The sequence below is a fragment of the Moschus berezovskii genome, chromosome 9 (genome assembly GCF_049115385.1).
Source record: "Moschus berezovskii isolate FMDL1 chromosome 9, NW_MosBer_1.0, whole genome shotgun sequence".
Taxonomy (NCBI): Eukaryota; Metazoa; Chordata; class Mammalia; order Artiodactyla; family Moschidae; genus Moschus; species Moschus berezovskii.
Genome location: NC_142468.1, coordinates 38873908 through 38945996, shown reverse-complemented (window position 1 = coordinate 38945996; position 72089 = coordinate 38873908). Strand labels below are relative to the sequence as shown.

Genomic DNA, 72089 nt, shown 5'->3' with positions numbered 1-72089 from the left:
AATCTGTCTATATTTCATCACTAACCTAGTAAAGCTAATTCCTTAATGTCAGTGATTATGAAGGACTTTTGCAGCCCTGGTGGCCCTCAGATCCACTCCCTACCTTTCCTTTTTCTGCTCTGTATCACAGGCTCCTGTTTTCCTGGCCCCTGTGTCAACTGACTTCCAGATGGGTTTGGCCAGTTGGGGGCACTGGTAGAGACTGGAAGCTGGGAAATTGAAAGGAGAGAGAAGAGAAGAAATCCCAGCCTTTGTCCCTCTCTGCCTTGGGAGGCAACTGGAACAACAACTGGCTCTCCTATCTGGTCCTAGCTCGCCGCTGCAGAATCCTATCAGCATTTCAGCTTTGTCAGTCAGGGTCCACTCAGGAGAGAAAATCCATGCAGTAATGTGAATGAAGAAGGCTTAATATAAAGAATTATTCACTATAATAGACACAGGAGTAAGGCAGGATTGGCCAATAAGAAATGAAGAGAAATCTAAAGAACACAAGAATAGCAAGTATAGGACTCCTCTGGTGGTCCAGTTGTTGAGAATCCACCTGCCAATGCAGGGGACAGGGGTTTGATCCCTAGTCCAGGAAGATCCCACATGCTGTGAGGCAACTAAGCTTGTGTGCCACAACTGCTGCTGCTGCTGCTAAGTCACTTCAGTCGTGTCTGACTCTTGTGACCCCATAGACGGAAGTCCACCAGGCTCCCCCGTCCCTGGGATTCTCCAGGCAAGAACACTGGAGTGGGTTGCCATTTCCTTCTCCAATATGTGAAAGTGAAAAGTGAAAGTGAAGTCACTCAGTCGTGTCCGACCCCTAGCGACCCCATGGACTGCAGCCCACCAGGCTCCTCCATCCATGGGATTTTCCAGGCAAGAGTACTGGAGTGGCTTGCCATTGCCTTCTCCTACTGAGCCCATATTCTAAAGCTTGCAAACCACAACTACTGAGCCTACATGCCATAACTACTGAAGCCCATGGGCCCTAGAGCCTGTGCTCCACAAGAGAAGCCACTGTAATAAGAAGCCTGCACACCACAATGAAGCGTAGCCCTTGCTCACCATCACTAGAGAAAGCCCGATAGCGGCAACAAAGACCTAGCACAGCCAAAAACAAATATTAAAAAATAATAATAATAAAGGATAGCAAATATAAGGGGTAGTTACAACTCTGGTGCTTAGAGAGCAAGTACCATCCTTCCCAACCTCACCAAAACTGATCCAGATCATGGTGGAAACAGAATAGCCCTGGCTCACTGAATGGTGGGCTTCCCTGGTGGCTCAGAGGGTAAAGCGTCTGCCTGCAATGCGGGAGACCTGGGTTCGATGCCTGGGTGGGGAAGATCCCCTGGAGAAGGAAATGGCAACCCAGTCCAGTATTCTTGCCTGGAAAACCCCATGGATAGAGAAGCCTTGTAAGCTACAGTCCATGGAGTTGCAAAGAGGACAAGGCTGAGCAACTTTATTTCACTTTCTTTCTTTCACTGAATGGTGGAGACGTTTGCTATGGTATCACACCAGCAGAACTTGCCGAGGGAAACCAGCTCCTACCTCATAACTGCAAGGCCACTCTGGAAGATGCTGGAGGAAGCTGCCCACAGGGAAGTACTGTGAGTTACTGGCACACAGTAGCAGATGCTGCAGAAGTTGCAAGCACAGCAAGAGCCGGGCACTGCAGAAGCAGTACAGACTTCAGGAGCACCGGTGAGAAAAGTACCCAGGAGTTGAAAGAGAGGAGAAAAACCCTCCTCCTGCAATGATTCTCCAGCACTTCCTACTGACAAAGCTTAATATCATGCCAACTGACAAAGGAGAAACATTTGGAGGGAGAAACTAATCCAGAAACAAGGCCTGGTTTAGTTTGCTCTATCTGCATAATGTATTACCACGAATTTAGTAATTTAAACAACACACATGTATTATCTCACAACTTCTGTGAGCTAGGAGTCTGGCATATTTTGTCTAGGTTCTCTGCTCAGGGTCTCACAAGACTGAAATCAAAGTATCAGCTAGCAGCATCCTCATCTGGAGGCTCATGGAAGAAGCAATCATTCAGAGTGTTCACATAATTCAGTTCCTTGCAGGTGTAGGACTGATGTCTCTCTTTTTTTGTTGACCGCTGACTAAGGACCACTCTCAACAAACAGAGGATGCTTTTGCAATGTCTCCCCGTCCAAAGGCTCCCTTAAACAATGTTTTTTTCTCTTACAGCTTTATTGAGATATAACTGACACATAACACTGTGTAAGTTTAAGATGTGCAGCATGAATGTGCATCATGAAATGATTATCACAATAAATGCAAACACCATCCTCTCACACAGGCACGACATTAAATAAAATTTTTCCTGGAGATGAAAACTCCTAGGACTTACTCTGTTAACATCTTTCACATATAACATACAGTAGTGTTGTACCTTACAATCCTGGTACTTATTTATCTTGTAACTGAAAGTTTGTACCTTTTGACAGCCTTCATCTAGTTCCCGCAACCACCACCTCTGGTAACCACATATCTGATCTCTTTTCCTATGAGTTTTTGTTTGTTTTGCTTTTGACGTATTTTTGATCTACAATACTACAATAGTTCCTGTTATACAACACAGTGATCTTATATTACTGTACATTTCAAAATTATCACCACTATAATTCTAGTTAACATGTCATCATACAAAAATATCACATAATTATTGACTATATTCCACACACTACATTTCATACTGTGACTCATTTATTCTGATCTGTAAGTCTGTATCTCTTATCTTTCTCACTTATTTCTATCCTCCAACCACCCCTTTGGCAACCACCATTTGTTCTCTATGTCTATAACTGTTGCTATATTTCATTTTCAATACAGAAAACTTTAATTACAGCCAATCTCTTTTTGAATAGCTTTCGGTGATGAAAAACTCATTATTTCACTAAATGGCCTATTGTTTTTGAGGATTTATAATTGTTAGGAGGTTCTTCACTGTGATGAACTGAAATCTATTTTTTAATTAATTGAGGTATTTTTGAGGGGGCCCCTCCCCCCACACAGCATAGTATGTGGGACCTTAGTTCCCTGACCAGGGACTGAATCCATGCCCCCTGCATTGGAAGCAAAGAGTCTTAACTGCTAAATTACCAGGGAAGTCCCAAGGCATAGTTGATTAAAAATTATATCAGTTTCAGCTGTGCAACATGATGGCTCAAAATTTTTATAAATTATACTCAATTTAAAGTTAAAATATTGGCTATATTCCCTGTGCTGTATAATATATCCTTATAGCTTATTTATTTTATGTTTTAAGCTATATCCTTATATCTTATTTTATTTATAGTAGTTTCTGCCTCTTAATCCCCATCACAATTTTGCCCCTCCCCACTTCCCTCTCTCCATTAATAACCACTAATTAAGCCATAATATAAAAGCCAAATTTTAAAAGAAATGGGGTGTGCTGTTCAGTTCTATAAGTCAACCTGACTAGACATAGTCTCCACTTATTTAATCAAACCCTAATTCAAGTGTTACAGTGAAGATGGTTTGTACATGTGAATTAAATCTGTAATCAGTTGACTTTAAAGAAGATTCTCCTAGATAATCTGGTGGGCCTGATTCAGTCAGTTAAAAGGTTTTTAAGAGTAGAACTGAAGTTTCTCAGAAGAAGAAATTCCTCTGTGGATAACAGTTTTAACTGATGCCCAAGAGTCCCATTCTGCCCTTCCTGATTGTCCACCCTACCAGTGTCCCCTTGCAGCCACCATAGTTATGTAGGCCAATTCTATGCAAAACATTTCTAAATTTATCTCCTGTTGGTTCTGCTTCTCTGGCTGAACTCTGACTGAGGGCTGGGGGCTGGACAGAAAGAGGGGAGAGGCCTGCACAGAGGGATAAAGGAAGAGGAGCAGGCAGCAAAAGGGAATGCTGACAGGGGAGTTGATTTGACAATTCTGCCCAAGGAAGTCTTTGTTTGGGAAAAGAAAAGAAAGGACAGAAAACTCTCAGAGGACACAGAGCTCAAAGTGAAGAAAGGTAGAACAGGTGGGGCAACCACACCACAAACTCACTCTTCTTCAGCAGCTTTAGTTACTGGCAGCAGTGGGAGTAGAGAGGGACCATTGACTTTCTAGTGGGACCAAGATATCTGCCAATACCGTGAAAGTCCTTTCTCATAACAGCACAAGCTCACTTTAGCCTTTTTGTACATTTCTCTTCTTTCATGTAACCAGAGAGGGAAATGCATATCTTTGCAACTAATGCTTGCAGACTCATCTGCAAAAATGCACCTGAAAAAAAAGGAAAAGAGCAGGGAGGGAACTGGGTTCCTTCTACATTTAGAGTGTTTCCCAAAATATCACAAATTATACTGGCAAATTTTCTAGAAATTAGTAGGCATCCTAAACTAAGAATGTATTTGAATAACTCAAGAGGAAAAATAAAATCTAAGTTGGAAAAAAATAAAATGTTTGGATAAATACATACTTAAATAAGCAAGTTAGTAAAAAGATGTCAATATGAACATTGAAAGGAAGAAAAAATGGTATAGCCTTCAAGGGACTCTGAGAAGGAAACTGCATAGGCATGATAAAAAACAGGAATAAATGAAAAGTTAGAGACTCAAAACTGAACAGACTTAAAACTGTACCAAAATTAAAGGAATCAACTACTGGATGAGAAATATAAAAAATTAGCTAGTAGTCTAGAATTTTTCACATGGAAATTACATGAAAAAGAAAGAAGTTGAAATAAACTAGAAAATCTTCATAATAAAAATTTCTTCTAAAAGAAACAAATGACTGATACAAATAATAACATGGGTGTGTTGTGGAATCCAGAGTCGCAAAGCATACCTTGGAGGACACTCAAGACAGTGGAGTACAGCTTATTACGCCAGCGGGTCCAAGGGGAATCAGTTCCCAATAAGGACCCTGATGTTTCTGAGAGGCCCAGTTTTATATCCCCCACTACATTACTGGTTACATGTTGGCAACCTCTTTGTTGTATATGATTGAGTTTTACAATAAGTAGGTGCTAGGAGAGCAAACAATTAAGATTAAAGGCAGGGAAAAATGATTATACATCAAGGCGGGGATGTCTCCATGGTTAATCTGACAGAGGCAGCCTGACCTCAACTACAATCTCCGGTTGTCATCTGTAGGGAAGGGAAGTCTCCAGGAGACCTGTTTTTCACTAGCAACAGGTTCCTCATTCTTGGGCAGAGTTCAGGCCCAGTTCACATCCTATCTTTAAGATGGATGAAAGGCTTCAAGATGGAGTCTCTCCTGCTTTCCTCACACTGGCCCCAACATTCTCCCCTCTTGATGCTCATCTTATCTTTAACGATGGGCATCAGTCATGGGTAAGTATGGCACACAGGGACTAAGTAACTGTGGCAGGGCTGTCACTCTGGAGGTGCACATCAAGTTATACACTGGAGAATACAAGGCCCAAAAATTAATGATATAATGATTAACAAAATAATTACAAAAATATTTTCCACTAATTACCTTTGATCCAAGAAAATACTGACATCTAAAAAGGAAGATTATCATCAGACATAGCTTTTACCTGGTTTTTCATGTTGTCTAGAGAGGCTGATATATTGCCAGATAAATCAGGGATATATACACAACATTCTATTTTAATTATAGCACAGGTCCCTCCTTTGGTGACCATAAGTATGTCTAAAGCCATTTGATTTTGAATCACTACCTTTCTCATTTGTATCTGTTCTTCATTTAAAGCTTGGATTGCCTTTGCATTGTCCAGGAGGGCCTGTTTTGTGAAGTTAGTTAGAGCTTTTATTTTAATCATCACAGACCTTGCCCACTGCGCGTGTAAATAAGGCAGATTTACTGGGGCTTGTTGTAAGGATGGCTTAATACTTCCATGAGCAAAGGCAAATCCTAATGTACAGCAGCCAACCCAAGCAACTGGAAGTCAAGGCCATAAATTTGATCCACACAGTCATTGGATGCCATTAGGAGCCACCCATCAGATCCCAGGGTTGTACTTCCAGTCTGATCCAGGCCAGCAAACTGGTAAATCTGGGCAATAAGTGACCTTTAATGTTTGTTCACATTGCTCAGAAGACAAGTATCCCACATATTTTAGTTCTTTTCAATCCATAGGATGGTCACCAAATCCAACTTCTTGTTCCCTTTGTTCCCAACAGATACAGGCAGGGACAATATGTTGACCTTTTTATGGGGTCATCCAAAAATATTCATCCCATATCTTGTAAAATTAATTAAATTACCTGATGGATTGACCCTTCTTACTGGCCATTGAGTTCTCATTCCTTTTATTTTTTAAGTAAAAGGTATAGGGTTTGGTCACTTTTGTAAGGCTTGCATTTACCTCAAATGTTGTCCCATGGCCTTGATCAATTTGGCTAAAGTCCAGGTTACACCAAGTAAGAAGTGACAGGTTGTGAGTTACCAAGGAAGCAAACACTTCTCGTTGCTGTCTCAAAAATGAGCAGAGAGAGCTGAAGTCCCCTCTGCATGAGGGAGACACCCAACAAGGGAGTACATCCATCAATGACAAAGGCATGGCCCCACAAACCTAACAGTTAGAAGTACTGTGGAAGTTTGTATACAAGTGGGCCCAGGACAGGAACACATTATCCTGAGTTTGCGGTCCCGGTAGGATCATCGTGCTGATCAGGAACAGGACAATTATTCTCAGCAGCTCCATTCTGAATCTGTGGTCGCCGATGGAAAAGACAAGTCAGGTCTTCAGTGGTTCCTCCGGGTTAGGATGGGCAATCCAAGGTCCCTTTTCCTCTGCTGCTGTCTTGAACTGGGTATGGTGAATCTAGGGAGTAATACCTGCAACTTTAACTGCAGTGGGAGTGGTTAGTACAATTGTGTATGGCCCTTTTCAGGTGGGTGGGGACAGCGTCTGTTGCTTCCAATCCTTGCTGCTGCTGCTGCTGCTAAGTCGCTTCAGTCGTGTCCGACTCTGTGCGACCCCATAGATGGCAGCCGACCAGGCTCTGCCATCCCTGGGATTTTCCAGGCAAGAACACTGGAGTGGGTTGCCATTTCCTTCTCCAATGTGTGAAAGTGAAAAGTGAAAGTGAAGTCGCTCAGTCGTGTCCGACTAGTAGCCACCCCATGGACTGCAGCCCACCAGGCTCCTCTGTCCATGCGATTTTCTAGACAAGAGTACTGGAGTAGCTTGCCATTGCCTTCTCCAATCCTTTACCCATACTAAATCTCCTGGTGAGTATGGGTGTACAGTAGTGTCTAGAGAAAATGGAATTTTTTTTTAACATAAAGGTTGATCTCACAGATCACCTTTCCCAACTGTTCCAGTTGCTGCAACACCTCCATCCCTTCTCTTTGTAATAAATTTCACTTTACTTCCTGAATAAGTGGGGGCAGCCTCCCAAACATTATCTCATGGGGGAATACTCATGTGACCAGGGGGTCATTATGACCCTCATTAACACTAATGACTGCACGTTCACCCAGGGGGTGCCAGTTTCTTGCACCATTTTGCCAAAGTCACCTTGGTGGTCCAGTTCATTCTCAACCATTCTTGAGCTTTGTGGCCTATACACTGTATGTAGTTTCCTTTGAATATTTACTGCTTTGCAGACCAGTTGGAATAATTCAGCCACATATGTGGGCCCATTATCTGATTCTATACTCAGAGGGAACCCAAACCTAGAAATAATGTCTCTCAGCAAGAATTGGGCCACTTCCTTCACTTTTTCAGTCTTGGTGGGATAAGCTTCTACCTATCCAGTAAAAGTACATACCATCACCAGCAAATATTTGTATCCTTGTCATGGCTTTACCTCAGTGAAGTCCACTTCTAGATGTTTAAATGAAGCTGTCCCCTTTAATTGTATTCCAGGAGACCCAGTCTCCTTGGGAGATGGGTTATTCTTGGCACAGGTTAGGCATCGGAGGCTTACATCTGCACACAAAGCTAAAGCTATAGTATGACAGAACAGCAAGCCAAAATCTCACTCAGTTCGTGCCTAGGTGTTTTTTTTCCTTGTCTTAGACTAGGGCCACTTGGGCAGTTAGTAGGCTAGACACCACAGGCGTCACAATAATTTTGGTTACTATACTGTTTGGGGCAGCTGCTTGTTTTGCCACTCAGTTGGCCAGACAGTTCCCTTTTGTCTGAGGTGTGTCCAACCACTGGTGGCCCCTACAAGTGTATTACTGTCACTACAGTGGGTTCCCACAGTGCTTCCAACAGCAGCAGAATTTTATCTTTATTTTTTATCTCTTTGTCAGTTGCAGTTAATAGCCCCCTTTCCTTATATATGGAGAATGGCTGGTAGTAAAGAGCAGTGGGGCCAGGATGAATATGCCAGTCTGCAGTGCCGCCTGGACTTTCCTAAGAGGCAACTGCAAAACCTCTCTCTCTTGAGGTTTCTTTGTAGACCTCAGATGCCTGGGAGGCCCTGTCATGTTCCCAAGTATGGGGGAAGAAGTAGGAGCTCCTCTTCCTATGGATCTTGATATATATTTTTTCAGCTTTTCTTGCCTGGGTTCTGCCTAAGCCAGCAAAATCTCGCTTTCTCTTTTTTTAAGGTAACATACCCAGGCCCAAGGGAGTGGGTTTTGCTCAATTAGTAGCCATGAGTCAATGTACAGAAACTGATCTGGGTGGCCTGGCTGCCTGGTTATCACCGAGTACACAGCCCGAACTTTGTCCAATTTTAGGGTTCCCTCTGAAAGTCATCCTACCCCAAAGGATGATCAGTCTATCCACAAAAGCTTTTAAGCTTGTTTGGGGTTAACTTTATGCCATAGTCTCCTCCAAAGCCCTTTCTGAAGTTTTTAATCATGCATTCAAAAATGGTCTACTTGGATTCTCTACCACTCATCCTGCTTTTACTTTCCTTTTATCACTTATGGCAAGTCCAACTTCTATTTCGTCACTCCTTTGCCAGGGTCTTATATCCCAGCCACTGCCAATGTCTCCACTCAAAGAAACAAGACAACTGCCACTTTACCTCAGCTATGACTGGGGTGAAAAGGGCTTTACCAGCTAAGTCTTTCAATGGTAATACCTCTCCTGCTTTTCTTGCTCTCTCAGCAGCCAGACAGATCCAATCAATTAAGGCTTCCACATACGCTTCTCTGTAGAGTCTGATCCTTCCGAAATCCAAGATGGTCTTATCACTGGTTGATGCAGGCAAACATGTGTCCAAAGCCACAGTTCCCACTCTGACCCCAAGCAATGCTTAGGAGGTCCCTGAGTCCCTAAGGAGAATGGGAGGGTGTCACGGCAAAGGGGACAGTCCCTTGGAAACCAAAAGATACGTTGACAATCGGTACAGGCCTGGTTAACAGAGTACCAGTTATTTCAATGAACAACTTCCCACTGAGCCTATGAGGACACAGCCACTGTAGACTCATCCAGCCCCAAGAGGTTGATCAGGCCCCTTTTTCCACTATTACAGTGAGACCTACCTGTGCACTTCCCTTCTGTTGTCCACAGTCTTGTGAAGTCCACTTGGAAGGGCGAGTCACTAAAACAAGAGCCAATCTAGAGGGGGAGGCACCTTCCTCTCCCAGAGGCTCTCGTCCCAGCAAGTTACAGGCAGAGACTCAATGGGCCTGTCTCTCCAAGGGCTTCCCAGCCAATGCACCAGAAATGTTGTGGAAACCGCAGTCGCAAAACACAATTGAGTGTCGCAAAGGACACTCAAGACAATGGAGTACAGTTTATTATGTCAGAGGGTCCAAGGGGAATCAGTTCCCAACAAGGACCCTGATGTTTCTAAGAGGCCCAGTTTTATACCCCCCACTACATGACTGGTTACATGTTGGCAACCTCTTTGTTGTATATGATTGAGTTTTACAACAAGTAGGTGCTAGGAGAACAAACAATTTAGGTTAAAGGGAGGGAACAATGATTATACATCAAGGGGGGATGTCTCCATGGTTAATCTAACAGGGGTGGCCTGATATCAACTACAATCCCCGGTTGTCATCTGTAGGGGAGGGAAGTCTCCAGGAGACCTGGTTTTCACTAGCAACAGTTTCCTCACTCTTGGGCAGGGTTCAGGCCCAGTTCACATTCTGTCTTTAAGATGGATGACAGGCTTCAAGATAGTGTCTCTCCTGATTCCTCACTCTGGCCCCAAAAGGTGAATCTCAAAAACATATGTTGTGTGAAAGAAGCCTATTCTAAATAGGTGCATACTGTGTGGTTCCTTTTATATAAAGTTCTAGAACAGCAAAGACTGATGTATGGTTAAAAAAAGTAATCAAAACAGTGGTCAGTTCTAAGGAGTAAGGAAAGGGATTGATGACAGGAAAGGGCAAACAAGAACTTCTAGGGCAATTATTAGTCATCAGGAAAACAAAAATGCACTTTAGAACTAAACTGAAAATTATGCAGAAGGATAGGTGTATAGATTGATGGAATAGAATTGAGAGTCCAGAAATAAACCCATAGGTTTGTTTTTGTTGTTCAGTTGCTCGGTCATGTCCAACTCTTTTGCGACCCATACACAGCACCTTGACAGGCTTCCCTGTCCTTCATCATCTCCTGAAGCTTGCTCAAACTGATGTCCATCGAGTTGGTGATGCCATCCAACCATCTCATCCTCTGTCGTCCCCTTCTCCTACTGCCTTCGATCTCTCCCAACATGAGGGTCTTTTCTAAGGAGTCAGTTCTTTCCATCAGGTAGCCAAAATATTGGAGCTTCAGCTTTAGCATCAGTCTTTCCAGCGAATATTCAGGACTGGTTTCCTTTAGGATTGACTGGTTTGATCTCCTTGCAGTCCAAGGGACTCTCAAGAGTCTTCTCCAGCACTACAGTTTGAAAGCATCAGTTCTTTGACGCTCAGCCTGGTTTATGGTCCAACTCTCACATCTATACATGCCTACTGGAAAAACCATAGCTTTGACTAGACAGGCCTTTGTTGGCAAAGCAATGTCTCTGCTTTTAAATATGCTGTCTAGGTTTGCCATAGCTTTTCTTTCAAGGAGCAAGCGTCTTTTAATTTCATGACTGAAGTCACCATCTGCAGTGATTTTGAAGCCCCCCAAAATAGAGTCTCTCACTGATTCCACTGTTTCCCCCTCTATTTGCCATGAAGTGATGGGACCAGATGCCATGATCTTAGTTTTCTGAATGTTGAGCTTTAAGCAGCTTTTTCACTCTCCTCTTTCACTTTCATCAGGAGGCTCTTTAGTTCCTTTTTGCTTTCTGCCATAAGGGTGGTGTTATCTGAGGTTGTTTCTATTTCTCCCGGCAATCTTGAGTTAAGCTTGTGCTTCATCCAGCCTGGCATTTTGCATGATGTACTCTGCATGCAATATACAGCCTTGACGTACTCCTTTCCCAATTTGGAACTAGTCCTCTGTTCCATGTCTGATTCTAACTGTTGCTTCTTGACCTGCATACAGATTTCTCAGGAGGCAGCTGAGATGGTCTGGTATTCCCATTTCTTTAAGAATTTTCCACAGTTTGTTGTGATCCACACAGTCAAAGTCTTTAGCGTATTCAGTGAAGTAGATGTAGATGTTTTTCTGGAATTCTCTTGCCTTTTCCATGATCCAGTGGATTTTGGCAATTTGATTTCTGATTCCTCTGCCTTTTCTAAATCCAGCTTGATCATCTGGAAGTTCTCAGTTCACATACTGTTGAAGCCTCACTTGGAGAAAGTTGAGCATTACTTTGCTAGTGTGTGAGATGAGTGTAATTGTGCGGTAGTTTGAACATTCTTTGGGATTGCCTTTCTTTGGGATTGGAATGAAAACTGATTTGTGTTCAACTGCTTTTCCACAACAGGACCAAGATAGTTCAATGCCAAGAATAATTTTCAACAAATGATGCTTGGACATCTAAATATTCACATACCAAAGAATCACTTTGGACCCTTATCTCATACCATACACAAAAATTAATTCAAAGTGGATTATAGACCTGTATGTAAGAGCTAAAGCTACAAAACAGAAACAAGGGTATAAATATTTATGACTTTGGATTAGGCAAGGGAATTTCTAGATATAACACCAAAACACAAGCCAAAAACAAAGAAAAATAAATTGGAATTAGTCAAAATTGCAAAAGAGTCAAACACGACTTACCAACTAAACAACAACAAATGAATAATCTTATAAAATTGTTTTTGTGGAGAACAGTGTTGACTCAGTAGCCCCAGTGTAAGGAAGTTCCTCACCAAGATGACGTAAAGCTCTGGTGCTGCTGATTCAGTGTGAAAGTGAGTGTGTTAGTCGCTCAGTCGTGTCTGACTCTTTGTGACTCCATGGACTGTAGCTGATTCAGGGGCAGAGTTAAAGCTAAGAATTGCTCTTTGGAAATCTTTAACTACCAACTACCACGAATGATTAGTAAATCTTTTAAAAAAGACAAACTGATATTTACTGAGTACTTAGTATACAACAGGCACTGTGTTACATGTTTAATCTCCTTTGTGCTCACTTCACATGCAATCAAGATTATGCTCAAAATCCTTCAAGCTAGGCTTCAGCAGTATGTGAAACAAGACTTCCAAATGAACAAGCTGGACTTAGAAAAGGCAGAGGAACCAGATATCAAATTGCTAACATATGCTGGATCACAGAAAAAGCAAGGGAATTCTAAAAAATCATCTACTTCTGCTTTATTGACTACGTTAAAGCCTTTGACTATGTGGATTACAACTGTGGAATATCTTAAAGAGATGGGAATACCAGACCACATTACCTGCTTCCTGAGAAACCTGTATGCAGGTCAAGAAGCAACAGTTAGAACTAGACATGTAACAGCAGACTGGTTCAAAATTGGGAAAGGAGTATGACAAGGCTGTATATTGTCACCTTGATTATTTAATTTATATGCAGAGTATATCATACGAAATGCTGGGCTGGATGAAGCACAAGCTGGAATCAAGACTGCTGGGAGAAATATCAATAACCTCAGATACTCAAATGATACCACTTTAATGGCAAAAAGTGAAGAGAAACTAAAGAGCCTCTTGATGAAGGTGAAATAAGATAGTGAAAAAGCTGGCTTAAAACTCAACATTCAGAAAACTAAGATCATGGCATCTGGTCCCATCACTTCATGGGAAATAGATGGAAAAACAGTGGAAACAGTGTCAGACTTTATTTTATTGGGCTCCAAAATCAATGAGGATGGTGACTGCAGCCATGAAATTAAAAGACATTTGTTTCTTGGAAGAAAATCTATGACAAACCTAGACAGCATATTAAACAGCAGAGACATCACTTTGCCAACAAACGTCAGTCTAGTCAAAGCTATGATTTTTCCAGTAGCCATATATGGATGTAAGAGTTGGGCCATAAAGAAGGCTGAGCATCGAAGAATTGATGCTTTCAAACTGTAGTGCCGGAGAAGACTCTTGAGAGTCCCTTGGACAGCAAGAATATCAAACCAGTCAATCCTAAAGGAAATCAATCCTGACTATTCATTGGAAGGACTGATGCTGAAGTTGAAGCTCCAGTACTTTGGCCACCTGATGCAAAGAACTGACTCTTTAGAAAAGACCCTGATGCTGGGAAAGATTGAAGGCAGGAGAAGAAGGGGACAGAGGATGAGATGGTTGGATGGAATCACTGACTCAATGGACATGAGTTTAAGCAAACTCAGGGAGACAGTGAAGGACAGGAAAGCCTGGTGTGCTGCAGTCCATGGGGTTGCAAGGAGTCTGACACAACTTAGCAAGTAAAGAACAACAAGGCTCCACCAGAATCCTAGAAGGAATGTAACAGTAATAATGCTTTTATTTTACAAATGGAATAACTAAAGCTCACAGAGATTAGTAGCTTGCCCATAGTCAGCCAGGTAAATATGTGATTATAAATGCCACGGTTAAAAGAAGTAAATCTGTCTCATTTATCCTTGGGTTCCCAATGTCTAAGCACATATTGGATGAATGGCATCACTGACTCAATGGATATGAATCTGAGCTCTGGGAGGTGGTAAAGGACAGGGAAGCCTGGCATGCTGCAGTCCATGGTGTCCCAAAGAGTCCGACACAACTAAGCAATTTAACAAGAAGCACATATTGAGTATATAATTTTTATAATGATTATATAGATTGCGCTAAATGATGGAAGACTTGACTGTCTTACCCTGGAGAACACACTAGTATCTACTCTACACCAACACTAAAAGCCCTATTTTTTTGAAGTTATCACTTTTAATGGAGCAATGAACAAAGCCACATTTAACTTGTTTGAAATATCACTTACTGCCTATAACAAAGCCTTTTCACTTCAGTTCAGTTCAGTTCAGTCACTCAGTCGTGTCCGACTCTGCGCGACCCCATGAATCACAGCACGCCAGGCCTCCCTGTCCGTCACCAACTCCCGGAGTTCACTCAAACTCATGTCCACAGAGTCGGTGATGCCATCCAGCCATCTCATTCTCTGTCGTCCCCTTCTCCTCCCGCCCCCAACCTTTCCCAGCATCAGAGTCTTTTCCAGTGAGTCAACTCGTCACATGAGGTGGCCAAAGTATTGCAGTTTCAGCTTTAGCATCAGTCCTTCCAGTGAACACCCAGGATTGATCTCCTTTAGAATTTCACTTAGTCTTTCTTATTATCAGAAGCAAGGAATGGTTCAATTAAAAACATATACATGTGTATATAGGTACAGGCATGCTCCAAAATATAACAGCTGCAGTAATGGCTAACAGCCCTATTTTTAAAATATGTTATAATTCAAAGCTTTGTTTTACTTTCTATATAGACACTATAGAGCTTTAGCCTTGACAAGCCAGTAAAATTTTTCTCTCAAAATTCTAAAATGCCAGCAGGACCCCTAAAATTAACTTACTGAAAATGAAACAAAAATGTAGTAATTACTTGAAGGAGTCAATACTAATGCTTCTACCAGCTGGGTAAACAATTGTAGCAGAGGTGTTTAAAAATACCCATACTAGTTAAGGTAACAGATACACCCTAAAGTCTCTTAAGTCTCAAGTAAATAAAAGTTCCCCCTTCACCACACAGCCTATGGAAGGTTATTGGGCTCTGCTCCACACGCTCAATCATGGAGGTTCCTTAAAAAATTAAAAATAGAACTACCATATGATCCAGCAATCCCATTTCTGAAAGAATTGAAATCAGGAACTTAAATATCTTAGCACTTCTATTTTCATTGCAGCACTATTCACAATGGCAAAGATGTGAAAACAAATGTCCAATGACAGATAAACAGACAAAGAAAACGTGATTGATACACACACACAAACACAATGGATGTTCCACCTTTAAAAAGAAAGAAATTCTGCAATATGCAATAAGATACATGAATCTTGAGGACATTATTCTAAGTGAAATCAGTCAATCATAGACAGATGACTGTATAATTCCACTTATAATAGGTATCAAAAATAGTCAAATTCATTAAATCAAAGAATGGAATGGTGAAGGGCTGGGAGGTGAGGGAAATGAGGACTTAAGGGGCACAAAATTTCAGTTAAGCAAGAGGAATAAGTTCTAACCAGCAAATCACTGGTTGAATAGCTCACGGATGTCTGACCCTTGGCAGAGAAGCCCTGAAAACAGAGTGGTGGGACGCCTGAAAGTGTCTCAAAAAGACACCTCTCCCGCCACAGGACACCTGGTTGGAGGTTGCCGACACAGACCAGTGCACAGATGCTCGTGTGAAATGAAAATATCTCCCTCCATATCAATAAACAAGAAATATCACAGCCATCAGCAATTTCTGGCCTCCAAATATGAATGAGGGCTCCAAAAACTACAATCCAGCGGATGCTGCCACCCGCCATGGTGATTGCTGAGGAGCTGGGGGAATGAAGAAGCAAGGTGAACAAGGAAGCAGGATTTGCCCCAGATACCTGAGGTGCTTATGAAAGGAAAGAATTCAACAAGCCCAGAGGCTTGCATCTTCCCATACATAGAATGCTAGATTCCTTAACTTGCTACCTGATCTTTAATGTTCAGGCTGCCTGCTCCCTTTGTTGCAAACTTGTATATAGCCTGACTTCCCCTCCTGCATCCTTGGAGCAGTTTTCTCAGAGCTACTGAGATGCTGTTTGCCTGAGTCAGAGTCCTACACATTCCTACCAAATAAAATAACTACTTTCAGGTTGTGACTATATTTTTTAGTCCACACTGGGCTGAGGCATAGGTAGTCCGGGTGCTGCTCAGGGCTTGGGGAAGAGAAGGAACACCTGGCTCTTTGCTTGAAGACCCCACAGCAAGAGTTGCACTTGATAGAATAAGCATCTTTGCAAAGAAAATGTTGTTAAGCAGTTGATCTCTGATTTTAAAAAAAAAAAGCCCAATTAGTGAGTAAACTATGTCCATTAAAAGAAGAGCCATGGCCTTTACATCCTTGGGAACCAGGTTCCTCTAAAGTTGACCTTATCACACGGAAGCTGGGAGTGATGCCTTTATGGACTAAGAATGGTGAAAGGGATATGGCAACAAAATACACTCCTGAATACACATCCTAAAATACACTCCAAAAAAGAACCATAATGGAAAAATGGCAGCCCTAACTGTAGGAAGAAAAATTGTATCACATTTCTGTAAATCTACATCTATATTGGAAATTTACTGGAAACTTGACTTGCTGCCCGTATGGAAAGATAAAAACCTTTCATAGTAACAGACAACACTGTTATTAAACAAAGCATTCCTTGTTATGCTGCTCATTTTCTCCCAGACAGTATACGAATGTCACAACAATAATCATATTGGTAAAGGTTTTTGAGGCATCATGAAAACATAGGGATTTAAAGGCCAGCCTGCTGCTGCTGCTGCTGCTAAGTCGCTTCAGTCATGTCCAACTCTGTGCGACCCCATAGATGGCAGCCCACCAGGCTCCCCCGTCCCTGGGATTCTCCAGGCAAGAACACTAGAGTGGGTTGCCATTGCCTTCTCTGGGCCAGCCTACTACTCATGGTCAAACAAAAATCCACAGACTAGTAGAAATGATCTCCTACAACTAAAGAGATAAAGAAGGAACCACAGTGAGAGGGTAGGAGGGGTGGAGACATGGTCTAGCCAGGATTCATCACCTTGCGGTGGGCGACCCACAAATGAGAAGACAATTACAATTGCAGAGGCTCACCCCAAGGAACACAGGGTCTGAATTCCACATCAAGCTCCCCAGCCTGAGGGTTCTATACCAGGAAGAAGAGTCACCAGAATGTCTGACACTGAAGGCCAATGGGGCTTACTTTCAGGAGACCCACAGGGTTGTTGGAAACAGAGTCCACTTTTAAAGGGAGAACACAAAAGCTCACATACACCAGAACTCAGGACAGACGTAGTAATTCAAAAGAAGCCTGGGTCAGTCCCACCAACTGCTATTGGAAAGATTCCTGGAAAGTTAGGAGGCCAACTGGAGCTCACCCTGGGGACAGAGGCATTGGCAGCATCCACTCTGGGGAATCATCTACCACGAGGACATTGTGCTGGCAAGTGCCATTTTGGAATCCTCCCTTTAGCTTATTAGTACCAGGACTAGACCCACCCACCAGCCTGTTGGCATCAGTACTTTCTAGGTATAAGAGAAACCAATGGATTTTTAGTAGAATAGAGTTTAAAAATGATATTGTTTCATATTTTACATTGCAAATTGTAATCTTTTGATGTAGAATCAAAGATGAATATTCACAATTATCTGAAAAAAAGTAAATTCTTCCTCCTTTTCCAATTAAAAAAACAAAAAAACAACTACCAGGCAAAGATTCAGCCCCACCTATGAAGTGGAATACTACTCAGCCATAAAAAAGAATGAAATCTTGCCATTTTCAAAAATGTGGATGGACCTAGAAGATATTATGTTAAGTGAAATAAGTCACACAAGAGTAAGGCAAATACTATATTATTTCATTTATATGTGGCATCTAAAAAAACAAAACACATGAACACACATAACCAAATAGAAACAGAGTTATAGATATAGAACAAAAGGGTGGTTGCCAGAGGGAAGGGGGTGAGCAGAAGATAGAAATAGGCGAGGGAGATCAAGAGGTACAGAGTTCTAGGTGCAAAGTAAATGAGTCACGGCGTGAAATTTTCAGTGTGGAGAATATAATCAATAATTATGTAATATTTTTGAGTGGTGACAGACAGTAATTAGACCTATTGTGGTGATAATTTTGAAATGTATAGCAATATACAATCACTATGTTGTGTATAATAGCAGGAACTAACATAGTGTTGTAGGCCAATTATACTTCAAAAGCAAACTCATGGAGAAAGAGATCAGAAATGTGATTACTAGAGGCAGGGTGGGAGGAGGGGGATTGGATGAAGGCTGTCAAAAGGTACAAATTTCCAGATATAAGATAAATAAGTACTAGGGATGAAATGTACCACATGAGAAACATAATTAACCCTTGTATGCTATATATGAAAGTTGTTAAGATAGTAAATCCTGAGAGTTCTCATCATATGAAAAAAATTTTTTTTCTATTTCTTTAAACTATATGAGATAATGGATGTTCACTAAGCTTATTGTGGTACATTTCATGATGTATGTGAGTCAAATAATTATGCCATACACCTTAAATTTATACAGTGCTGTATGTCAATTTTATCTCAATAAAACTGGAACAAAAAAATTAAAAATATGAGTAAGTTCTAGAAATCTGCTGTATGATTATTGTACCTGAAGTCAACAATAATATATCAAACATTTAAAAATTTGTTGGGATTCCCAGGTGGCTCAGTAGTAAAGAATCCTCCTGCCAATGCAGGAGATGGAGTTCAATCCCCGGGTTGGGAAGATCCCCTGGAGAAGGAAATGGCAACCCACTCCAGTATTCTTGCCTAAGAAATCCCACGGACAGAGGAGCCTGGCAGGCTACAGTCCATAGGGTTGCAAAGAGTACAACACGACTGAGGGACTGAACAAGCACGCGAAAATTTGTTAAGAGGGTAAATCTCATGTTAAGTGTTCTTTCCACAATAAAAGAAAATACAGAAATAATTGAATTTCCAAAGAATTCTAACTAATATCAAGGTTAGTCAAGACCCCAAGTCCAGAACTCCAAAGTGTGGGACAGATACCTTGCCACAATCATCAGATACTAGACTTGGGGATTTAAATTCCACACACTCTTGCACAAAACTAAGCAGAAGAAGGAAATGGAACTATATAAAAAGAAACATGAATCAGATTTTTGGTCAGCTCTGTGGTGACACTAAGGCACAACAGTGGACCGACTCAATTCACAAACTTCCCTTTGGGAACAATACTAAAGAGTGGAGAACCAGAGAATTTCCTCCCTACAAGTCAGTGTAAATTCCTGACCCTTATACCTAACGCAGTACAATCACACTTGGCCCTTTTCATAGCAAAAAAGGGAAGGGAAACACTCAGAATCACTTTAGTTTTGAATCTGCAGAGTATTCCATATGTTCATATTCAATGCATGCTCCTTGAAAAACCAACCAGTACAACACAGTAAATCAACTATACTCCAATATAAAATAAAAATAAAAAAATAACAGTGGGACAACAGTATATAAAGTGTAGAATATTATAAAGTCTTTCCTCCCACTTTGCTATGTATCCCTATACTTTGCTACCACTTTAATATGTACCTTCCCAGTGTGGTGTGCACACACACTCACATGCACATGTACACACAAAATATTTGAAATAAATGGTGTTATCCTAACCACACCACTCTGCAATTTGTTTTCCTTACTTAAAATTTGTATACATGGACCTTAGTTTTTCTAATGACTGCCTAGTATTACACATGACTAAGTAATCACTCACTGAGGGAATACTTTTTATTTCCATTCTTGTTCCCATTTTTTAAATTTTTATTTAAAAGTAATACACATTACCTGTTTTAAAAATTCAGACTGTGCAGAAAGTACCTAAAATGAGAAACAAAAATTTCCCATCACCATCCCTACCACTCCCACACCCATTACTCAGAGGTTTAACTAACAGTTCTACTGTTGATTACCATTTGAAAACTGTATGTAATATATTTATGCCTCTTTTTCTTGATTTATCAACTATATACTATCTACTGACTCCTAGTGATGAAAATTTAGGAAAAACAGTACATTCACACAAGGATGGAAATGAAACACAGCATTTGGCTATTGAACAATCTCCCCGCATTGCAGGTGGATTCTTTACCAACTGAACTAAGAAGGAAGCCCATTGAACAATCTCAGCCTGCTGCTAATCATGATTCATCTTCTGTGGTAATACAACTTGGTGGCTACAAATAACATTTTAATTATAGAAATATGGTGGTTTAGTAATAAATTGGACTTAGATAAACTCCCCCAGGAGACAGAATACCTCAGTTCTCATTTCATGGCCCTGTTGCCAATTAACTTTGTGACTGTAAACATATTATGTAACCTTGTGGTGCCCTAGTTTCTTATCTCTTCCAATAGGAAAAACTGTATCTTACAGGTCTGCAAGAAGATCAAATTAAATCATGCCTTTGAAAAGGCCTTGTAAACCAGGGAGGTATCATTAGCACCTCTTTAGCCACCTCTGTCATTCCTGGAGCTGGTGAAGGGCAAATAAGGCTGAGAGTCAGGCAGACAGGTCAGGTTGCAAGGCCAGGAATCCTCACCTTGCCCTTCGGCTTCTCAGGTTTCAGCCCCTAAGACATCTGACGGCAAGGGGGTGCTGGTGGGAACAGAAGCTGAAGCACCAATTGGGTTAGCAGGATCTGTTTTGTAGCCCAAAGATAAAAAGTCTTAAAGCTAAACCAGAAGCTGGAAGCAGGAGAAATAGATGCCTGGTGCATTGGTATAGCAATAGATGTGCCCACTCCTTCAGCCTGGAACAGGATATAAGTGCTTGACATGGGGATGGGGAGTGGGATGTGTGTAGACATCAGATGTCTTAAGTCTTGAGACAGTCCCTAGAACTGACCCTGGGACAGAAGAGCAGGAGAGGAGATGCAGACAGGTCAGTGTTATTGCCTGAGCAACCACCACAGTCCCTGAGTATGGGAGTCATATGGGAGAGCTCAGACCCAGAGCCCTCACTCTATGCTTTTGAAGCTAGCTGTCATTCTATAAAAATGGTCTCTGGTGCTAATTCACTTATAGACATGTGAGGAAAGTTCATTCTGTAATTAACTGAGACATTCCATAAAAATACTGCTAACTCACAGCTATAGAGAACAAACTAGTGGTTACCAGGGAGGACAGGGAAGGGAGGAGGGGCAATATAAGGGTAAGAGACAGGAAAGAAGTGTATCATGGGATTCTATGATAATATGTGTTGTGAAACTTTTGAAAAATGTAAAGCACAATAGAATTTAAATAATCTTTCATCCGATAAAATAAATAGAATGAAAATAATGCTCCAGTGGGGATAAAAAAAAAAGAATACAGTTGCTAGAGGTCCTTTGAGGAGGGCAGCACATCACAGCTCTACAGAGTACCCCCTTGGTGTAAGACTGATTTTGTCAGACTACAGGTTTGTTCCTGGTGGTCCTGTAGAATACTCATTAACCAAGCTAAAACATTATCAAATCCTGTACTTGCTTCACATCCCTGCACTTTTAAAAATGAACTAAAATGTTTTAAACAAATGCTAGACCCAAGTCATTTCATCCCAACTTACTTCAGTAGGTATCTCAAAAACATTATATACACTTTCTTACATATCCATAATATTCTGGTTTGTATTTTTTAGTTTCCATAATTTAGGTTAATGAGAAATTAATGCTTTCTTGGGATGTCGTAAGAAAATGAAGTTTCTGAATCTGATGCACAGTGAACTCACTAAGGTAAAATGCCTAACGTAAATGTCTCTTCCAGCAGTCACCAGAACCCCTCTGCCTGAACATGATTTTAATGACTGGACTACAACAACCAGGGTCCCTCACCTCTAACATGCACAAGCCTATTCACACTTGTGCACACATGCACAAACAACGCACACACACACATGACTAAGGGGAAAATGAAGTGACCTCTTCTACACAGTATAATAATTGGTCACTGTAGCAATACTGATAGGCTATCAAGATAAGTAGGGATGCTACCTATACAGAGAACACAAAATCTACGCTGGCTTGGAAAAGGGTAAATGAGAACATCAGAGATCTAGGAAAGTACCGGCTTGTTGGGAAGGGAACTAAAAACCACAAGCCACTACCAACAGAAGCAGTATTTCATTCCAGGATGAAATTCTGCTGGTTCCACCTCATCACTTCTATCCTGGTGTATAAGACTCTCATTAACCTCCCCTTGTCTTCCCCTTCATGCCCAGTAGCCTCCTCCTGACTCGCGGGTCCCTAGGGTAGTAACTTCATAGGAAGTCCTCTTTCCCATCCTTTCTCTCCATCTTCCTTACTTCCACACCTCCCCCACAAATGCCTCTTCCACCAACTCCCCAAAGTTTTAACTTTAAGAACACACTTCTTTGGCCTAAAGCATATTCAGCACATAGCACAGTGTGTCTGGTTTACAACAAATTCACATGTTGGAATCCTAATGCCCGTTGATGTGATGGTGTTAGAAGGTGGGGCCTTTGGACAGTGATTAGGTCGCGAGAGTGGATAAACAGGATTAGTGCTCTCATAAAGGAGAGCCCGTGGAGCTTCCTAGCCTATTCTATCAAGTGAGAACACAGTGAGGAAGGGCCAGCTATGAACCAGAAAGAGGGTCCTCACCAGAACACAACCATGCTGTTGATGTTGGACTTTAAAGCCTCCAGAAATGTGAGAAATACATTTCTGTTGTTTATATGCCATTTGATTTGTGGTATTTTGTTCTAATAGTCCAAACAGACTAAAATAACCTGCTAAGAATTATGGGTTGGGTAGATGGATGATGAGTGGTTTAAATGAAACGGTAATACTTCAAGACCTATGTGAGTTTTGATGGAACTCTAATATGACATGGAAAGACCATTCACCAAAATGAGTAACCAGTCATAACAAGCAGCTAATCACCCAAGAGATTATAAAAGTTAGAATGTTACATACACACCTTCCCCACCACCATCACCAACCAGCAAGCATAGATGGGAGGAAAATGTCAGAATGGAAAGATGATGGACACTTGGCTTGGACAAATTCTGACTCCACCATTCTCTAGTTGGGAGACTTATATATGGACAACAGTGCACCAGACAATAGGCTGAGGTCTGCTGTGGCTCTGGTTCCTCTGTTCAACAAATGTTTTTCGAATACCTACTACTATGTGCCAGGCAGAGGACCAAGTGCGGGAGACATAGCGGTGAGCAAACACAGGCAGTCCCCCATTCTCATGGAGCAGAGAGTCTAACAAGGCAGTTGGAGGCAGCTGTTAATCAAATAATGTCACTAATGAAAATTAAGTTACATAGTGAGACATTAGCGCATATAACAGATGGACTTATCTAGATTTGGGGTGCTATGAGTGCCATGGGGGAGAGTGGCTCCAGAGTTTACCTAGAATTAATTAGGTAAAGGAATGGTGAGAAAAACCATTCCAAATAAGGCACCTGTGCTTACAAAGGCTGTGATCAAAGCCTCAAACAATCAAGTTCAGTGCGGCTTCCTGTTAGAGTGCCTGAGCTAGGGGTGGAGGGGAGGGTGGAGACTCAGTCAGATTTCTATTCTGAAAAGTCCAATGCATTTTAACAGGACCCCTGGAAGGCTGGGGCAGCCACAAGCAGAGCACTCTGTGGGTTCTGGGACCCCAGCTGCACCCCATCTATATGAGGACAGGTAGGCTGCCTTATGGAGAAGGCAATGGCAAGCCACTCCAGTACTCTTGCCTAGAAAATCCCATGGATGGAGGAGCCTGGTAGGCTGCAGTCCATGGGGTCACTAAGGGTCGGACACGACTGAGCGACTTCACTTTCACTTTTCACTTTCACACATTGGAGAAGGAAATGGCAACCCACTCCAGTGTTCTTGCCTGGAGAATCCCAGGGACGGGGGACCCTGGTGGGCTTCTGTCTATGGGGTCACACAGAGTCAGACACGACTGAAGTGATGCAGCAGCAGCAGCAGCAGGCTGCCTTTAACAGAACATTGGGAAGCAGGGACTGATGGATCTGAGTAAAGAGATTGAATCCTCCAGCATCTGTGCTAGGAAGGGGCTCACTGAGATGTGTGTGTGATAAAGTGGAGGGAGAATGCAGTAAAATCCCTAACTTCTAACTAGTGATGGGTCTAGATCAGGGTCAGCAAATTACAACCCAAGAGCCAAATCCAGCCAGCACCTATTTCTGGGCAGCCCACAAGTTAAGAATAGTTTTCACATTTTTATTTTTATTTTTTTTTAAGAATAGTTTTCACATTTTTAAATGGTTGGAAAAAAAGATCAAAAGAAGATGAATATTTTGTGCCAGGTGAAAATTACGTGAAATTCACACTTCAGTGTCTACAAATAAAGTTTTATGGGATCATGCTCATTTGTTTACTATCGTCCCATGGCTGCTTTCACAACACAGCAGAGTTGATAACTGCCACCAACACTAGGGTAGTGCTGCAAAGCTAAAATTATTTACTATCTGGCCCCTTATAGAACAAGGTTGCCCATTCTTGGGCTAGTCAGAAGAGCCTATAAATCTGAGCGTGTGGTCAGACAACTGACAAATGAGCTTTAGTGGGAACAAGTGCAAAGTAATGCACATTGGGATAAAAATATACAAACTATTTATAAAATGAAGACAAGGTTCTGAGCTGTGAGGTCACAGCTCAGAACTAAGCACAATGGCAGAGACTGAAGGCAGCTAGAGTAACAGTGTGTGAATTTCCTGTCCCAGACTATAAGAATCAGTACACAATGGATGGGGTTGGTTGTCTGATAACATCCCTGGGTAGAGGCCTGGGGAATGATTTCAGGACAATCAAGCTAAAATTCAACCTAGAAGAAAGGCTACATTATTTTGCACTTTCACTTAAAAGTTATATACCGACATAGATAACAGTCTGCATATAATCTCCAGAAGAAATTAGTGATAAAGATTTAGAATGTGTGGTATTACTATTGGGCTACTGGGGGATGGGTTATCATCAAGACTTTGTCTCGTTTAACTTTATAGCCCCAGTCCCTAGTTCAATGATTGGCATATGATAAGCATTCAAACAATATTTGTTGAATAAAAGGAGAGAAAGAAGGAAGAAAAGGAAGATGAGAAGGAAGGAGGGAGGGAGAGAAAGAGAGAGAGGATGAAGGAGGGAAAGAAGGAGGAAAACTGGGTAGAACCTATAGAATTTGAAGGCTGAACAGGAGTTGGACATTCTCCAAGAATGAGGAAGAACATCCCAGCAGTAAACAGAAGCATAAGAGGCCAGGAGAGACGATGAGGCCTGGAAAATATATCACAGTAAAACTCCCTGTCACCTTTGCTCTATCTCCAAGGTAACTTGGTTTGTCCTACCACACCGGCCCTGTGAAGGGGCCAGGGCCACAGGAGAGGTGTGTCCTCCAGGACAATTAAAGTATCAGCCACACAGTAATTTCCTCAGACTCTCTGGGAAGTAGGGCATACACTGATTTCTTCAGCCTGATCCTCAGGGGTAGTTTCCACACCTGCAAAGCTGATAGAACTGACCTGGGACCTTGGTGGCTCTAGCAGGGTCATCGAGGGCCCTACCTCGTGTGGCCGCCTCCCTCTTGGACACCTCTGACCTCTTCCATTTCAATGTAACAGGATTCACATCTGGAGAGTCCCCTGAGAACACCCAGCCCTGTGTGCTGCAGGCCCAAAAGGAACAAGGTGCCTTTCTCAGGTAAGACACTCTACCTGCCTGACAAACACTCAGCCAGGGCTCCAGAATCCAAATGTTCAGGGTTTCGGAATCTATTCTCGTTGTGAGGGAAACTCATCCTAGTAATGTGAAAGTCCCAGGCCCTGGGAATCCCCTCTGTCCCAAGCCAACCAGGACAGTAGGTCACCTGCCAGATGGAGTCCTCATTCAATACACTGGGCTGGTTGGGGAGGAGGAACTTTCCCTCTCTGTCCCTCTTGAATTCGTGTGGCTGGACTTAAAATTAATGGAAAAAAAGAAACAAATTTTAATTCATGCCCATGGAAGACCCATAGAATGAGACCTAAGAAGTAGCCAAAGTAGGCAGACTTTGTACTTTTTTCTCTTTGGCTACACTGGGTCTTCATTGCTGTACCCAGACTTTTTCTAGTTGCGGTTGCTAATCCGTGTCTACCTCTTTGCAACCCCATGGACTGAAACCCACCAGGTTCCTCTGACTATGGGATTTTCCAGGCAAGAATACTGGAGTGGATTGCTACTTTCTTCTGTAGGAGGATCTTCCCCACCCAAGGATCAAACCTGTGTCTCCTGCTTGGCAGGCAGATTCTTTACTGCTGAGCCACCTGGGAAACCCCTCTAATTGCAGTGGCAGGGCTACTTTTCCTTGCTTTGTGCAGCCTTCTCATTGCAGTAACTTCTCTTGTTGGGGAGCACAGGCTCTAGGTGCACGTGCTTCAGGAGTTGCAGCACACAGGCTCACCCCATATATGGCTCACAAGCTCGAAAGTGTGGGCTGAGTAGCTGTGGCACACAGGCTTATTTGCCCCACAGCATGTGGAATCTTCCTGGACCAGGGATCGAAACCATGTCCCCTGCACTGGCAGGCGGATTCTTAATCATTGGGCCACCACTGGAAGGACTGGTGCTGAAGCTGAAGTTTCAATACTTTGGGCACCTGATGCGAAGAACAGACTCATTGGAAAAGACCGTGATGCTTGGAAATACTGAGAGCAAGAGGAGAAGCGGGTGACAGAGGATGAGATGGTTGGATGGCATCACTGACTCAGTGGACGTGTGTGCGTGTGTGTGTGTGTGTGTGTGTGTGTGTGTGTGTGTTAGTAGCTTAGTCATGTATGACTTTGCAACCCCATGGGCTATAGCCTGCCAGGCTCCTCTGGCCATGTAATTCTCCAGGTAAGAATAATGGAGTGGGTTGCCATTTCCTTCTGCAGGGGATCTTCCTGACCCAGGGACTGAACCCACATCTCCTGCACTGCAGGCAGATTCTTTACTATCCAAGTTTGAGCAAACTCCGGGAGATAGTGGAGGACTGGGAAGCCTGGTGTGCTGCAGTTCATGGTGTCACAAAGAGTTGTACACAACTTAGCAACTGCACAACAACAAAAATCAGGGAAGTCCATATTTTATACTTTTTAGACAAACTCTTCTGTGAGAAATTGACAGGACAAAGAAACTTAGGTTCTGGGTTCCCAATTCATGAAGAATCAAAACAGAGTTTTGGCTCGGGGTAGTAAGCTAAAGAAGTAGTGAAGGTTTGTTTACATAGGCTTCTCAGTTCTAATTCCCTATCTTTGGTGATAAGGTGTCCTTGTATCTGCAGATGTAGGGAGTGTACTTTTCACAAGAAGAGATTTATTTCCTGCTTTCAGGAAGACGAAAGTTCAGAGTGTCTCTTCCTCGATTGGCCATAACTTTGATTCAAAATAATATGCCATCGACGCATATTTTTGGGGTGGCCTACCCAGCAGGCTTCTTGTTCCACTGTTCCCAGACCTCATGTGGGCCTGCTCCAGAGAAACTGCTGCCTCCCAGAATGTGCAGAGTGGCTCCTTCTGGATCAGGGAAGGGACAGCATGGGCCGGTTGTGTCACTGGGAACAGAAGAGACCCAGAAGAGACCAAGAGGCCAAGGAGGAGGGGTTCCCAAGGAACCTCAACTATTGGAAACTGGGATCTAGGACTCCCATTTTTTATCTGGTGTCTCTATGTGCTTCTGTGTAAACAATGAGGATGAAACAGTACTTGGTATCAGGGCAAACCTTCAACATTTACAATGTTTGAAAATAGGGAAGAACTACCAAAGGGAAGACTGCCTGAAACATTCTTTGTGAGTAAGCAGAATGTGAGTTATTAAAATATAAATAACAAAGAGGAATATATAACTTTGTTGGTCAGTATAAAACAGTTGTAATAATTACAGTAATTTATATCTAATGACCATGTAGCATAGTGATTACGAGGCATTACTGTGTCATGTAAATCATACACAAAGATCTTTGTGATTAGGGTACTAAATTCTTCTCAGCCATGTGTGCACTGGTGGCCAGCTTAAAACCATTAAAAGTAATTTAGGTTGGCTTAGTCTGGTTTTTCTGCTTCAGGGAATACAGAGAGTGAAATAGTAGGTGAACTTGTTTCATTTGATTCAGTGAGGACCAATACAAAGATACTTTAAAAAAAAAATTAACGCCATCTTTATTTGTAAAAGAATTCTGGGAAAAAGTCAAAGCACTTTGTAGATTTTAATCTAATCAATCCTCACAATAACCTCGGGAGGGAGTTCTTACACAATGGCTTTCTTTGTTTAAAGCCACCAGTTGTCAGAGGTCACAAAAGAGTCCCATTGTCTGCCATTGCTTCTTTGTCCCAGTTTAATTCATAAATGTTGTAACGTTCTTTGAAATGAGTCTAGTATAAATACAAACTACAAGCATATTAATAATCTCTAGTCATTTTGAGACATATTGACCTCCCCGGTAAAAATTTCTTACAAATGACTTTACATACTAGCTTAAAGACTTAGAAATGTTTGCTAGAAAGAAATTTAAAGTCATGGATGAACTCTCTATAACAAAAATATTTTCATCTATTAATTACATGTATTTACACCGACTCGATGGATATGAGTTTGAGTGAACTCCGGGAGTTGGTGATAGACAGGGAGGCCTGGCGTGCTGTGATTCATGGGGTCACAAAGAGTCGGACACGACTGAGCGGCTGAAATGACTGACTGACTGACTGTGCTTCTGCTCTGAGCACAATGTCAGTTACTAAGGGCATACAGAGCCTAGGAGAGAAATAAAGTAATTGTAATGGTGAAACATACGTGGTGGTGATCAAGAGGTCTAAGTGAGTCAAAATGTTTAATAAACCAAAAATGGAGTGTAGCAATCCTAAGAAGGATATCTGATGACCAGCATTCGCCTGTACCCTTGGTTTGCAATTTGATTTCGATGGCTTGGTCTTTAATGGTTCTCACCAGCAAAGTAGGTTAAGTGGATGTTTCACATGCAAAATCTTATTGGATTCTTACAGTGTCACTATGAAACAGGTAGGATAAATTTTATTCTCCACTATTAACACACAAGAAAATGAGCTCAGCAATAGTACATTGCTAGAGATCACAGTGAATAGATGGCAAAATTAGAAGCTGAAACCAGGCTTTCTGAATTCCACCCTCCTCTTCAAGTTCCTCCTAGCCCAGCCACAAACTCCAAACTCCAGGACTGATGTGCTTAGTTCTTTTTTTTATATATACTTTTTTTAAGTTGATATGTTGTATTTTTATTTTTATTCAGTTCAAGAAATTTGTTTTTTGGCAGAGCAGCATTCAGGATCTTAGTTCCCCGACCAGGGATCAAATCTGAGCCCACTTGCAGTGGAAGGGCAGAGTGGTGAGTCTCAACCACTGGACTAGAGGGAAATCCTATGCTTAGTTCTTAAATTACTGTCCCAGCTGGGACCTCCTATTCCCTTTCATTTCAGCCAGACATGATTAGAGAAATCCATAGGAATATTTAATTTAAAAAAATTTTTTTAAAGTCAGAAACAAAGATATGAAAACAACGAACATGTTTGAAAGTAGGTTTGGCTTCACAGGTTGGTGAAATGGTAGATGGTCTCTAGAGCCAGAGATCTCCTTTATCTCTTTCCTGGCCAAGAAGGCAACTGCCTGTCCTCAGGTAATCTATTCCTGGTATTTCTTCTCCCCTGGAGGAGAGGTTAAACTGAATCTCCAGCCACTGTGTTACTGAGTAATCCACGGAAACATGAAAGCATTTTCTTCACCAGAGTTGTGTATCACATCACTATCTCTTGTTCATACCCATCCAACAGCTTTCATCCCCTCCTAAAAAAAGTAAGGGAACACATTCCAAAAACATCCTATAGGAACTTCCTACAGCCACATACTCCAACAGACAAAAGAACTCTCAGGATGGGGAATACACAGCATTTGAATCTGTCAACTAAGTAGATAAGGCACCTTTTCTATATTTCAATTAAAAAAAAAAAACTTTGCCCCCTTCCATTCCCTAACAGGATTTCACAGGACAATGCAGAGGTCTCAAGTTGCTGGCAAATCTTTGATGTATGAAACAGAGATCTCTCCTAACATATCCCAAGAAGTCTAGATATATTTCTGCAGATTATTCCATTTTTATGAAGAAAGAAACCGAGAGGGACAGTGTAGAGTGACAGTTAAGAGCTTGAGCTCTGAAACCAAACTGATCTGGAATTGAGTTCCTGCTCTGTTGGCAGCACGACTCTGGCCAAGTTACCTAATCTCCCTGAGATTCTATATCTCCATCTACTTAAAAAATAGTAATCACTGGCATTGACAGTGCACTTACTATGTGCTAGGAACTAGGTATGCTAAGTCTTACATGCTCTATATGCATTAATCCTTATTAAGGCCCTGTGAAGCAGGTATGATTATCACTCCCACTTCATAGGTAAGAAAATTGAAGCACAAAGAGGTTAAACAGATCGCCAGAGATTATATGACTCTAAGTGGTGAAACCAGGAAGCAAACACAAGCAGTCTGACTCCCACACCCATGCTTTGTATCACTAGTGATTGTGTCCTAATGATGCTGTAAGGAGTGAATGAACTCAGGTAAATCAGATCCCCTGCCTAGTACCTGGCACATAAACAAGCCTTAAGTAAATGTTAGCTGTAGTATCATGTTTAGCACTCTCATTTGTTCCAAGAGATATCTGGACCAGAAAACAGATTTTGACATAGGATATTTTGCATCTACTCCAGTTAACTGTCCTGAGATATGTGTCCTGAAATCGAATTGACAGGTCTCTGCTATTACCAAAACCATCTGCATATTATAGGTTACCTGGTAAAGAGATAGGCTAAATGGTTGACAACTTTTTCCATTTGCCCAGGCAAAGTATTAAGAAGTATTAAGTCTCTTAGAAAAGAATTGCATACTGATCAAGAGCTAGCATACTTGCAGGAAGCACTCTGTTTATAAATGGGTTGTATTTCAAAAGCTGACTTATCTATTGTTATAAACTCTGAATATGTAGACAGAAGGTTGAAAATGGAGGTTACCTTCCAAGACTATTCACAGAAATCTATTTATTTAGCCCCCTTTAAAGTTTAATGATAGAAATCATGCCACTAACTCAAGGTAGGCCTAGGAATAAGAGTCCATGTGATAAAAGAATAAGAAAGGTGTCTTTTCTGGAACAGAGGAAAGTTGATATAGACTATATTAGTCACCTATTGCTGTGTAACAAGTTACCCCAAAACTTACCATATTTTAGCTCTTCCCAACAAAATTTACTGTAAATATCAAAAAACAAACAAAACACATGCTCTTGCTTCATCTTGTTTTTAAAAACATCTATCTCCATTCCTTAATGGAATCTCATTTGCAAAATTTTTATTAAATAGTGAAATACTTTATTCATTTGTTATTTCTCATTAGTAGGATTTCAGGCAATATAACAAACTAAAAGTACTAACAACAAATAAACTACTCCCAATCTGGATGGATTAACATTAGAATTAAAGAAGCAACCTTCAGGAAAATTTCTTCCTTCTGTTGATAATGATCAGGGTCCCCTGGTTATTAAATACTCTGGGTCTAGGGAACCAGGGGATCGCTAATCCAGTTTTCCTAACCTGACTCCCATGACTGCAGTTGTGTAGGAGTATCATGGGCATTCAACCGTGAGTTGCACCTGAGACATGCAAGATTCTGAAGTGTCATCTGGATCTTCAGAGGAAAATGATGTTTCATATGAATTTTATTGTATTTTCTGTAACTTAAAATGTGGTAATTCATATAGATTGTTGTTAAAATATATTTATAAACACTGGATTAATGGGAATTTGAACTACAATTCAACTCCAAGTAGAAGTTAGGGTCTTGATCTGTGAGTTCTAACAGTGCTGCTGTTTTAATCTTATTTGAGTTTGAACCCCATTTGAGAATATGATGAAGGCTAACAGACTTACTCAAGAAAATACATATACCCACAAAATTTTGCCTGTAGTTTTTAGGCCTCCAAATCCCGTAAGACTCATCCAGAGAATCACCAGAGAAGCAGGAGGTGAGGCTTGCTGTCATTAAAATTAGATCTAAATTAAAAGCTACTACTAAAAACTTAATTCTTTTTAAACCTTGTTGTTAAATAGAATCAACAGCCAGTACAGTTACTTCTACAGTAAGTTTCCTACTTACAAACGAATTCCATTCTGGGAGCACATTTGCAAGTCCAATTTGTTTCAACAAAGTTAGCCTAGGTACCCAAGCAACACAATAGGCTCTACAGTACTGTACTGTAATAGGTTTGTAATACTTCATGATACTTTTCACACAAATAATACATAAAACCAAACACAAAAATAAACATTTTTAATCTTACAGTACCTTGAAAAGTACAGTAGTACAGTACAACAGCTGGCATACAGGGGTTGGCACTAAGTGAACAGGCAAGAACTTACTGACTGGAGGGAGAAGAGGTGGGAGCTAACAGCGCTGAAGGATTGTCAGCAACAGGAGATGGGAGGGCAAACTGTAATTTCACTCACACCTGACATTAATAGCACAGGTTCTGATTCCTTGCTGGATTCAAGTCTATCTACATTCTTGAAAAAAAAAAGATCTAGTGATGTCTGGGTAGTACTATATACCAGCTACATCACTGCTGCTTTTAAACTCGCTTCCGGACATCCTGAGCTTAAAATAAAGATATACTCTATACTACTCTGTACTACTATACTCTATATAGTACTGTACAGTAAAGTACACAAAAGCACAACCACTTGTAGAGAATGCACATATATGATAATGTATGCCAGACACATGAACTAACCTACGTGATTAGACGGTGGGAAAGCATGGAAAGCACGTTCGCATTTTTGAAAGTTCACATCTTTGACCGGTCACAGCTAGAAGGTTGGTATGTAGGGGGCTTACTGTACTATAGTTCCTGTGCTTGGGTTTAGTCCATACTGTAAATACCTTGACGGCAAAAGGACCTTGATAGGGAGCACACAGATAACACACATTTGCTGAAAAAGAACAGTAAAGATAAAGCAGGACACTGAACTGCTTACGACCACAAGCCTTGCCCTCTCCACGCTGATCTGACTGTGCAGCAAATTTTGCCAACTTGCTAGAGAGGCAGCAACTCTAATGGCAGAAAAGCTGCTCAACTTAGCAAGAAAGGGTTACATTCTCTTCTCGCTGAGCATCCGAAACCCAGATCTCAAAGATTCTCTAGGCCCTCCTTCAGTGGAGCGAACTCCCGGCAGCAACGCCCAGCCTCGGGTGGGCGGGACCGTAGAAATCTACCCACTTAACCCGAGGACTCCAGCCCCAACCGACCCGGCCTCCCAGCCTCGGGCAGTGGCGAGCCGGGTGAGGGGCGGGGGGCGCGGCGCGCGCCCCGGCCCCGCCCCGCCCCTCGCGTGCGCCTCCGCCGGGCGCGCCAGGCCTGCGTGTCCCGCGCCCACCCCTCCCTGGCGCGGCTCGCCCGCGGCCGCTCCAGCGCACGCGCGCGGCTTCGCGCAGGGCGGGGAGAGGCGGCGGCCGCGGGCGCCCGGCCCCGAACCTGTCAGACTCGGGCAGCCGGCCTGGAGCGGCGGGCGCTGCAGGCTCGAGGACCGCCCGGCTCCTTCGCGGCCCCGGGCCGAGATGGGCGAGCCGGCCCCGCGGAGCCGGCCGGGGGCGGAGAGATGAGCGGCGGCCCGGCAGCGGCACCCCAGGTAGAGCGCTGCCCCCTTTCGGAGCCCCGGCGCACCCCGCCGCCCCGGACTTCGGGACTTGCGGGCTCTGTCGGGCCGCCTTTAATTTATAACGTGTTTCGTTTCCCACAGGATGACGAGGGACGCGCCGCAGTGCCACTGGGAACTGGCTCTCGAGTGAAGTAGGAGTCGCCGGCCGTCTGCCTGCACCCAGCCGCTCGGCGCCGCGGCCGCTCAGGCAGTGCCATGGCTGGATCCGGCGCGTGGAAGCGCCTCAAATCAATGCTGAGGAAAGATGATGCGCCGCTGTTTTTAAATGACACCAGCGCCTTTGACTTCTCGGACGAGGTGGGCGACGAGGGGCTTTCTAGGTTTAACAAACTTCGAGTTGTGGTGGCCGACGATGGTTCCGAAACCCCGGAAAGGCCTGCTAACGGGGCGCAATCGGCCCTCCAGGCCGACGATGACTCCTTGCTGGACCATGACTTACCTTTGACCAACAGTCAGCTGAGTTTGAAGGCGGACCCCTGTGACAACTGCAGCAAGCAGAGAGAGTTGTTGAAGCAGAGAAAGGTGAAAACCAGATTGACCATTGCTGCCGTTCTTTACTTGCTTTTCATGATTGGAGAGCTTGTAGGTGAGTTGTGTTGCCAACTCACTTTCCACTTACCTTGCCTATTGCTTTGGGGTTTAAACTTGCTTTTTAGGAAGCTTGTTATTTATCAAGATACTGATCTGGTGATGTGAGGAGGCCTCACAAACTGTAGATCAACCTGTGTACAACATAAACTTCCAAAGATAACTTTGACATTTTCTAGTTCTCTGAATACCGTGTCATCCACTGTAAAGTTAAGGACATTATCTTCATTATAATATAAGGACATTATCTTCATTATATATCATGTAACTTCCTGTTTCAGAAAAAAAATCTCGTAAAACACTTAAGTTAATTTTTGCAACGTTTAAAATAGTAAGTGATTCTAAAATTACTTAGAAAAATAACATTTTACTATGTGAAGGGACCTTACTGAACACCTGCTTCACCTTTTTAAGAGATCAGAAGGCACAGAGGTTAAATAAATTATGAGGACACCTAAGTAAGTGAAGATCTACTGTCCCATTGTCTTGATTTTTTTTCCCTCTACAATTGAATTTAGTGGTTGTTTACTCTTTCCTTTTGTATTTATATGCAGGAAATTTGCATAGCTAAATACTACTAACTAACGTCATTTTAAGGAGGATCCCAAAGCCAGACATCTTCCCCAGATTTTATGAGTTTGGCTTTTTCACTTTTTAATTATGCAAGTAATGCGGTTTTACTATAAAATACATTCTCCATTTAGAGATTAATTTCAGAGTCACATTAGTATAACTGCTAACTTCTCTAAGTGATAATTGATAAAGTGACATTAAAGAAAGGAGATTATTCTCCTGTGTTCTTTTTTATATTTTGCCACACCCTGGGGCTTGTGGGATCTTAGTTCCTGGACCAGGGACTGAACTTCTGAGGTAGTCCTAATCACTGGACTGCCAGGGAATTCCCTCCTGTGTTCTCTTAATGATGAACCATGATGAGAACAGAGGAAGCTGTCTGGATTTAAGATGCTGGCTGGAGGTTATGTGCAGAAAAATTATGTACATTTCCTAACTTGTTTCATACCACTCCTCCCCAGTGCTCACTTCAGCCATGATAACCTTCTTTCTCCCTTTGACTCACAAAGCTCTTCCTGCCCATAACGCCTTCAAACTGACTGGCCCCTCTAAGTCAGTGGCTTTCAAACTTTTTTGACCTCACTGTAGTAAGATACACGCTTAAAATAGTGACCTGTGTAGGCATGCATGCATACATATGTAAGTATGTTCAGACACATATACATATGTATAAATATATGTATAACTAAAACAAAAGTTGCACATCATGTGATGTGTTCAACTGTTTTTTCAATTATGGTCCAGTCTATAATTGATTTCATGGTCTATAAATAGGTCATAGCACGCAATTGGAAAAATACAGCTTTATATGGACTGCCTTTTCCCAAAACATTCTTGGATGACTTCTTGTCATTCATGTCTCATCTCAAAAGATACCTCTTAGAGACCTTTCTGACTGCCTATAGGTGTTTTCTCCCCTGTTCCTTCCCCCACTTTAAAAGCCCTCAGACCATCTTGCTTGTATATTCATTTGTTTAATATCAGTGTCCACTGAAATATAAGCACACAGCACAATGACTAGCAAAGAGTATACATCCAATAAATTTTTGTTTAATTAATAATTGAATTGTAAATGTTTACACTGTAAAGAAAGAAGTGGAAGCTGAGATCAGATAAGGTATGATCTCAGCAGACTGAGTCAATGATGCCCAAATTCACATGAATATGGAGTCATTCAGTTAATATTTAATATTTGAAGTTAAATCATATTTAATCACAATTTCCCCCTTAAAGTTAGAGTTTACACCTATAAAAATTACTAGGATATAATTGCCCTGACTTACCATTTTTTAAGTATCTTACTTGGTAAATGATGTCTTGTGAAAGCTGCAATAATCATTTCTTTTCAAATACAAGATTTTCATACTTGAAAGTATTTTCATATTTCAAGTATGAAAATCTTGTCAAACACTGTAGAGATGCTTGTACTTAGAATAGACATTAACAATATTATTCAGAATGTTACATAGAATTGTATACAGTAGAGCATTTATTATAATGTGTCAAAAGCACTTAGAAATAAAGCATCTTATGTAGAAAGTATGGGGTAATTGTTAAAATGAAATAATTTAAAAATCTGAAAGAGGAGACTTGATTTTGTATCTTGGGTTTGCTCTGAGACATTAGGCAAGGTCAGTTCTTTCCATTCAGCAAGTATTTCTTGGTATACTTACTATGTACCAGGCAGTGTGCTGTGGTGTTCCAGATACACAAAGGAGAACAAACTATTATGATCCCTACTATCTAAAACACTTAATCTAACGTTTGGAGGACACTGTGTCCTCCTGTAATGGAGGACACAGATGTTAAACACGCAAGTAAATTTAAAATGCAAATAGTTTTAAGTATGTGAAGAAAAAGAACAGATACTGTAGGACATAGTAATCAATAGGTCATGGTTTATGTATGAGCCAGATACAGTTAAACCAAAATAAGAATATTAGGAGTTATTTAAGAAAAGGGAATGGAGGAGGACTTTTTTTTCAATCAAAGAGAACAGCAAGTTCAAAAGTCCTAAAACCATAAGTTCTTTCAGTTCAGTTCAGTTCAGTCCAGTTGCTCAGTCGTGTCCGACTCTTTGCAGAGGACCTAAAAAGAAGACCAGTTTGGCAAGAATATAGTAAGAAAGAGGGAAAGAGGTAGGGGGCCCAGATCAAGTAGGTCCTGATAAGACGATTTTAAATGAGTCTATTCTTTATTCTAAGTACAATGGCGATCCAGTGATGGCTTTTGAGTAGACACTGACATGATGGGATTTACTTTTTGAAAGATAACTCTGACTCTTATATGGAGAGTGGATTTGCTGGTACAAGAGCAGAAGCAAGTATATTTTCACAGAAGTCCCAATAGGAAGTGATTATGACTTGAAATAGAGTGGATGGAGAAAAATACACTGATTGAGAAACATTCTAGAGGGAACTGTGGCAAAATGGCCAATGAGTTGAATGTGAGAGTTGATGGGAGAGCAATATCAGGAATGATTCTGAAATTTCGTACCTAACTTGCTGAGTGTATGGAAATGTGTATCATTTATGAATCAGGAAAGGAAGGAAATACAGAACAGGATTTAAGCATGGGCTCAAGGGTTGTTTTAGACATGTTAAGTATTACATGTATGTGAAATAGCCATGTAAAAATGTCTAGTGACCTATTATATGTAAGTCTGTCATTCAGAAGGGAGGTCAAGGTAGATGCCATAGGAATAGAAAATATTATCTAGAGAGCCCAAGTCTTGAGGAACTACAACTTTAGAAGTCAGGTAGAAGGCAAACAAGTATCCCAGAACTGAAGAAAAGAGTATTTCAAATTGGAAATAAATAAGTTAAAGCTTCTGAGAGGCCCAGTAAGATGGGAACTAAAATATCCTTTGGATTTAGTAACAGTTATTGACTGCTCTAACAGCTGCATGGGAATGAAAAAGATATATATACATATATCCACATACATATATGGAATATATATATATATATTATCTCCACACAGATGGGGAAAACTGGAAAGGAGACAATAGCAACACAAACTAGAAAGGAATCACGTAAAAGATGTAAATGTATTAATAGGCCCAAGAAAGCCAATTCTTAAGCCGTGGGGAAAACCAAGACCCAATCCAGTTTATACTAGTGCATTAGAAACAGCTAGATAACTTGTTAAAACACAAATTGCTGGACCAGAGTTCCAGCAATTGTTAGAATTTTCTAACAAGTTCCCAGGAGATGCTGATCCTGCTGATCCTGAGTACTACAATTGAGAACTGCACTAGAGAATACTAAGCAGGACTAGAATTGGTTGTATCAGGTACCCCTCTAAGTGGGTAAAGAGGAAGGCTAAAATAAGGAAAGTTTATGAAAACTTGTTTAAGAGCCAGTCAGATATAATAGTGTAGTAATAGAATAAGTATCCATAGAGATAAAATGAGATCATGAATCTATGAAACAAGAATAGGCTATTCTTAAAAAGAAATTCAGAGTAGAAAAAAAGATTTTGAATAATAAAAACATTAAAATATTTTTTAACTCCAAACAAATTAGAAGGTAAATTAAGATAGTCTCTTACAGAATAGAGCAGAGAGATAGAAGATCATGGGAGAAGAAAGGCAAGAAAACTAGTATATGAGTTCAAGTTCCAAATAATAGGGGTTTGGGGAAGAGAGAAAGCATAAGAAAGAAATTATCAGCAACATAGTTTAAGAAATTTCCCAGAACCAACGGGTATATAATTACAAAGTCAATAAAAGCCCAAGTTGGATGAAAATAATACCACACCAAGGTATGTCATTGTAAAATTTCAGAAGACTTATTTATTGCTTCAGGCAACTGGTGTGTTCAACAACTGTCTCTGATTGTTTTTGACAAACATTCACTGTGGTTTGCACCAGGGCCAAGTTCCAAGTCAAGTCAAATAAAAAGAATCTTGCAAGTATAGTCTCTGAGGGAATCACCAGACAGGTCAAATAATAACAATTTCCTGGTGGTGGGGTTTTTAATGACCTCTGACTCCATCCAGGATTCCCTGAGATGGCTCAGGGAATCTGCCTGCAATGTGGGAGACCCAGGTTTGATCCCCAGGAGAAGAAAATGGCAACCCACTCCAGTATTCTTTCCTGGAGAATCCCATGGACAGAGGAGCCTGGCTGGCTACAGTCTGTGGGGTCACAAAGAATCAGACACAACTGAGCGACTAACACTTTCACTTTCAACTCCATCCTATTCGTTACAGTGGCTACCTGGCTGAGGTTTTCACTGTGGTTACCGCTTGTTAGTTTCCAAGGCTACCATGGAATTGAAGAGGGAGAGACTGGGTATAAAGCAAGTTAAAATGCCACAGAGCTACTGAGCTTCTTACCAAGGTTGAGCCTTTTTCCTTGAATAAATGCTACCTGTATCAGCCTTTATTTAATTAATTTTCATAGTTTTCAGAAAGCTGGTTTGGACAGTTTTTGCCCATGTTCCATGCATTGTATGGAGATGATTTTCAGAGGTCCTTACTCTGCTTTCTTTGCTGATGATCACTACATGTGGCTCTTCAGGCTAACTAAATTCAATCCCTTAGTTGCTCTAACCATATTTCAAATTCTCAAAAGCCACATGTGACTAGCAGCTACTCCACTGGCCAGCGCTGATAAAACATTTCCATCATCTTAGTTCATTGGGTAGTGTGGCTTTAAGGTATTATCCTCATTTTATAGATGAGTAAATTGAAGTGCAAAAATGATTAAGTAACTTGCTCAAAGTCTCTGAGATTTCAAAGTCCTGGAAACCTGGCGTGTTGCAGTCTGTGGGTTTGCAAAGAGTTGGACACGACTCACCAACTGAACTGAACTGATGCTATTAACCACCAAGCTGTATTTTCTCTCAGTGATTTCCAGCTTTTTCATGTCAGGGAATACATAAAAAATGGTATTTGTATAGACAACACTGGGGTAAATGGCTGTGCCTATAAGAGCATCAGCCCCACTTCTGCTACTCTTGGCTCTGCACACCCATCCCAGGAACAGGGGAATCAACAGCTCAGCACATTTACGTGTCACAACGTCCTGATCATGAAGTTCTGCAGTACACTGTAACAGTAATTCTCAATGTGGTTCCAAAACCAGAAGCATCAATGACGACCTGGGAACATGTTAGAAATGTAAATTCTCAGGCCTCATCCAGACCTACTGAATTAGAAATTCTGGGAGTGGGGTCAAGAAGTCTGTAGTTTAACAAACCTTCCAGGTGATTGTGATATACATACAAGCTTGAATACTCTGTATAATAAAAATTTATTCTCTGAATGCTGATAGGAAAATTGGTTGACCATAATGAAACTAAATAATAATGATTAATAGTGTACATATATTATGTGTATATATATATATATACACATATATATAAAATAAATATAAATTTATATATACAGACACAGACATACCCAAATGTATGAAATATATACATTATTATTATTTACTGGAAAACCAGTACAAAAAAATTGTATTCTAAATTCCATCTTTTATCCCTCTATTAGGAGACACTGCTATTTATATCTAAGAGAATCAGTTATTTTTTATCTTTTGTTTTGAACTATTGAATATCTTATGAATTTCTTTAGTTTATGTTCAAACCCTCCCAAATTAGTGAATACCTACCTTTTATTCAGCTTTATTATAATATTTAGATATGGTGGTTATTAACTTCACTAACAGTACTTAGCAGTAAAGAATATGACCCAGGTTTGACCCCTGGGTCATGAAGATCCCCTGAAGCAGGGCATAGCAACCCACCCTAGGACCCTTGCCTAGAGAATCCCATGGACAGAGAAGCCTGGCAGGCTGCAGTCGATAGGGTCGCACAGAGTTGGAATCAACTGAAGCAACTAAGCGGCAGCAACAGAATTAGTAGGTTGAGTAAAAGCCGAAGTACTAAAACATAAAACTTTTCTTGTGTTAGCCCCCCTTTAGTGCCTCTTAACTTTTTTAAGGTCACTGATTCCTCAGAGAATCTGTTTCTAGAACTGGACAGTCTCACCAGAAAAAAATATATACATAGTTAGCGTTTTACATAAAATTTCAGGATACTTTGACTTAATTGCAATAGGATAAGTATTTAGTTAACTTTAGTTATAAGTTCATGTTTTGTGGAATATTGCATATTTGGGGTTTGATTGCTTATGTTTGTTATTTTAATTAACTTATTCCTTCTTTCCTGTCACCCTTACTCTAAGGTGGATACATTGCAAATAGCCTAGCAATCATGACAGATGCACTTCATATGTTAACTGACCTAAGTGCCATCATATTGACCCTGCTTGCTTTGTGGCTGTCTTCAAAATCACCAACCAAAAGGTTCACCTTTGGATTTCATCGCTTAGGTAAGTAATTGGGCGTTTCTTTATTTATAAAATTTTATAGTAAAATCATAATGAACTATATAACCTTTGATTAACTAAAGTCTTTCTGGTGTTAGAACAAAGCAAATGAAAATAGACAAATAAGAACACCTCCAAAGGCATTATGTGTTATGCATTGGCTTAGGAAATAAAGCTATTCAGATATATATCTTCCAGGGTACATTCAGTTCATTCAGCTAATTAGCTTACACATGTAAAATTACATGGTAATCAGGTACTTTGCTGGCAGTCCAGTGGTTAGGACTCTGTGCTTCCACTGCAGGGGGCACAGGTTTGATCTCTGGTCAGGGAACTGACCTGCATGCCATGGCACAGCCAAAAGAAAAAAATTATATGATGATCATTTATCTTCAAATGTTGTTCCCTGTGTCCTGAAGTTATTAACAGAAAAAAAGTTTACCTTCAGTTTACTGAACCAAGCAGAACTATATGTATTTAATTCATCAATGAGTGTTAACTTCTTTCTTTCACCTCAGGTTTTCCAATCAAAGCTACTGTAGTCCAGGTTCGGGGCACTACTATAATTTGTATAACATACTGTACGGCTGACCTTCACTGTGGCCATTAACTGTAAATACAACAAAGATTCTCTGCTTGACCAAACCTCCTGAATCATCTCCCAAACCCATCTGTGTTCTTCCTTGTAAAATCTAGTTTTAGCAAGAACCTTGCCAAGCCAATTTAACAGAAACCCCATTCTCAATATTCGATGGGTTATCCCCAGGTGATGTCTCATCACCCCAACTTGTTTTCAACAAGACTTCCTATACCAATCTCAATGGCTTCCCCCAACCTTTAATAAAGTCTTCTTTACTATGTTTTAACAAGTGTCATTGAATTTTTTTCTTTAACAACGCACACATTTTATTTTCCTATTTTGAATAAATATTAATATTCAATTAAAAGAGGTTAAATCATACATTGTTATCCACACAACTCTTCTTCTTGCTTGTTTTTTAAAATTTTTACTTATTTTTAAAATACATGTAGAACAGTCACTTGAATTAGTATATGAAGTGTCATATGACCAATTTTTGCATTTGCTTAGAAACTAAAAATTGACATTTAAGTAGCTTCAGCAAAACTGGTTTTAAAGAACCAGAATTAACATCTTTTGTAGAGACACTGACACTTTGGGCTAATTTATTAATCAGTATCTCCCCTTCTTTGTTACTTTTTAGCCTAATCTTAACATGTAGGTCTCATATAATTTAATAGTTGAGTCTTCTGGTGTAAAACTTGACGTTGTACATGAATTACTGTATTCCAAGTAGCTATCCAGGTCACAACTTAGGGAAATTATCTGGCGTCCCCGTATCTCAGCATCCTCAGCTGCTGTACAAGAGAGGTAAAACCCTGAATGAGGTCTTTCTATTTGTTAAGCCAATGCATAACACATAATGCCTTTGGATGTGATACTAAAAAAACTCCACTGCTAACTGACACATTATACATCCATTTGTTTACTGATTGCCTTGGGGTTTGTAAACAGCTTCAAAATTATTCTCAAACTTTAATCTTTTGTGATGTAAACCCTTGCAGTTTAAGTTCAGAACTCAAACACAGCATCATGGAATGGGGATTTTTGTTTTCTAAAGAGAGTACCTTCATTTTAGATTGTAGATCCCTTGGAATTCTAATGCAAACAGTGGAATTCTCCCCTAGAAACATGCAGTAACATAGAAGGTTCTACAAATGATAAGAACACATAATCATGGAAATTCTATTAAATGTCAAAGAAGTAGTTATTATTTATTTGGTTGTAGATTACAAGCACTATGGAAAGATGAAAGAAAGAAGAACTGACTGGTTCTATTGTATTTCTGTATATTTCTATAGAAAGTCAAATTTTTCCCTTTCCTTAAAAGTACTAGTTCAAGATGGTAGACTAGAAATCAGCATTTGAGACAGGAAATACATTTCAATAGGAAATACAGGAGTACCAAAACAACAAAGAAAAGCAAATGGTTGGGTAACCAATAAACAGGAAATTTCTGGAAGTCAGAAAGTAGATGGGAGTGGGCTGAAGAAAGAAACAAGCCAAGGAGCAGCAGCCTAGAGTACGCTTGGGCAGGAACTGGATCAGCCTAATGGAACTCCAAAGAAGACTCAGGGACAGAAATGGCAGAAGTGAGAATTAGGGCTTAAAACAAGATTAATTGAATGGCTATAAATGCGAAACTGCTCCTACTAGTCAGTCCACTGTGTCCCTACCTTCTTCCCATCCCCACCTCCCCTCCGGCAGTCTGCATTTCTCTCCTTGTGAACACCAAATAACTCTTCCAGAAAGAAACTGAGCCAGATGTTTGGAGAAAGCTGAGGCTTTTAGTGTGAATGTTGATGCTCCAAAATAAATCCTTTTCATCCTAGAATTCAGGGTTCTGCAGCCTTATAGTTTGGTTCCCCACATACTCACGCTAAAGTAATACACTTGTCTTAGTCTGTCCTGCTCTATACCCGTTATTCGTAACTATTTTAAATAGTTATGTGTTATCCTTCCAGCCTTTACTTTTTGCATAGTCCTGTCCTTCTATCCTAAATGTGAACAGACAGCCAAGGATCTTTTAGGAAATGAGAAAAACCAGCAGCATGAAAGAAAGTTTAAAAAAAAAAAAAACTAACAAAAATTTGTCCTACCTGAAAAAGAGGTGACTTAAGAAACAGGAAAATGATTTAAATTACCTTATTAATATACTCAGTATACTAAAACAGTAAAATATTTTGGAAAAAATATATAGAAAAAGCTCTTTGAAATTGAAATATTACAAAAAATTTAAAAAAAATTTTTTTCAATAGGACTAGAAAATATAATCAAGAATGTCTTCCAGAAAGACAAATGCCATATGATAATATTTATATATGAGATCTAAAATATGATATAAATCAACCTATCTATGAAACAGAAACAGACTCATAGATATGGAGAACAGACTTGTGGTTGCCAAAGGGGATGCGGTTGCGGGGTGGGGAGGGACAGAATGGGAGTTTGGGATTAGCAAAGGCAAACTATTATATAATAGGATGAATAAACAAGATTGTACTCTATAGCACAGGGAATGATACTCAATATCCTATGAGAAACTATAATAGAAAAGAATATTGAAAAAGAATATATATGTGTATAATTGAGTCACTTTGCTCTGCAGAAGAAATTTACAAACATTGTAAATCAACTACAATAAAAACTGTAAACAATAGTAAAAAAGAAAAAAAGTCTCCCAGAATACAGAACAAAAATAAAAACAGGAAGAGAAAGTTTAAAACTATAAAAGAATGATCTGGAAAGTCTGACGTATACTATTAAAAACCTTAGAAAAAGAGACTTAAAAAATAAAAAGGAGTGACTGCTTCAGGATTATAGGCTTTCTTTTTGGGGCTGATGAGCATGTTCTGGAATTAATGGTACTTGTTGTACAAGCTGTGCATATACGAAAACCCACTGAATTGTCCACTTCAAAATTGTTAAAGTGGTAAATTTTGTTATTTCAATTTTATCTAAGTTTTTTAAGTCATCTGAAAAATAGAAGGAAAAGGATTATTGTGATACAGATAGGTGAGTATTTTCCAGAGCTAAGGAGGGAATCACACCCTCACACTAAAAGGGCCTCTTGAGATCTTTTTCTTCTTTGTATTCCAAAATCTTACAAGGATATATATAGATAAGAATTTATTTTACTTATTCTGCTCTTTGAAGTAATGAAAGAAAAACTTATGATGATCTGAGGAGGATTAAAAAGGCAACAAAGGTATGTAGAACTGAACAAAGCTATAAACTGAAGCAGTGGCTGTCCTCATGTGCTATAACATTCCACAGCTTCACAAGTAATCTAAATTCTCTAGGGGAAGGTATGTTTACGTTGGACGCATTTAGAGAGTGCCTCTTAATGACCTCCCAACTACCAAGACTTGGGGATTCGAGTCCTAAAGAACGTTTTGGAAGGAATTTCCCCTAAGAAACTTCTGGTCGGTTACTGTGCTGTTGAATTTTGTTTTGCTTTGATGGCATGGGTGATAGGAGTTGGATTTTTCTTTGTTGATTTACTTTGTATATATGTAAAACTGTCACAGAAGTCAAAAATTAATTTTTAAAAGAAAAGATTTACTCAGAGAAGCCTTGCTTTCATCCTGTCCCCTCCAACCCATCCTTCTGCCCTACTCCTAATTAGCAGCCATTTTAATTACTTTCTGCCTGTCCTTCTAGCATTTCCTTTTGAAAGTATAAGAAAAAAAAAATGTATGTATGTTCATATGCCGCTCCCTGAGACCCTTTCCTATGCAAAGGCAGCATATGAGAGGTGTGTGTCTATGGATAAGAGTTAGATATTAGTAGTATCATACCCTAAATTTATTTTCTTTTTGTCTTCTCGTAACACTTTATACATGTCTAATAGCATTTATCACATTTTTATAGATATTTTTATGAGACAGTGTCTCCTTCTAGACCATGAATTAAGTAGGGACAAGAACATAAAATACAAAACTCTATGGGTCTGGCACTAATCAGTGCTGTATAAGGTATCATTAATCAGATTGTTACATAGTCAAAGCTGAGTAAATATGGATATGAAAACTGAAACAGATAATCTGCTGCTGCTGCTGCTAAGTCACTTCAGTCGTGTTCGACTCTGTGTGACCCCATAGACGGAAGCCCACCAGGCTCCCCCGTCCTTGGGATTCTCCAGGCAAGAACACTGGAGTGGGTTGCCATTTCCTTCTCCAATGTGTGAAAGTGAAAAGTGAAAGTGAAGTCGCTCAGTCGTGTCCGACCCTTAGCGACCCCACGGACTGCAGCCTACCAGGCTCTTCCATCCATGGGATTTTCCAGGCAAGAATACTGGAGTGACTTGCCAAAATCTAGTGTTCCTTAAATCATTTGTTTTCAAAGTTAAACCAACTTCCAAACTGAGAGTAGGAGAATTTTTTAAATTTTGGGACAAAACTATTTGGGACTTGAAAGCATTTATCTACAATTCTGAATCGGTTTATACTCAAGAAACTCTAAAAATTTTTTTGGTCAGTAACATACCTGAGTTGTGTAGCCTGGCTTATAGGTCCTTCAGACTAATTAAGAAACTAGTCAGAAGGGAATTTCTTCTCCTTATCTCAGTCAGGGGCTGATCCCACGTCTGAGATCTGCTCTTTCACTAGCTGTATGACCTTTGGGAGAATGACTTAACTATGGGTTTCTAATGTAAAATAGGGATGATAGTACTTTTATTGCAGAATTATAAAAAAAAAAAAAGACATAGTTAAGGTAGTATAAGTTCCTAACATGATACCTGGCACAGAGTAAATTCTCACCAAAAGTTAGTGTCAGCCTTCTTTTCCTTCCCTTTTCTACCTGCCAGTTTATCATCTTATCCAGACTTTTCTTATCTCTCAAAATGCTCCAAGCTTCAAAACCGACTGCCTCCCCCCAACCCCAATCAAAATTCTTATTTTCTTAGCAAAACTATCTCATCCAGGTAGTAGGAGAAAAGTAACATGATTCACCCTCATGATTAACAATTTTTAAAGATGTGCTTTATAATTCAGGTCTTTAGTAACATTTGGGGCAGTATAGCAAAGTTTATTTTAGCAAAAATCATTCAGTCAAGGTGAGAGAGGTAGTTTCAGATCTGAGGGGTAAGCCCAGATGGCTGTTGCAGGAGTCAGTTCCATTCTGTTGGTGCTTTCTTTCCTTCATGTGAACTCAAAGATTGTATAAAATCATTCAGGTTTTTCTTTTCCTTTTTCTTTTTTTTTTCTTTCTTTCTTACATTTCAGTGAGTTACAATGGCAGCTCTTTTGTGAGAAGATATGTGAGTTATTTTTAAATGCCTGGATTTATTTGACTGTGGGTGTGTCATCTTATTCTGGACGTTAATAAAACTTAGAACTTTATGAAGCCACACTGTAGAAGAAATCCCACAAATCCTTAGGAGGAATAGCATTGTGTCTCAGGGGACATGTTATTCCAAAGGGAAAAAATCTTTCTGCTTTTATCCTTCTCTGTGGATTATGAGTGTAATTGACTTTATTTATTTGGCTTTTCTTCCAGTTCTTGGGCTGAAGAGTCTGCAAGGATTAGATAAAGATAGTGACCATGTGAAAGGACTGTGATAAGCAGTTGTCTATATTTGAAGTAAAAAGCAAGATTGACTTTGGTAATGCAGATCTCAGCCTAGGTTAACTGTGAAGTGACAGTGCAGGCGTCTTTTGTATCAGTGTGTCATTCTACTGAGCAGAGACCTTGCAGATCTGACTAGATGATGGTTGTCCTGAGGTAGGTATATGATTATAATGCTAATTCTACATTTTGTTATTTTTCCCCTGATACTTACTAAAGGAACAGAAAGTATTCAGCTAAAAAAATTTCTTCCCCCATACACGCAGCCAAAAAAAAAAAAAAAAACCCATCTCTTCCCCATGGTGATTCATTTCAACAACTTCCTCCCACCCCTGACAAGAGTTATGCCTATTTGTCATGTTCACATCTTAAGCGTTAATTCACATCACACGAACATGTATAGGTACCTGCTAGAAATGGGAGTTTTTACTGCGACAGGTATAAGACATCAGTCAACACTGGATAGCCAAAAGTCGACTCGAGCACTGGGCACTGTGGGTGTGGGGAAGAGGGAGTGGTACAAAGGCAGAAAACAGGAGGTGATTTAGAGTAGGAAGTGAGAGGATCCAAAGATAAAGACTTTGCAGTTTAGCTTTTAGTATCCTGGTGGCAACTGTGGGCCCCTGAAATCCTTTGTGATGTCTTTGTCCTGAGTTCATCCTCATCTGTGGATGCGATGAAATGAAAATACTAGTTTGGAAGTCCTAGGCGGATCCAGTACAGCCCACTGCTTTTCCTTTTTCTTTCCTATCTGCTTTTAGAAGAATGTAGAAAAGAAAAATAGCATAAAAGGAAATGGAAGAAACTATATCTCCACTCTCCTTCCCTTTTCTTTTTTATAGGCCTCTGAAAGCTGAACTTTAGATGTTTGCTATTTAAGTTTGAGTCAGTGGAGAGACAATGTGTATGCCTGAAGGGAAACAGACATTATTGGCATCATAGCAAAGATAACAGTTATGACAGGCCAGTACATCTGGGCAGCACTCATAAAAATGCAAATATGCTTGGGTTGAGTGTGGTTAACGTAGTTGAAATAGATTGTTACTCATTCACTGAATAGGTGCTCAAAAGTTCCTGTTGAATGACTAATATTATAGAGTGGGGAAACAGTAAATATATACACAAGCACAACATAATCATAAATTGTATTAAATGCTGTAAAGAGAAAGAATAAGGTGGCATGATGGAGAATAACAGAGGATGTCAGAGGACTCAGTATTTTTCGTATGAATCTTGAAAACCTCTAGTTTTGGCAATTTATTTGCATGTGCTTTCAGTCACTCAGTTGTATCCAGCTCTTTTGAGACTCCATGGACTGCAACTTGCAAGGCTCCTCTGTTCATGGAATTTTCCAAGCAAGAATACTGGAGTGGGTTGCCGTTTCCTCCTCCAGGGGATCTTCCTGACCCAGGGATCAAACCTGCATCTCTTGCATCTCCTGCATTGGCAGATGGGTTCTTTACCACTGTACCACCTGGGAAACCCTTTGGCAATTTACAGATGTGTTAAAATGTACAATATACATTTTTAATTTATTATAGTACTATCAAAACTTGATAATCATCTGTGTTTTGTTCCATTTAACTTTTGCTCTTACTATTTATTACCTTTTTGAATCAAAACTGTTGTTCCTCTGTATGTGAAATTTAGGGTATATTTTGGTCTTTGTTAGATCCTTGATCATAATAAGCATTTGTATTTCAGCTGAATGAAATGACCCAAGTGAGTGTTACAAAACACATATTCATTCATCTTACTCCATCCTCCAGTGCTACCATTCAGCCAAGTAGAGTGATACAATTATTTGTGTGTAGAATAAAGAACCAAATTATGTTAGAAGTACTATAAAATAGATTTTCTAGAATTTCCATAAAATCTCTTTTAAGAGTTTACTTATGCTAAATTTCCATTTTGTCAAGTTTATCTAAGACTAATAGGATAGTAACTTTCACAGAAACTAGGGTTTCAATTGTGAAAGTTCCTGAGTCTCCTTTAGAAAATGAAAAATCCATATGTTGTGTACTCCTTTCATCTTGAAAACTTTAATGTATGTTATGTGACCAAATACCAACCCAGGGCAACAGGGCAAGAATGAGAAGATTGGAGCAAGTCATAATTTGGTTGTTGATTGAAAGCTTCCTTCTCTCTCAAATGTGGGAGAAAACAGTATCTTGCCTGCATTTATCTGCATTCCATCATATTTAAAATACTACGAAAAAATTTTAAACAATAATTAGGTCTATTCATGATATTTCACCAAAGTTTAATTTATTCACAGTGAAAGAACTTTTTGTTCATTTTATCAGAATGATCATATGTCTACTATTAGAAATTTTAGTTATATATGTTCCTGTGCCTTATACTTCTCAATTATAAATCTCAGCCCTAAAGATATACTCAAAACTTAGTTTCTTTTTTGCATTTATCAGTGCTCTGTTTAGAAAACATTTTGACAGATCATTAGAATAAAAAAATAACAGATGAATTCTTTGCTTTTCACCAGGGAAACTAAATATGAGGCACATTCCTATTAATTACTGAATAAGCCATATCTTTGGTAACAGTATCCTAATATGTCATTTTGGGAATTTCTAGGAATCAGCTGAATTCCATTACTCTTAACTATGTGCAGGCATTAGGGTCCTTTGTGCTACTTATGTGGGGAAAAAACTAAGTTTTCGGCTGCAAGGGCCTCAGGCCTTCTCAGGGTGGGAATCCTCCTTGTCAAGAACGTTATGCTTTAGTTTGACTTTCATTTTACTTTATTTTGAATATGGTTTTGCCTTGTCTGAAAGTTCACAATAAGATCATTCTCAGTGTTTAGGAAAACAATCACTTAGATGTGGGTGTTGCCACATTTAACTTGCTTGCAAGCTCTCTCGCTCTCTCTCCCGATGACAATATGTCTGAAATATTGCATGGGACATACTTATATGCAAAAATTGGTTGTTTATCTGAAATGCAGATTTAACTGAGCATACAGTATTTTATCTGGAAGACTTCCTAGGGTCACAATATATCATCCGAAAGACAAAGACACTTTTGAGAGTGAAATGGGACACTGTTAGTAATTATGACAGGTTAACAGGCATAAATTGGGGCTATCTGGGAAAACAGGAAAGTATGGCCAACCTAATTACAAGGTGTTTTGAAAGAATTTTTAGTTACTGGTTTTAGATCTTCATAAGCAATCACATCTTTATGTCATTAACTTGTATAACTGTTAATCTTTACATAATATACTGCTTTATAATTTCATATTAAAAATTTTATTTAGGTACCCTTAAAACTATTGTGTTCTAAGTGTTAGCTAGCTTCAATCTGGACACATGATTAAAGTTCTTTTTTTTTTTTTTCCAGAAGAGTTTGAGAAGGATTGGTATTTTTTAAATACCAATATTAAAGAGAATTAAAGTTCTGTTTCTTCATGAGTAAAATGAGGAGCCAACCACTAGTACCTGAGATTTTACAGTTCAAAATTTGTTATTTATTCTTTCTTTATATTATTTATATATATATATATTTTGCCATAAGTGATTATAACTTAACAAGAAATTCTATGTGTTTTCAGTCTTATATTTGGCTTAATTCTTTTCTTTTAACCTATTCTTGTTTTTCGGGATTTAATAACCTATTGTTCATATGTAGCTTAACCTTCTTAGTTGTATATATACCTTTTTATCTTTCCTTATTCAGCCTAACTAACTTCATTCTACAGATCTACCCATAAATACGTGAGTACATACTACATGCCAGCCTTTCTGCTGAGTGCTACAGTAAATGTGACATGGACTGTATATCCTTAAGGGGCTTAGAGCCTAGACTTGATATAGTAGTGTCTCCATAGCTTTGTGTATTTCAGTTGGTTTTTTCTCTGTCTTTCTTATTGCTGTGTCTCCTTTAAAGTATGATAATTAGTATGTCAGGAATAGGTGAATCATAGTTTTAAATAGGAGTTATGTTTTGTCTTATTCTAACATCTGTTGATTCACAGAATTTTAGAGTTTTGGCTACATTAATGAGATGTCTTTGGGGAAACAGCTTATTTTACTGCTAGATAGTTTTCTGTGTTGCAGTTTATGAGGTGGAATAAAAATGTATCAAAGTCCAATATACTTGAACTGCCTGGGACCTTTGAGCAATGAGTTGACCCAGATAACAATTTTCCAGGTTGTTTTAACTTATAACACTTAAAGGTTTAATATTTGATTTCTTAAGAAAAATTTTATATATTTTCTATTATTGTTCTGAGTATCAACACTAGTTTTATATAATAATTATTTTTAAGTGTACTTTACATTGCCCTATTTTAGTAATTTTCAGTTCAGTTCAGTCGCTCAGTCGTGTCCAACTCTCCGCGACCCCATGAATCACAGCACGCCAGGCCTCCCTGTCCATCACCAACTCCCGGAGTTCACTCAAACTCATGTTCATGTCCACAGAGTCGGTGATGCCATCCAGCCATCTCATTCTCAGTCGTCCCCTTCTCCTCCTGCCCCCAACCTTTCCCAGCATCAGAGTCTTTTCCAGTGAGTCAACTCATCGCATGAGGTGGCCAAAGTATTGGAGTTTCAGCTTTAGCATCAGTCCTTCCAATGAACATCCAGGATTTTAAGAAGATGTAAAATGATTTCTACTTCTTACTCACATGGTGGAAAGCATATATAGTGGAATATTATCCCTGTCTCCTAGCCACCCATTTCCTTCACAATCTGTTTTTAACAGTATTTTGTATATTCTTCCAGAGTTTGCATGTACAGATCATTATTTATACATACTCTTTCTTTTGGCACAAATGCTGTCATATATACTGTTGTGTACTTTTCTTTTTTCACATAGATGATTCCTTATTAAAACATTAAGAGCTCAGTGCTTTTTTCAGCTACATAATATTCCATGCTACAAGGCTCCTACTAATCACTTCTTTTATTGTTTTCACTTGTTTGCTATGATATGTAATATTTGATAAATAGATTCTTAGCATACCTCATTTTTACATGTGCAGCTCAGTTGGCGTATGTATATCATTCCTGGAAGAGGAATTCCTAAGTCAAAGTGCATTCATGCATACTTACATGCCTTTAAAAATGGGTTTGTTTTTCCTTAGTCTAAAGACAAATGTGTTTATAGTAAAAACTTAAAAATTTTCAAGTGTTACAAAAAAGAATAAAGGGAAAAATAAATTCCCCAAGCACTCAGTCTCACTTCCCAGGTATAACATTTTCTTGTCAATCTTTTCCTGTGATTATCAATTTGCCTGATTTTTTTTCTTTTTATTTATTTATTTGGTTAAATATTTATTTATTTGGCTGAGTTAAGTCTTTGTTGCTACACGCAGAATCTCTCACTATGGCACACAAACTCTCTAGTTGTGGCACGTGGGCTCAGTAGTTGTGGCGCGTGGGCTCAGTAGTTGTGGCGCGAGGGCTCAGTAGTTGTGGCGCGTGGGCTCAGTAGTTGTGGCGTGTGGGCTAAGTAGTTGTGGCGCGTGGGCTCAGTAGTGGCGCGTGGTCTAAGTAGTTGTGGTGCACGGGCTCAGTTGTGGCGCGTGGGCTAAGTAGTTGTGGCGCGAGGGCTCAGTAGTTGTGGCGCGTGGGCTAAGTAGTTGTGGCATGTGGGCTCAGTAGTTGTGGCATGTGGGCTCAGTAGTTGTGGCATGTGGGCTCAGTAGTTGTGGCGCGTGGGCTCAGTAGTTGTGGTCCATGGGCTCAGTAGTTGTGTGTGGGGTTAGTTGCTCCAAAGCATGTGAGATCTTAGTTCCCCATCCAGGGATGGAATCTGTGTCCCCCCTGGATTGCAAGGTGGATTCTTAACCAGTGGATCACCAGAGAAGTCCCTTTTTTTCCCCTTTTATTAAAAATATAAATAAACCAACAAGGACCTACTGTATAGCATAGGGAACTGTACTCAGTATTTTGTTATATTGGGGCTTCCCCAGTGACTCAATGGTAAAGGATCTGCCTGCAATGCAGGAGACAGAGGTTCTATCTCTGGGTCGGGAAGATCCCCTGGAGGAGGGCATGGCAACCCACTCCAGTATTCTTGCCAGGAGAATCCCATAGACAGAGGAATCTGGCAAGTTATGGTGACAAAGAGTTAGAGACAACTGAAGTGTTGGACACAACTAAAGTGACTGAGCATCAGAGAAGAAAATCTGAAGAAGATATATATATATATATACACACTGTACGGTACAACTGAAACTAACATGATATTATAAATCAATTATACTTCAATTAAAAATACCTATATATATGACTATGGCTTCCCATTATGTATATACATAATTTATCTATTAAGTTCCTTATTGGTGGGCATTTAAGATTTCTCCAGATCTTTTTTTATACTGCAGGCTAAGCTACAGTAGAAAATTTTGTAGACGTCTTTGTATACATATGGATATGTTTCTGTTGGATAGATTTTTAGAATTAAGGAATATATGCATTTTAAAATTTTATTAGTTTTACTAACTGCTCTCCAAAAAGATAGTTTTATTTTATGCTTCTATCAGTATACCTTTGCTAACTATGGCTGTTAAACTTTTTAACATTTGCCAACTTAGTAAGGGCCAAAAAGGAATTATTTGAATTTCTTGTACTATGGTTGATTTTGATACCTGTACATATTACTATTTGTGTCCTTTACCCATTTTTCTTATAGGTGGTTTGCTTTTTTATTGATTTGTAAGTATATCATCTATGGAGAAATTAGTCTGTAATCAAGTATGTTACAAATTCTTTCTCAGTTTTTTTCATTTTGTTTGTAAATGTACATAATTTGACCCTAAAGAGATGAGAAGGAGGCGGGGAGTGGTGGGAATGAATTAATAGAGGATCCAAAGCAAACAACTAAACAATTTTTTAAATAAGAAAAATAACATGACAAAAATAATATAATGCCTTTATCTCCTTAGAGGGAAGAAGATGTAAATTAGAGACTGCACAGTATTTAGTATGTATGAAGTATAATAACCATTCTACAAATATATTTATTTTTTATATTTTTCCTTCCAGAGGTTCTGTCAGCTATGATTAGTGTGCTGTTGGTGTATATACTAATGGGGTTCCTGCTCTATGAAGCTGTCCAAAGAACTATCCACATGAAATATGAAATTAATGGAGATATAATGCTCATTACTGCAGCTATTGGAGTTGCAGTTAACGTGATGTAAGCTGTATTTTTAAAAAATTTAATAAGCTTTATTTTTTAAAGCAGTTTTAGGTTCACTGCAAGCACATCTCATATGTACACTATCCCAACACATGCTTAGCCTCCCCCATGATCGACATCCCCCACCAGAGTGGTACACTTGTCATTAATACAAGCCATGAGCTCTACATTGACACATCGTTACTGCACAGAATCCATAGTTCACATGAGGGTTCACTGTTGGTGTTAAACTCATTCTATGAGTTTGGACAAATTTATAATGACACTATCTACCATTATAGTATCACACTTTTTATTGTGTTCATATTAATATTTTCAAGTACTGTGAACTTAGAGACTATTGTGTATGCATTCAGTAATATTTTAATATATTTTGAAGTTTTATAGTAATTTTTCTTCTAAATGTTAATAAAATACTGTTGTGAAATTATATAAGTTTCTCATGGGTTTGCTCAGGCATAGTGAAGTTTGACTAACAATCAGGAATTTAAGTAGGACAAAGTTTTTAAAATAACTTTTATAGTATTTTTATTTTAATAAGTTTTTCTAACTGCCAACTTTTTTCCTAAAAACTACAAAATCTTTAATACTTACTTAATCATTTGGACCAGGGTTCAGTAAACTTTTTCTGTAAAAGGACCAGATAATAAATATGTTAGGCTTTGAGAGCCTCTTTTACATATACTCAGCTCTACTGCTATAGTACAGAAGCACCCACATTTAGTATGTAAACAAATGAGCATGGCTGTGTTCCAATAAAACTTTATTTGCAAAAGAAAAAGAGAAAACAAAGGATAAAAACAGGAAGTGAACCAACTATGGTCTACAGACCCTGGTTTGCCAGTCCCTGTGCTAATGGCCTCCATTCATACTTAGAATAAAATCAAAACATTTTACCATAGCCATTTTGTTAGATCCTATGTACCTCTCCAGCTCACCTCCTAGCATCTTGGTCACTTTATTCTAGCCACAGTGTCTGTGTTGCTTTTTAAAGCACATGGAGCCCATTTTCATCTTAGGGCCTTTACCCTGGTGGTCCTTCTGCCTAGAACACTCTTCCACCACCACTTGCTTCCTGACTTCATTCAAGTCTCTACTCAGAATCCTAGTGAGGCCTTTTCTCATCACTCCCCATCACTCTTCATCTCCTTGCCATGCTTTACTTTTTCTTCAAAGCATTCACATTGTCAACCAGTACATTATCTATTTATTTGTTAATTCTCTGCCCTCTCTACTGGAACATAAGTTCCATGGGGATATGTCTGCCTTACCACTATTTTGACCCCAACACCTGGAACAGTACCTGATACATCAGTTCAGTTCAGTTCAGTTCAGTCGCTCAGTCGTGTCCAACTCTTTGCGACCCCATGAATCACAGCACGCCAGGCCTCCCTGTCCATCACCAACTCCCGGAGTTCACTCAAACTCATGTCCATAATAGGTGCTCAAATATTAATTACATGAATGAATTTCATGTTGCCTCATTAGTGCCTGATTAGTTAACAAATATTTTAATAATATTAGAAAGAATAATAATCTTTTCTTTTATTCTTAACAGAATGGGGTTTCTGTTGAACCAATCTGGTCACCATCATGCCCATTCCCACTCCCTGCCCTCAAATTCTCCTACCACAGGTCCCAGATGTGGACACAACCAAGGGCAGGATAGCCTGGCAGTGAGAGCTGCATTTGTACATGCCTTGGGGGATCTGGTTCAGAGTGTTGGTGTGCTAATAGCTGCATACATCATACGATTCAAGGTAACATAATCACTAATTCTTCTATTTTAAAATATTATTTAATTTCAACATTAAAAATGACTGGACTTACCTGGCAGTCCAGTTGTTAAGACTCTGTGCTTCTAATGCAGGGGGGCATGGGTTTAATCCCTTTTTGGGGAACTAAGATTTCACATGCTATGTGACTTGGCCAAAACAAAACACTAAACTAAAGGTCACAACTATCTTTTATCGGTATACTAGACACCAATGCCAGTCCTGTTCATTTTGCGTTATGCAAACATACCTGAACTATCAGTATCACTCTTTTATTAGCACTAGTCAGAATAGTATCACCTCAAGGAATAATTTATCTATTGGTTTTGGTGGTGCTTTCACTGAAAAACTCAATTTTAAGCTTTGTCACTCAACTGCTAGGTACTGGAATATATACCGGAATGAAAATTCAGAGATTTGAGTTCTTGTGTTGGCTCTGGCTGTAATGCTTTGACCTTAAGCAAGTCTCCCCCAGCTCTAAACTTGCGTTCCCTCCACCTTAATATGAGGGGCTTAGACCAGATGGATGGCTGCTGAGACTCCTTTGAATTCTCATAGTCTGTGGCTTGTGGGTGGAAGATTTAGAGGAGGCACAGAGGAAAACAGTGGAACAAATGGGTAAACTTCTGGAAATGGGTTTCACAAAGAACAGTAGACATTTCTTGACTGGCAATATCCAAGTTTTAAAGATATGCTCCAGTCCTGCTAAAGAAGGGACAGAGGACAGAGTATGCCTTGCTTTGCTTTTCAGACTTGTTTTATGTCTGTTTGTATTTAATCACACAATTTTGATTTGTCTCTTTTCAGCCAGAATACAGGATTGCTGATCCCATCTGTACATATGTGTTTTCATTACTTGTGGCTTTTACAACCTTTCGAATCATATGGGACACAGTAGTGATAATTCTAGAAGGTAAGCTCTCTGGTATCCTCATTGTGAGTTTATTATTTCCCTAAATCAGATTGGGGCTGTTGGTGGGAGGGATTCTCTAGGGTAGGAGTCATGTCTTTCTTTTTACTAATACTTATTAGCCTATAATACCACCTTACATGAAAAAATATACAGGAGTCAATGCACTCTCCCATCTATTACCCATTTGATCTTTATAGTAGCCAAGAAAAGTAGGCAAGGCAGACATTATTATCCCCATTTACCAACAACAAAACTGTGGCACAGTGGGGTAACATAACTTCATTAAGGTCATGCTGCTCATAAACTGTGGAGCTCGGACAAGAATGCAACTCATGATTCTTAATGTAGTTATGTTTAGTAATTCATGTATTAAGTCTGTAATACCCATTTAACTTGCTATTCAATTTCCAACATTCTTGCCTTGCTGATACTAAGTATAAGCATGTAAGCATGAGTTCTCAAAAGTAGGTTTATCATCATTGTATGTTCCTTTTTTTTTTTTTGTCTATCCTAGCTTATTTATTAAAGTATTCTGATTTGGTTGACATTTCTTTTTGGTGAGCATTTTTTTAAGTATTTATTAACCTCTCGTGTATATCCTGCCATATGTATGCATAGTTTATCTTAAAGTTTTAATATAATTTAAAGTATTAACTTAAACTGAATTAGGTAAACCCATTTGGTTTCTTTTCTTAAAAAATGTCATATTAGTAATATATAACTCTTTTCTTAAAATAGCCTTTATTTATAAATGATCCATTCTGAATAGGTGTACCAAGCCATTTGAACGTAGACTATATCAAAGAAGCTTTGATGAAAATAGAAGATGTACATTCAGTGGAAGATTTAAATATCTGGTCTCTCACTTCAGGAAAACCTACAGCCATAGTACACATACAGCTAAGTATGTTGTTGACGGTAAATGCTGGGGTTGGTGGACTTCTATCTTTGGAATTAAACAACTGTCCTTAGGAGTAAATAGGAAGACTATTCTGCTGGAAAGATTTATTTTAAGGGAAGGGTGAAGCTCTTCAAAAGGTGAGTTACAAGTCAATATAATGATAGCAGAGCAATCATTTTCTCTCTGATGAGATATTACAGATTGATTTTTTGCCTTCAGATTAAAGGCATAAAGTATATTTACCATGTTTTTTCTATATAGAAAAAGATAGACTCTATGTTTTTATTTAAACATTTCACAGATTGATGCTTTTTATTTTTTATCAAAATAATACATGCTTACGGCTACTACAGAAGATGAAAGACTTGTAATTGATGTCTAGTGTTCTTTCTCTATGCAAGAGTGGACTAGAGAAATTGGAATAAGAAGAAGTCGTTCTGGCTTTGTGAACTGAAACACTTCTCTAACAGAATAGCTTCAAGAGGGTAGAACTCAAACTAATAAAAACATGTACACAGAATAGTATGATTGTTTTTTTGCCCTTTATCTTGTTCACTAATATGTAACTGTGTGCAGTGAATAGTAATGATATTTTCTTGATATTGCAGTTCCTGGAAGTTCATCTAAATGGGAGGAAGTACAGTCCAAAGCAAAGCATTTATTATTGAATACGTTTGGCATGTATAAATGTACTATTCAGCTTCAGAGTTACAGGCAAGAAGTGGACAGAACTTGTGCAAACTGTCAGAGTTCCAGTTCCTAACTGTGTATATATGAGAGACTGCTGCCTTATTTATCCTGCAGTCACAGATGTGAGAGCAATAAATGCACACCTGAGTGAGAAATGGAATCCCTGACAGCTATGTCACGATCAAGCACCGGTCTCTCAAAACAGACACTCCAGCCTGACAGCACTAGTTTCTATTCAGTGGTAAAATGAGACTTCACCATGATTCTCATATGAAGATGTTTCTAAAACACTGTTTACAGAATGAGACATGACTCTACAGATACCTCATAGAAGACAATCCAAGGCCGTACTTCACTAATTATGACAGTACATGTCTTAAAGAAAGCATCAAGAATTCAGTATTTGCATTTAAAAATCCTTTTTAAAGACCATTTTTATATCAAGCCAGTGCTGGAAAACTGATTTTTTTTTAATTATGTAATCTTGAACCCAGCTTCTTGAATTTGACTCCCAGCCCTCTTTTTACCAAAATTATTTCTCAAAGTACTGCTAATTATCCAGAGAGTGGAATAAGCATGCATTCCTAGAGTTTCAGAAATGTTTTATTTCACAAATAAGTTCGAATCTTATTGTTATAACTTGTAATCAACTTTTTCCAGATAGTTGGGTTTTGTATCTCAAAGTTAGCATTTTTGGTTATTTGTAATCTTATCAGAATCAAATATTTACATATTGTGGCCACTGATATTAAATTGTTTAGGAGATATTTTCTGTGTTATTCTGAATAGCAGAAGTGAATCATAAACTCAAATTATAATATGATACTTTGAAACAAAACTTAGGAGTTGAGAATGGGGTGTGGGGTTTCAGATTGAAGTCTTCCTGAAATCACTTGTTCATGGAATTGTTTTAAGAACAGCAAAAGACTGCAGAAGGCAAACAATGACCCTCTGTCCTTTTAAGAGCCGCCTCGCCTTTTTATAGGAAGTTGCTTGGTCCCTTCCTTCCTGCTTCCATGCCAGTTAATCTGTGGGAGCCCTTTCAGGGTAGAACTCTGGGAAACTAAATTTCAGTGTGCCCTCCACCTCTCACGTGTAGACCAACCACCTTCCTCCAGGAAGAATTTCGGATCAATGATACGGGTTAGGGATTCTCCATGGACTCCAGAAATTCTAGGATATAATTTTGAAGTTTTTCCAATAATAATATCATAACAGAAATGCCCAGAGGGATTCGAGGAAGATATTACTCTGAGAAGACAAAATTTTCAAGGGTTTTTGACCTTGTGTGTTCTTGTGTTTTGAAGCAGGGGAATGGGGATGGACATTAAATCTGTTGTGGGGAGGCTAAGCATAATAGTTTTCAGAGCAGAGGCAACTAATTGGTAACGATTGTGTTAAAGAGGCAGCTGTGAATATTCATGTTTCATTTTGCAACTGTTGGTTTTGAGATTATCTTTATGCATGTTAGAAATCCATTTTCAAGAAGAACAGTTTCTTATACCAAGAACAGATACGGTTCTTTGACTCCTCAGAATCAGAGTAGTGCAGCAGTGTACCAGGCAAGTTGTGAACTAAAATCCTAGATGGGCATGCAGATGACTCCTGATATAAATGAACAGGACACACACTTTATCTTTCTGCCAAATACCTCACTATGTAATAAACCTAAGATAAAACCTGGATTTACCCCAAAATTTATTGTTGACGGTATCCAGTAAAAGGGTTGATAAGGATTAATGGTTCCTAATAAAACCTCATGTTTGTTGAATATTAACTTGATGAGATTCCTACTATGAATCTATTTAAAATAATGATTTGAATTTTTCAAAAATTTCAGTAGCACATAAGCTGTTGAAATAAAAGTAAATATAAAATTAAAATATAGAGGGCAAGTAAGAATAAATGAGAGGCATTTCAGTGGACATTTGGGCACGTGTAGACTTTGAGCACCTAGCCAGAGAAGGGAAAAGAATATGCATATTGCTAATTATGCTAATGGATTTCCCCATATTTTCAAATTGTTCCTCATAGCTACCCAGCTTGTTTCTTATAAATTTCCCTTTATCTTAAATAGCTGTATCTGACTTTTCATAAATAACCCATTCCTTGGAAAGTTACTTGATGAAACAGTCTGACATACATTTGAGGATTGAGAGGATCCTTTTGTAAAACGCAGAAAGACCAAAAACTTTTGTAAATCTTATAGTGTTCTCCTTAAAATGAGAAACATATGAAGTTTTCCTATGCTTTGCTTTTTGTAGCAAGGACTATAGACTTTGTACTGGTACTTCACTGGGAGTATAAGATTTGAGGATTGATAGATTTAACTTGTAACTTCATAAGACCCACAGAGAAGGATGTGAACTTAGCAGATACAACCAGGAATTGCACAGTTGGTCTGTCCTTCCCCTGCCTAGTTACAGCCCCTAGTTATGCTCCTCAGCCAGCTCTCAAAAAGGGCTCTCCATTGTCCAGCAAAGGCAGTGGCTGTTTGTATAATCACCTAGCATTATTAATTTTCCATAAGGAAAACAGATCACAACATAAAAACTGGGAAGTTCTTCAGTGAGGTGTATTTTGGTTATCATTTGCAAATAATCAGAGTTACTTATGTGTATAACCTGTGTTTCACAGCTCTGGCCAGATGCAGCATTTTGACTTTTATGGCCTATTGTTTCATTAATGACCATGCTGCTTTAGAAATATAACATGGGGAATATTGTTCCATAAGGCATATTTCAGAGGGCTTTGCAATGCAGAACCAGAAGCACCTGAATTCCTCCATACAATTTCCATTAGCTATTCCTTGTGTAATGTGAGCCTGGATTTTCACAACTTGCAGCTCCCATCAGTATTGTTTGCCAAATCACTAGATTTCTTATTTCACTGTTTTCCACTTTGGGTGCTTCGTTCCCATTTTCTAACACTAGTTTCCTGCTCTTACGAGTCTCAGTGTTCTGGTTCTACCTCTAGAGCCCCGGTGTCCTCACTGAGTGTTTGTCTTCAGTAGAATTTTCCCAGAATAGACGCAGGCAGGATCAGATATATGAGCTTCCCTTTCCTTTTAATGTGAGGAAAAATCATCCTTCAGAGACAAAGCACCACTTATAAATGTGTTTCTGGGTAGGGTAGAACCTTTGTTTAAGCTGCTGATTGTTCCTGATCCAAATCTCTCTGCATGCCGAGTTTTATGGTAAGTGTGGCAGTAGATGCATTGCACAGTCACAAGCCAGGATCACTGCTAAGATTCAAACAACCACTCTTACCACAGCGAAGCACTCACTTCTCAAACAAGCACAATTAGCTAAATGCATTATCTTTAGTTGGTTCAACGAAATAAGGTGTTCTTCTATAGAATTTGAGCCCCTTTGGAATAAGGTTTTAGACACTTTTGCTGTTGCCTCTGCCTTACATATAGTAAATTTAAAGTTACAGAATGTGTTCAAAAGACTAGGTCATCGGGTTCAGTTTGTCTTTGAATCAAGGTTCACTTAGGAGCCAGTTGGGTATTATTAGCCACAAATGCATAGTGACATTTTGCTGTATGCTCTGTTGAGGGGAGGCCAGCTTGATCCTCAGATTGTTGATTATGCCTAATGTCTCTCTAACCACGATACCATTTGCAAACCCTGGCTACAGATCTGTCCTGTGAATCCCACCGGACAGGGCTTCACATTTATGTCACAGATCGCTAGCCAGGGATATTGCTTGTGATGCCAGCAGGAGCACACACTTTGTAGAGAAGAACCATCATGGGAAGTCCTCAGTGTTAAATTGTGTGTGCGCCCCTCCGTTACACATTCCAGCCCGCCAGTCATTGAATTCTCACTTTCAAAAGGTTTAACCCATTTTTCTAGTCATATTGTGATGACCAACAAACATTTTCTAATTTTTGGTAAGATTGGAAAACACTTAAGAAGACTTTCCCAGTTAAACCTATGACAGTGTCAATTTAAATATTGCAATTAAGTATATTCTGAAATAACTGCAACAGAATTGTAATGTGCCAGTATGTCAGCTTTGCACCTGAAAGATAATGTATATTTGGAAAGCTTATGCTTCTCTAAATAAATACATGTTAATAAGTAAGCCATACCACACTTTAAGAAACTGTGTATACTTTCCCATATACACTTTCAGAAACCAGGTATTTTGCGTAATGATTGATTTTAGAAAGATTTTGAAGCTGGAGTCTGTCCATGTAATTTAAAATCAAACTATAGTATATGTACTGAATTTGCAATCTTCAAATTGTAATTTCCTATACATTTATTAAAGTATTGTTTTGCCATGTGGTTTATTAAAAAAATGAAAGTGTACAGTGCCTTAAATTTCTAGGTATTTAAAATCGAATAATCATATAGGCCTCAAAATGTAATCTTCATAGAAAGAAAAGCATTGGAAAATAGATTTTAAGCTATCTAGGTTTAGAATCTCCAATTTAATGGCCTCTTAGATGTTTAAGAAATAAGCCTTAAGAAAATCTTCCAGAGAGGATAAAAGAGAGATTGAAATAACCTTTATCTTTTTATATCCGTCACTTCTTAAAAAAATTTTTTTTAGCCATGCTACATGCAGGATCTTAGTTCCCCAACTGGGGATGAACCTGGACCCCTGCAGTGGGAGTGAGGTGCCCTAACCACTGGACCTCCAGGGAATTCCCATATCAGCCCCCTTTGATGTCCATGCAGCCCAGCAACAATGGCAGAAAGGAAAGAAAGAAGCTGCTGTGGGAGTGAGTTTGGTGAGGCCCATGGGAAAGTGTGAGCTTAGTGCCCCGAGAACCTCCAACCACTGCAGACCAGGGCTCAGACACCACACCTCACTGGCTCATCTGCCACAATCTGTTTGTATGGCCCAAGTTGCTGAGGGTGGTTTTCTCATTTTTTAACGTTAAAAAATCATAATAGTATTTCATGATGTGAAAATTACATAAAGTAAACTTCAGCATCTGTAAATAAAGTTACTTGAACACAGCCATATTCATTCAACCACAACTACACTCATGCTACAGTGACAGAACTGAGTAGTTATGACAAATATATTTACTGCTTGTCCCTTCATAGAAAAAGTTTGCTGGTCTCTGGTGTGCCCTGTTGTACCATTTTAGGACCATAACATTATAAATGGATCCAGCAAGCTCTCAACAGAGCCCGCATGGAAGTTCCTGTGATTGGTTGGTCTGACAGCTGAGTCACCAAAAGGTCTTCTCCTCCCTTTATCATTTTTCTTTTCTTTATCCCCCTCGGAGTCTGGGGCCAAAATACAGAGAAAGAGTAGCAAGATTTCAATTACCATATGTTCTACATAATGTTCAGCAGCCAAGCCATTTGCTACAGCACCATGATCACCACCACCATTTAAGAATACTTTTCAACATAAAGCTTATTCACCTGAATTTTTTAATTTTGCACACAAGTTATGACCAAAAAAAAATGAAATAAAAATATATACATGTTGAATACCTTATATAGTTGGTGCCAACTGGGAGCTCACAAACAAAAAGATAACATTTTATCTGCTAAGTAAATTGAAAATTGCTTATAAGGCTTTTAAAAGAGTATGTTCTTTAAAGTTTTTCAGGTACTCAGCTAGTAAAAGACAACTATTTTTGAAAATAATAATAAATACAGTTTTAGATATATTAGTAAGCACTTATATGTTACATACTCTTTGTGACATACTCTTTGGTCTATTTCTATTTTTTTGATGTTTTATTTTTGGGGTTCATGTCATATTAAAATAATCCTAATTTGGGGTACCAATCTTATAAATCAGTTTATGCTAAACTTTCAGCCTTACTTAATATATTAGAATAATATTTTTTGGTTATATTTCAGTTCCAACTATGATCTATAATTGCTATAAGCTGTGAAATAAATGAAGCATATATAGAAAGTATGAAGCCTGGGACTAAGTATCTCTTCGTGAATCATGGAGATAAGATGTTTAAACCTCCTAAAATTGTAAGGTTCAGTGAAGTGTCACCAATGAGCTTATCATTTTCAAGCAGCATTCTGGTTTGAGGCTCTCATGTGACTTTTACAGGACATAAACTGTAAATTTGGCCTGTGGGTATTACCAAACATGAAGATGATACTTAGTTAAGTTACCAAATAGCTTCCATGTATCCTGTCCTGGACTTTTCAAAGACTTGTTCTGGTTTGACTTTTAAATTCCTATTGTCTGTGTTTCACTTCCCAGTTTCTGCACATTGGTTTGTGAGTTGTGGCGGTGGTGTTTTTAAAAAAAAAAACAAAACACTTTTGTTCATTTTAACAAAATGCTGATAGTATGGAGAAGATGTGTATGGGTAGGTTTTTCTGCAAAATATATTGAGGTGTTTCTTGTTAAGAGTATAGAATGTTTTTGTTGTTTTTTTGTTTTTGAAAGAGAAAGAAAGAGTGGCTTTATTACTTTGCCAAACAAAGGGGGAACACAATAGGCTAGTTCCTCAAAAACTGTGCTGCTAGAATTGCTGGGATTTTTTTTAAATAGGAAACTTTTACAGACCTCATGAAGCAAGGCTAGCCTTAGAGCAAGACTGTTTCCTTGACTTTCCTAGGACTGAGGAAAGTCAGTCTGTCTGCACCTTCTCCTATCACCATTCCCCTATATCCTTTCCAGAAGAAACCTGCTAACAGCATAAAGGTAACAGGGATATATTTACCTCTGAACAGTGATTACACTGAATGTCTGGCCTCAAACTTCAGAACTGGGGTGAAGGTAAGAGTTTCCTGGACTTCCATTCACTAATCTATCATATTCAACTGTGAAGGCTTCAAGGCAAATCCTAGTTCCAACAGGTTTTTTAATCAGTTACAGCTTGACCAAAGTTTCAGTATTTTCAGAACACAAGCATATTCCATCCTCTCTGCTTTTTTGTGTAAGAAAATTTCCAAAGCCCAAGATATATATATTTTTAAATCCCTAAGACCAAGTATTACAGAATGTAAAGTGTTTTAATCATTGATATATATATTTGATCTTAGAAACAGTCTTGAATTTAAGATGACATGGTACTGAAAGGACATCTCAAAAAGTTGGTTCTATTGGTTGGAAATTTCTCTTTTTCTAGAATAGGTTGAGACTCCTTCCAGATGCTGATTTTATAATCATTCAAGTAAACATTGCTCTTTGAAGACCACCTTCGTACCACTGAACATGTTACGGAATAGAGCATGAAACTCCTATGTATTTTTTAAATTGAACAGGAAATTATTATGTTTTTGGAGAGCATGTTGGGTTATACTGTCACCACTCCCAGTAGAGATGGCTTGAAAAACTGTAGGATGAAATCCATCCTTTGGATAAAAACACAAAATCCTTGTAATTAGTGGCTGCTTACTGCCATCCTACCTCCCCTACATCAGCCAAACTACAGTCAACTCTTGGTTGATGGGGGAAATAATGATTGCTAACATGTACTGATCCATTACTGCCCTTCAGACACTGTACCATGCACTTTTTTATGTATTATTTAATCCTCATGATGGTCCTCTGAAGATAATTATGATCTCCATTTTGCAAGTGAAGAAGCAGATCAGAAAAAATTAAGTGACTTGCCCAAAGTCCCATAGGTAGAGCAGTAGTTCAGGAATAGAGATCAAAGATGACTCCTAAATATAGTTATACACATGTAATACAAAAACATGTAAACATGTAATACCAAAAGGATGCAATATAGACTAATGCAGTTACAATCACAACCAGGCTTTAGATAATAGGTGTATAAAAGTCAGAGAAGTATAACAGTTTAGGGAACATTCAACCTTACATAATTACCTGCGTGATTAGCAAGAAAGCAGCCAAAAGTTTACTGTTTGTTAATTGAGTTCCTGTGTTCTGAGGTACCAGGATGGCACTGAATCGGGTCCCAGCATATCCCCTTCCTTGACCCTTCCTCTCCTTATTCCTCAGCCCTCAAGGCCATGACTGGGAAGGGCTGGGATCCAGGTCACAGGTCACAGGCCTTGGACGCCTCCTGGCCTTCTCTCTGCAGCCAGCCACTCCTTTAAGGTCAGGATACTGCATTTCCTAGCCCATAGTTGGTCTTGCTTGTGAGGCGGGAAGGGGAGGGAACTCCATGTTACAGTCAACATACCATGGCATCTACTGGTCACAGCAACCCCCCAAATCTTAATTCATGCATGGTTTGGGTAGGGGAGGAAGGGGTTAATTTAAGAAGGGGCTATACCCACCAATCAGCCATCACCAAGACAGGATGGAGACAAAGAAACAGTTCAGAAATGCTGCATAAAGAATGTAAACCCACAGGAAACGAAACAAAACACAAACCTCTGGTAATTCATAGAAATTTTCAAGAGGAGAATGAACTTAACCACAAGGCATGGAATTATCAGTCAAAGTTGATCTCATCTTGCTTGGGAGTGGGTAAAATCTGGTTGTTATCTGGGTTAGTTACTAGGTAGCTCCAAACCAAACAGATGCTCTCATTGTGAGCTCACACAGAGGCAAAGTCTCTGACAGACGGTTTAGGTTACCATCCTGGTTCTCCAGAAGAATGGGGAAAAATCACTGAACTTCTCTGTGCCTCAGTTTCTCCACCTGCAGAATGGGACAATAAGTGTCTCTACTTAATGTGACTTTTACAAGAATTAGATGACCATCATAATCAAAGTTTTAAGAACACACAAAACTCGAATATCGGCTATCCTTATTGCTGCAGGTTGATTTCTTCACAAATGCAGACTTAAAAAAAAAAGTTGAGCATTGCATCTTGCAAACCCAGAACAAGACAGACTTTCTTATCTGTTCCATCGTCTCCTTCTTTATCTGGAAGACCTTTTCCTTGAGTTGTTTACCTCACAAAAATCAACTCATCCTTAAAGACTCCTCAGGCATTACCTCTTTCAAGAAGCTTTCCTTGCCTTCCCTATTAGGAGCCCCTTCTCTGGGTTTCTTTGGTGGCTCAGACGATAAAGAATCCACCTGCAATACAAGAGACCTGGATTTGACCTCTGGGTCAGGAAGATCCCCTGGCGAAGGGAATGGCAACCCACTCCAGTATTCTTGCCTGGAGAATTCCACGGACAGAGGAGGCTGGCAGGCTGCAGTCCATTAGGTCGCACAAAGTCAGACATGACTTAGCGACTAACACACACACACCTCTGTGCTCGCCTCCCTCATTCTGTCACCATCACCCTGGAAAGCCACCGCTGTCTGATTACCCACGAGCCCCCTGGGTGAGACCTAGGTCTGCTCTTCGCATCTCCAACATTAGAGACACCGGAGGGTTGCATAAATGTTCCCACAGTTGGAAAACATAGCATCAAATGTGGTGCTCTCAGAGGGTCAGGAGGGCTTGGGCTGACCATCCTGGGCCACTGCAAGAACCCGCCTGCATGGGTGGGATGGACACGGGAGAAGAGGGACCCAGCAGGACTGTGCCTGCTTCATCAGTGATTGTCCAGCTGGATGGACAGGTTACCGTAACTCTGACCCCATGTCTCCCAGGACTGCCTGAGGCTCTCTAGCAGGTTTTGCAAATAAAGACCCCAAGGGGCTACGCTCTTCGTGCCTCTTCTCTCGTACACTTTGTGGGTGAGACCCTAAGGAGAGACAGCGTGGTGCAGTGGAAAAGAGAGGGCTTCGATCCTGCCTGCAGTCAGTTCAAATTCAGCTCTTTGAACTTAGGCCCAAGGTGAGGGCCTTAGTTCCTACAGAACAACAACCCTACGTATCAGATTGGTACAATGCAGCCCTTGAGGAGGTACCAGGACTCTGATAAATTGATTCACCATTGTTTCTCGAGAGGTTTCTCAGGTGGCAAGTGGTAAAGAATCCACATGAAAATGCAGGAGACATGGGTTGATCCCTGGGTCGGAAAGATTCCCTGGAGCAGGGAAATGGCAACCCGCTCCAGTATTCTTGCCTGGAAAATTCCATACACAGAGGAGCCTGGTGGGCTACAGTCCATGGAGTCGAAAAGAATCCTGCACGACTGAATAAGCACACATGTTTTTTGACGGGTTTTCCTTTGTTTCTGCATTCCCTCTCTTCCCTAATTAAGAAGTCCTTGAATCTGCCCTTTGACACTCAAGAAGGTCTAGGAGGCTGAAGCCTTTTTCCACAAACAGGAAGGGGGTGGGTGGCATGCAGGAGACTATATCTGGGAGGGCTCCACAGGGTCCTGCTAGCTTTCAGTCTCCCCTTTTCTTTGATACTCCTCAATCCTGAGGGGACAAGTGTGGCACACAAAAAGAGAATAAAGTTTTGGATGGAGAGGTTAATCATAAACTTGACCGGGGTACTCGGCTTTAGGGGGACTCAGTTTCATATCATCTAGAAATATATTAGTCATCTTTCATGCCAGTAATTGGAACTCTTTTGTCTAGCTGAGTTCTCACTGGATCTGCAAGATTGGGGTTTAAGATTTTATTTTTTTAGAGACATTTTAGGGTTATGGCAAAATTGAGAGGAAGGTAAGAGATTTTCCATTTACTTTCTGCCCGTACACATGCAGTGTCTCCCCCACTGTCAACATCCCCTCACCCCAGAAAATAGCCTCTTACTAGCTTTGAAGGGACTACTTCAAAGAGTTAGGGGAAGAGCCAGTATATATGTGAATTTTCTGGCTGGGAAATACATGTATTCAGCATACGTTTTGGTAAAAGATGACTGCTAATCACAAAGGACAGACATCTCCAGTTAATGATTTTCGTGCTTTTCTACGTATGAGAAGGTGTAAGAATCTGGAATCAATGAAATTCTTCCTTAGATATGCATCCTAACTATCAGGGACCAGTGTCTCCAGAGCACAGAATGTGTCACCCTGTTTTCCATCCTGAATTTCCCTCAGGGCATTCTGTCAGTGAGTGATGACTTAGCACATGACCAGACTGTGAGTGATGTTCCTTTTTTTTGTTGTTGCTCAGTCACTAAGTCGTGTCTGATTCTCTGTGACCCCATGGCCTGCAGCGTGCCAGGCTTCTCTGTCCTTCACTGTCTCCCGGAGTTTGCTCAAACTCATGTCCATTGAGTCACTGATTAACCTATATTCCTAATTTCCCTGGTTGTCCAGAGGTTAAGAATCTGCCTTCCAATGCAGGGGATGCGGGTTCCATCCCTGGTCCAGTAACTAAGATCCCACATGCTACAGGGCCACCAGGCCTGTACGTGCCACAACTGGGAAGGCTACTCACTACATCCAAGAGCCTGCACACCAAAAAGGAAGACGCAGTGCAGCAAAAAAACAAAACAATCCAACAACAATAAAAAACACCTATATTGACACAACATTATCACCCAACGTCCATACTTTAGGGTTCACTCTTGATGTACATTCTGTGGGTTTTGACAAATTTATAGTGGCACATATTCACCATTAATCTGTGCTCCACCTATGCATGCTTCCTCTGACCCAACTCTAGGCAAACACTGATTTTTTTTTTTTACTGTCTCCATTGTTTTGATCTTTATAGAATATCATATGGTTGGAATCATATAGTATGTAACCTTTTCAAGTTGGCTTCTGTCACTTGGTGATATGCATTTAACTTTCCTCCGTGTCTTCTTGTGACTTAATAGCTCCTTTCTTTTTAGTTCTGAATAATGTGCCATTGTCTGGATGTACCACAGTTTATTTATCCATTCACCTACTCAAGGACATCTTGATTGCTTCCAAGTTTTGACAACTATGAATAGAACTGCTATAAACATCCAAGGGCAGGTTTTTTGTTTGAACATAGTTTTCAGCTCCTTTGGTTAGATTCTAAGGATTGTAATTTGCTGGATTATATGGTAAGAGTGAAAAGTATTAGTTGCTCCATTGTGTTCAACTCTTTGGGACCCCATGGACTGTAGCCCACAAGGCTGGCCTGTCCATACAGTTCTCCAGGCAAGAATACTGGAATGGGTAGCCATTCCCTCCTCCGGGGATCTTCCCAACCCAGGGATCGAACCCAGTCTCCTGCATTATAGGCTGATTTTTTTGTTTTACCGAGAGTAGATTTTGTTTTTACTCTGTTGACCAACCCATCCTAGGAACTCAACTCCTTCAGTCTGTGCATATTCCCTCCTGGTTCTCCTTTCACTTCTCTGCTGCTTCCTCTGGCTTCCTTACTTTCTCCGTAAATATTCCTTACATGCAAGGTGGCTTGCACACAGTAAGCACTCAGTAACTATCAATTCCCTGCTCTGACCCCAAATACTCCTGCTCCAGCCAGGGCCAGCCCTCCCGGTGGCTGAATGGGCTGAGGAGGCTCTAGAGACATCATATCCTCTGCTCTCATGCTTCTTCTGAGAGATGCCCAGCTCTTGCTAGCAGATGCCTAGGGAAACTGCGGCTCAAGGGCACCACTTCATCTTAGCAAGCATTAAAGGTGGGAAAAGTGAAAGTTCTTGTCGCTTTTAGGATACAGCTAGTTCCTTCATTTTCATTGGAAAAGACCTGACGCTGGGTAAGATTGAAGGCAGAAGAAGAGGGCAACAGAGTATGACATGGTTGGATGGCATCACCAATTCAATGGACATGAACTTGGGCAAACTCCAGGAGATCGTGAGGGACAGGGAAGCCTGGCGTACTGTAGTCTAAGAGGTCACAAAGAGTCAAACGTGACTCAGCAGCTGAATAACAACAATTCCTTCATTATAAACACACAGTTCAGAAATATGAACCAATGAAACAAACAACGCTGCCACAAATCCCCAAATTATGGAAAAATGTATATTCAACGAGTAGAAGACAACAGAACCACACAAAGAAGAATCACATTTAACAAATTCTGCTAAGGAATATGGATGAGTCTGTTAGGAAAAAATAAAAGGCGATTCACGTCTTTCACATCATGCTGCAAAAATTCCAGATCAGGATATTCTGTGGAACCATATGAAAGATTAATGGGTGACACAAAAACTTTCTGTTCAAACGCATTAGAGAAAATTTGTCTCCTGTGTCCTTCACCTAGAAATACACAATATACATTTGACTCTTTGTTTACTCGTGCCTCATAGTTGGTGCTCAATCAATATTTTGTTCAAAGAATAAAGTACCATATTTATGATCTGATAAGTACTGTAATAAAGGAAGTTGTTTTAGTTTTTGTCTAATTCATTGTTTTCCAATATTCTTTTACCATGAAACCCCTTCAGAAAATGCATTAACTTTAAAAGAGATTAGAGGAAACTGACTTGTAACACTACTCAGAAGAAATGCACATTTACCTTAACTTAGGAAGAAATACACGCATGTTAGGTAGTCAGTCATGAGCGGGTCCACGCCCCGTCCTGAGCCGGGTCTCTATCTCTCCTCCACCTGGACTCTGGTGATGAGAACAT

General features: G+C 39.7%; 1 protein-coding gene across 1 annotated transcript; it reads left to right on the top strand.

The window, feature by feature from the left end:
* Nucleotides 1-33513: 33513 nt before the first annotated feature.
* On the top strand, nt 33514-65199 carry SLC30A4 (solute carrier family 30 member 4). Its single transcript, XM_055436325.2, has 8 exons — nt 33514-33654; nt 33766-34270; nt 41044-41190; nt 54352-54505; nt 56067-56268; nt 57091-57196; nt 57966-58100; nt 58706-65199. Exons 2-8 carry the CDS (start codon nt 33880-33882, stop codon nt 58858-58860), a joined length of 1290 nt encoding a protein of 429 aa, XP_055292300.1. The 5' UTR covers nt 33514-33654; nt 33766-33879; the 3' UTR covers nt 58861-65199.
* The last annotated feature ends 6890 nt before the right edge of the window (nt 65200-72089 follow it).

Bases quoted from the DNA above. Each gene is read 5' to 3' on its own strand.
- SLC30A4 (XM_055436325.2), top strand. From the start codon at position 33,880: ATGGCTGGATCCGGCGCGTGGAAGCGCCTCAAATCAATGCTGAGGAAA. The intron at 34,271-41,043 runs GTGAGTTGTGTT...CCTTACTCTAAG, and splicing joins CATGATTGGAGAGCTTGTAG to GTGGATACATTGCAAATAGC. The intron at 54,506-56,066 runs GTAAGCTGTATT...TATTCTTAACAG, and splicing joins GGAGTTGCAGTTAACGTGAT to AATGGGGTTTCTGTTGAACC.